Source organism: Quercus lobata, chromosome 12 (assembly GCF_001633185.2).
Source record: "Quercus lobata isolate SW786 chromosome 12, ValleyOak3.0 Primary Assembly, whole genome shotgun sequence".
Taxonomy (NCBI): Eukaryota; Viridiplantae; Streptophyta; class Magnoliopsida; order Fagales; family Fagaceae; genus Quercus; species Quercus lobata.
The window spans coordinates 16,501,702-16,573,790 of record NC_044915.1 but is presented as its reverse complement, the minus strand read 5'-3'; the positions used below and the strand labels follow the sequence as shown (position 1 = coordinate 16,573,790).

Sequence of the window (72,089 nt, the reverse complement as noted above, 5' to 3'; positions counted from 1 at the left end):
GAACTACGAGTACCTTCTGTTAGGTTTTTTAGTGGTGGCTAATTTCATGACATTTTCTTCGTAATACATTTCAAGTTTATTGACTCATTCCATGATACTTGTTCAATTGATTAAACACTTTAACAGTCTTTCAATCGCTGCTCGAGAATTGTAAAAATAGTATTCTTATGTGTTTTAATAAGTCAGTTGTTGCCTTGATTTTTGTGCTCTACATGCCAAAAAAATAAAAGGGCTTATTATTGGACAACTTCAAGATAGGTTTAGAAAACTTTGCCATGCACATCAAAGAAAGAAAATATAAACTTAGATTTCACCAATCCGTGAGTTTAGAAGATCAATCTTAATTCAATGTTTTTGTATGGCGATCAAGAAAGCTAATGCCACAGAGCCCATTTCCAATACATTGTTGCGGAGGTTAAATCTTTAAGATGGGCATTATTAGTTGGGTTGATCTTGAGCAGAAACACAATTCATGAAAGCGTACATAATAGAAGAGTTCAAATTAGATCTAAACCTGATTAAGGGGTAACGTCAGTAAGTTTACCTCTTGAGTTGAGTCTAAACTCTAGAGCCAAGGGTTTGTCTTAGATTGTAAACTTTAATTCCATTAATGAGTATCTTTGTTGGAGTAAGGGTACTTTGTAGTGGTTTTTCATTTGAAGGTTTTCTATCAGTTTTCTACTTCGTCACCATATTGTTGTACTTGTTACTTAATATTTATTACATTATGTTATATGTTGACTTGCTAGTTTGTGGTATTCAAATTGTTAAAACCTTGATCACATAAATTGAAAATTTGCATAATTTGATTGATCTGTTACCTGATAAACTAAGGGTTCAAAACAAGTCTCGTCACATCTCTCTCTCTCTCCCCAAACCCAAACCCAAAACCAATTTCAATCTCTCTCTCTCTCTCCATAACCCCAAAACCAATTCTAATTCCAAAACCCTTACATGACCCACTACCAAATCATTGAAATTTGCTTATCTCGGTAGGATTTTTTGAAAATATTTTGTGGTCAGAGAGTTGGTAAAATGGAGATCGAGTTCATGGGAAAGATGAGGGTATTTTAGAGATAAAAGGAAAAAAACTCCTACAGTAATTTTATTGTGTTGTAGCTTTAACGAGTGCAATACCAAAACGCTAAAATTCACATTTGAATTGTGTTATTCAATTCACACTTGCTTGTGTCCCACTTTAAAGATTTAGAACGATGACAGAACTCCGGTTTGTTTGGTATTGGGCCTTGGGCTGAAAGTTCTCTAACCGAATGGATCTTGCCAGCTCTAAACCCTCGCCTATTATAAAACATCCGTCTTTCTCAATTAAGTTTTTAACACTCTCCACTCCACACTCCTCCGAATCCCAGAATTGCAATTCCAAGCTTGAAGATGTCATGAGTGCTTTGAATTCATTTCTCTTCTATATTATTTTGTTGTCAATTTATTATACAATACCAACTATTTTATTTATACAGATCGAGCAAAATCCCTTGACCTTTATCGACAAACATCTTAGGTTGAGTGATAAATCATAAATGTGATAGACAATCATTTAGCCAAAGACAATTTGACATCCATTACTAGTGTATTTGCCAATCAGTGAAAAATATGCTAATAAGCCTAAAATTAGTTGAAAGGTCATGGATAAGGCGTAGTCACCATCTAGGATGCCTTTATAATGTGATGCGACCCTTTTGGAATATTCAACAACCTTGCTTAGACATGTCCACATTTGACAACTTTTACCGTGGGCACGATAATAGACCATGCAAGCTTATATATGCTTGCTAGTGTAATCATATTCCTTAATTGATAATCAACCCATCTGTTTTTTTATGTGTCAACAGATGGTAAAATAAATAAAAATCAAGGAATCGACTCTAGAGGACTTTAGCTCAACTTTATGTGGGGATATAAATAAAATAAAGTAGTATAATTACATCCATGCCCTTTCGTTTGGAGGGACAAGCGCAGCAGACCATCATTTAAAAGTCTTTGTCAAGTTGTCTCGTCCGTCGTTATCCTATTGCACTTCCAACCATATGGAGGGTGATACACGAGTCGAGTCCGGTATCTAAAATTTGGACTTGTTCATTGAATTTTATTTCGAATACAAAGGGTAAACTTGACCTCAAAACCAAACAGGATTATATGTTTAAGTTTAATTTATTTTTATGTTGAACAAGTTTGAACTTATTCACAAGCTACTTAATTAACTTATTCTTTTCTCATATATGGTAAAATCATGACTAAAATATTTTATTCCTTCACAAATCTATGAATTTTTACTATGAATAGAATGTTTGTATTATCTATAGACTATAAATAATAATTTGATATCATATGAATCTATTCATAAACTTATAGAATTCAACCTTAAATCTATATAAGTACTTATCAAAAAAAAAAAAAATCTATATAAGTATATATTTAGACAAGTATACATATATCAATATAATACTATATTGGTTAAACCAAGCCTCATGTTTACAAGCTTGTTCAAGTACACATTATTATATTTGAGCTTGTCTCATTTAATAATCAAGCCTAAACTTGGACTTATGCTTAGCCTATTTTCTAATTAAATGAGCATAAATAAGTGTTTTCCTAAGCCGAGCTCTAGAATTGCTCATAAACAACTTGGTTAGTTTATAACCTAACTATATGCAGTGGCAAGCCCAAGAACAAAATATAATCAAACTCATTGGTAAATAAGAGTAGGAAAAAAAAAATCTTTTTTGGGTAGTCTTTTCTCTAGACAAAAACTGTTGTTCATTCACAAACAAAATTGTTTGTCCTAAATGAGTTGAAAATTTATATTCAAAAGAAAAATAAATAAACAACAAAAGCTTGCTACATGATTTAGAAATTATAAAACTTTGAATTACATAACCCTAACCTGAACTCTTTATCGTCTATACTATTATTTAAGAGGTTTCAAACCGTTTAAGTCGTAGACTCTTAATAAAACTCCTAAATTTTAGGTAAATTTAAATAAATAAATAAATAACAGTTTTTTTTTCCCACCATGTTTATCCATATCCCAGAAAATTAGACACCTCCTCTCCTTACACCTTTTTTTTTTTTTTTTTTTAAAATCATATTAAAGGTTTATTTTTGATAGAGTTGAACACATACTAAAAAAGAAGAAGGTGAGAGAGAAACAAAAAATGAGATATATGTTTTTTAAAAAAAAATTAACGTGGTTTTTTTTTTTTAAAAATAAGAACCTGGGGTTTTTTTTTTTTTTTGGGTTAGAAAATTGTTATGAATATTATTTCAATTTGCAAAAGAAATAGAAGAGTCTCACGTGTACCTGCTCAAAGGCTAGTATATAATATATTAGAGTGGAAGCCCAATGGAGAATACAAATAAGGGCACGTTTAGTATACTGTAATGATTATTACATAAAAATAAGAATAAGTATTATAAGGAATATATTAAGTTGGAATGTAATAAGTATTACTATTCATTAGTTTGGTGACCATTTAGGAATAGAATCCTAAATATGCATCTACAATTTAGTAGAGTATAAAAAGAATGTGTAATTAAATAATTTTTAAGTCAAATTTCCTAAAATACACTTATTTTAGGATGTTCAAAATAGAGCTAATAATTAACAACAAGGAAAATTTATTTTCTTTCCTTTTTAAGATGTGGCAACTACTGACTTTTTAGGAAAATTTTTAAAAAAATTATTACATAAGATGAAGGAATAGATATTCAGAACTTTTGATCAGGAATAGTTATTCCTCATTTTAAAGAATAGCTATTCATAAGGAATATCTATTCATTGTAATAAAAATATAACCAAACAATCGAATAATTATACCATAGGAATATCTATTACATTACAATGTCTATTACAATCTACCAAACGTGACCTAAGATTTTTGTTGTATTTCACTTTTATGTTTAATATCCTTTTAATTGTACTATAATTTGATACTAAAATGTCTTTAGACTATAAATATACTTCAATTTTATATTAAGTGTCATTCTAATCACACTCTAGTTTAGTTTTTTGTCAATTATAGTTACATTCAAATTCATGCATCTAAACTTAGAAAAATATAGTGGGCAACTAATTGCTATAGTCTCATATAGTTTGACATGGGTTTGGGGAACATGGCTTTTGGTTTAAACCTGCTACAATAAGTTAGTTCAATTTCTTACTTCTAATGCTTCTCCACCGCCATTCGATTCTTACAGGCGATAGCAAGAGATTCCTCTCCTAGACAGGGCAGGTTTTGATTGGCAGAGCCACGTTTATGTGTGGATAACTTCCATTTTCATCCTGATCAGTGATCAGATCAGTCCCTGACAGATGAGTTGAATAGACAGGCAAAAGAGGCTTTGATTTTTGGACATTCAACACATGACTCCTACGGCTGAGTCAGTCTGTCTCGTGACTCGTCATTCAAGTCAGGTTGAAAGTTATTCAAATGGACCTCGCTTGCAGGTACAATTCAACTAGGTTTTGATCAGCTACTTTTTCTTTCTTTTTCTTTTTATTTTATATGGAACAAGGTATATATATATATTGAGCTACTACACAATTTGTTTCGTCATATTCTTATGGGAAACTGGAAATGGCATGGAAAAATGCTTCCCAACTCTAGCAATATTGTTGTTTCAGTTCCATTATTTTATGAGCATCTCTGGTCAGACCATAGAATCAGAGGAGCATCATTATTGATGGGGATCAAATCATCAAAGTTTCTAGCTAACAAGCAAGTTGAAGGCTTTAAGTTTAGAGATATGGTTTTCCTTTCTTTTTCTTTTTTTCTTCTTCTTTTATTGGTTAAGAAGTAGGCGATGATTGAATTTAGGAAATGATATCTTCCCATTAAAGTTACTTTCTACCACCTTTCTTCTGCCAAAAAAAAAAAATTATTAAATCACTTAATTAGTTAATTTCTTCTAGTTTTAATGCAGCTTTAAGACGTGGCATTTAAAAACTCAGTGGTCTTAAAAAATTTCATATAAACCATATAAAATTAAATTAATGTTATGTAACTCATATCTAACTAAAAATCTAAGGGAATTAGAGCATTTAAATGTGAGGGCATCTTATTCCAAATTACAAGTTAATCTCAAAAGGAATAATAATCTTTAACTTCTTATAGTTTTATGTTTAGACATATTGTCTTTTTTGTTATTTGTTTTCAACTCTAATAAGGATGATAAATATGATGGAATTTATAATTTTATATGTATAACAATAAAACTCTAAGTCTAAGGACACATCAATTTTCATATTAGCTTTCATAAAATTGATAAATGATGGACTGTATGAAAGTGATGTTGTTTCAGTAACAAAAATGTACATATAATCATATCATCTTAATATATATATATATATATATATATTTATATTTGTGGGTTCCAGTTAGCTCAACTGGTAAAGTCTCTAATGGTTGTATAAAAGATTTGAAGTTCAATTTCCACCTACACAAAAAATTGATTGATGTCTTGTACGCCATAAGTTGAAACTCTCTCTCAAAAAAAAAAAAAAAGCCTTAATATTATATATAGACACACACACATAACAATCTTTATCACAAGTCAATCTCAAAATGAAAATTGTCAAGATATAAATGGAGCTTTTAGAGATGATCTTGTTTAAAAAACAAAAACAAAAAACTTGAAAGAGAGTACACAAAACTTGACGCAGAATTATTTAGTTAATACTTCTAATAGATATTATTGGTTGATATACAACATACATACTGTAAGGACGCGATTTGTAACGACCCGTAATAGAGTTGGGTTCGCACGTAAAAATGCCCAAACAATATGATTTATAGAGCGTGGGTTTGAAAGGCTAGACCTTAGTCACCAGACGGCGGGTTTTTCGTGGTGTTCATACATAATTTAAATCGTGTTCGCCCTGGGAGTCTTTCTCCTGGAGGGGGGCTAGGAAAAATGGCCAAATTCCCAGCCCGCCTCCAGGAGAAAGACTCCCAGGGCGAACACGATTTAAATTATGTATGAACACCACGAAAAACCCGACGTCTGGTGACTAAAGCCTAGCCTTTCAAACCCACGCTCTATAAATCATATTGTATGGGCCTTTTTACGTGCGAACCCAACTCTATTACGGGTCGTTACAAATCGCGTCCTTACACATACAGTGGTCTATTTGGTAATAGATTATTTAGTTCCTTGATTACTGCTTTAGCATTCATGACATGTCCAGCAATTGATGCAAGGATTGTCGAATGGCTTATAACAAACTATAGCCCTTCTCTTCATACATGCGTAAAGTAGAGGTTGGCTTCTTATCCTGTTTAAGAAAATTACCAAAGAGTGAGAGAAAGATAGGAGTTTTTTTTTTTTTCTTCCTCCAGATTATTGGTTGGTTGGATCAATAAGATCAATGCAATGGGGCCAAAATGCCACCCTTATTAACCCTAATCTGAAACATACTTAACAAAATTGCGTAGTTAGGTCAAGTGGATTATATATTATGAGAAAATGTTGAGGAGAATTAAAAAGGAGGTGCCGACTACTTAACTATTAATTTACATTTAGATACTCTTCTTATGATTCACAAATACCATTCTATTAGTATTGGAAGTGTTGATTTTTATCTTATATCTTGCAACCAAAAACAAAAAGAGTAATATTTCTTATTTATCTCCACCCCTACCCCAAGTACAAAAAATGTGTGTACTTGACACCTATCACTTTTTCTATTACTCACATTGTCACATTCGACCACTTTGACCACTTTAACGTATTTTAATTGGGTGTGTTCTAAGTTAATGTTCTTCAGCATGTTATAATGGAATTGGAATCAACATGTTTAGCAATATTTTGGTATAAATGAAATGGCCACCTATGTCTTCATTTATAAAGTATTCTAATAAAACTCTGAAAAAAAAATATATGCCACCTATCTTCCAAGATCTTTATGATGGATTGGGGCCTCAAGGATTATCTGTCTATGAGCAAAACAAATTGAGGGTTTGACCAACAGGTAAATGTGTTTCACTATTGTATTGTGTTCAGTTTCAGTTTTTAGTTTTTCTATTTCTTTGTTTTATACTTGTTATTTTAAAACCCAAAAATCTTGTCTTTATAGGGCTAAAAATGCTTTGGATTATATAAACAAACAAGTAATCTGAGAGCCTATTTAGTATAAATAGGTGCCGCTTGATGCATTTGGGGACCTAAGGCGAGAATTGATTATCTTGTTTTATATGCAAAATTACTACTAATTAACATGAGCCACCTAAAATTTTCTTTTTTTTTATAGAAATTTTATAAACACAAAAAATTTGACAAAACATTTTACATTTGTTGATATGGCAAATTGATGGTGGTAAGTAAAAAAGTGATATTAGTGGTGAATCTAGATGAAAACTATTAAAAGTTTGCTAACTTGACTATTGTGAAAAATGTTGTGATTTTTTTTGTGTATTGCTTTCTTTTTCTTTTTTAATTTTTTTTCGAAGTGTTACATTCACAATATTTTTCACAACAAATCTTAAGCATTAAGTTGCTTATTGTTTTCTATTTCAACCTACTACTAAATTTTTTTTTTACTATCAATAACATCCTGTAATAACCTGCTATTTAAGATTTATTGTAAAAGTGTTGTGAAAAATGTTATTGACATAGTATTTCTTTCTCTTTTTTTTTTTTTTGTTTGTTTTTCATTTGATAAAAAAGATTATTTTATTTATTGATTAATATTTCGTCTTAATTAATACTATTGGTTAAAATGTAGGAGCTTTTTTTTTTTTTTTTTTTACTTAGAACCTTAGGCAACCATATTAATTGCTTATACCATTGAGCCAACACAGTATAAAACACCAAGTTAGTGCAGAATAAGTATACAACTATAAACTAAAACAAAGTTGGAGCCCGTAGAAACAAAATAAGCAACAAAATGAAATCTTTTTTTTTTTTTTTTGATAAGAAAAATGTGTTCTTAAATGAAATCTTGTTTATTGTTTTACAAAATCAAATCTATAGACCATATAGTTGGTCAAAATTCTTTGGTCTTTACCCTCTTTTGTCGGACAAAATTTAAAAGCCACTGTTGGTCCAAGTCATCTCTAATATTCATGTGAAAAAGGTTCGCATTTCAACTAATAAGGACAACATTTTCCTCGGTTTGTTAAAACTTTGCCTGCATATAGACATTCACGTGTGCCTTTAAATAACCCTTGCTTTGGTGACATTTTCTTTTTCTTCCTTTAACTCTTTTACCCTTTTGTTTAGGCTTGCTAGGAGCTTGACATCTAAATGAATCGCGTCCATACCACTTTCCTTTAACAACACATTTTGGGAGAGGAATCACTAAGTAAGAATTGTTAAAACATTCCTATCATGCTCAACAAATAACATTTTTAGCTAAATTATCTATCAAAATTTGCCTAAAACTTATTTACATCAGGTTCAACTAGTAATTCTTAGGTACTCTTAGAATACGAAGAATGATATTTCTTTCTCTTACATTTATGATAAGGTCTACTTATTAAATTTATGGTAAAGGTCTACCATGAATGTGAGAGGAGAAAGTATCAATTTTTCGTGCTCCAGGAGTACTTTCCAGGTTTAATAACTTATAAACCAAATTAATTTATAAACAATATTTGAAGACAAGTATTTGAGACAATGTTAATACATGCTCTTAAAAATCATAAACTATTCCTCTCTCTCTCTCTCTCTCTCTCTCTCTCTCTCTCTCAAATAAAATAGTCAAGATACGTGATAGAGTGAAGAAGTTTGAGGTGGGAGACAAGCTCGCGAATAGGGATGGCCATGAATAGGATATGGATCAGGTATACCCACACCCTACTTGAAATGTTTGCCCATGGATACCCAGATACCAATACCCATTATTATCCATACCCAATTCTTACCCGGATTTATTATCCATGGATATCCATACCCTACCCGAAACCCATTTAATTTTTTCTTTTTAAAATCCAAAAAAATTTTAACTTAAAAACTCTACCTTTTTCAGACCCCCCAAAAAAAAAAAAAAACCCTTAAAAACTAACCACAAGTGACTCCAGCAACAGCAACTTCGGCACGTGCATGTCTTGGTAGAGCGTGACCGACCCGCCTTTTTGAACTGGGAAGTAGGAGTTTTGGACTCCGAAATGGTCCGAATCGGTCATGATGCCGCACTAGTATATCGGATTGTCCTCACATTTCATGAACCTCATTTCGAGTAGGAGCGATGCGTCTAGTTTCAGAGGCTTGCCGAGTGAGTTGAGTATCGGCAGCCATTCACTGATGGTTTCACCAAAGAGGATTCGGCGAGCGGAGACGGTAGCGATGCCGATTAAATCGGCGCCGAACACGTCGTTGTCTTTGACGTAGAATTCGACTTCGGAGGCTAGGTGTGCAAGGGGAATCTTGACGTAGAACACAACGCTTGTTCCACATGGGGCTTTAGGAGTTGGAGATCATGTGCGTGCGAGCCACGGTGGCACCGGCAAGATAGAGAGAAAGTTCAAATCCTCTCAGCAAGGATTAGAGAGAGATTTTGAGGTTGAGAGAGTTGGTTCAAAGTTGGAGAAGACCACCATACTGGTGGTGCTGGTGATCGGAGTGATGAGTTCAAGGTACTGGGCTATGGAGGCTCGGGTGAGAGAAATAGAGAGAGTGATGGTGAGGATGGAGGCTTAGGTGAGAAAGAGAGTGTGTGACTGTGTGAGTGAAAGTGAGAGACTTAGGTTGGTTTTTATATATTTATATATATACATATATATATATATATATATATATATATGGGTCAGGTATGGATAATATCCATACGCTACCTGTTTAGGTTCTACCCATAAAGAACCGGGTATTACCCAAAACATTTGAATCGGGTAGGATTGGATATCCATTACCCAATGGGTATGGCCATCCCTACTCGCGATCATTAAAATCTCTCTCCAAATCATAGACCAAATGATCACACGTTGGTCACTAAATTTTTTCTTTGTTGGAACATTGTGGGTCTTAGTGGGCCACCGTTGGAATCTCTCTCTTAATCACAAATAAGACGATTGCATCGTTAGGTCACCATGGGTCGTCATGGTTACCACCACTGGTTCAGCATTAAGTCATCATGGGTTTTTGGGTTATTTAATGAGTGAACATGTGTCTATGTGAGTATGGGTGGTTGAATTGGGGATTTCTAATAACTTTCTGGTTGCTATTGGTCGTTTGTTTTTTAAATTGAGGAGTGAAGATTAAGGAAGGTTCTCATGACAGTGATTGCTTAGATTTTGTGATTGTTATTTGTGAATTGATCCATGAATGGTATCTATGACAGATAATTAGAGGCAAAGAAAGAAATTTTTGCCATAAATAGGAAAGTAAGCACTTGGAGAGAAAAAATAATATTTATATATAATAGAGAAATAGGTGAAGAGTCTGATGCAATTCTAGTAGAATATAAATTTGCTAAAATAAGAAAAGTTGGGATTTTAGACAAGATTTGATTATATCCATATTGAGTTTGTAAATGCTCTTATAGTTTTTCTCCAATGAGCAAGGTTTGAGATTTTTTAAAAGAAATTAACATTTTCATAACTTGTTAAGGTGTTGATATGATTGGATCAAAATAACTTTCGTATGGGTTTAATAGATGTGAACAATTTTGTACTAGATTTTATTGTTCTCAAATTGAAAATAAAGTTTATAGACACATAATGGAAAAGACCATTAAGCCCTCACCTTTATTGTGTGGCATTACATGGGGTTTGCTCTATTTGTAGAGAGTAAAGGGCTTAGGGGATGAGTTAGGATGAGTTTGAAACTCTCTATACCTTAATTCTTTTGCACACGTAGGAATAAACTTGTGCAATGCAAGTTGAAATAGAAAAACTCACTCAAAAATGAATTTCATAGAAGTTTGGATTCAAGTGCTAATCGACACTTGAATTTTGACTTTGAATGCCAATTCAGCACTTGGACCTAGTCCACGCATTTTTCTATTTTGATTTTGACAGCTTTTTGCCCCGTTTGGTAGAGGAGTTTGAGTAATGTTGTTTGGATGTTTTTGATATATGTGTGGGTGAAAAAAATGTGTTAAAATGTGTGTAAAGTTGTTTAAAATGTGAAAATGTGTGTTAGAACCACACAACCAAACATGACTGACTCTTGGATGGGTTTTTAGAGCTTTATTAACATTAAACTTTGAATTTAATCCTTTTAAAGTCCGTCACCACCCTCACCTCTTGGTTGTACTCCCCCTCTAACACCACCATCCTCTCTCTCTCTCTCTTTCTCTCTCCAATCAATGGAAGCACAATAAGCATGTACCAGTAAGAGAAGAGAAGCTTTATCAATGACTATGAGGTATTTTAAGCAAGCAGAAGCTTCATTGGCTGAGCAAATTATGAGTCTTAACTCATTATTTACTTTATTTATATGCTTCAACATTAAATACTAAATCATTCAATGTGGTTGTGAGTTCTTGATCTTGGGCTTTTTCAAGTGCTGGATCTTTAATCGTCTCACTAGCTATCAAGGGAAGCCTTGATTAGAGTGGTGGGTCGAAGCCCTAGACGAACCTGAGCTTAGCAAAATCCGTATAACAATTTGGATCATTTTGTGGATAGCCCCATAATCAAATTTGTACCTCTTCAAACTTATACCATCCACGTAATGATAATTGTGATTTATCATTACATAAAGATTTTTTAGTATAGGCAAAATATGAACCCATGTCACTTTATTAATAATAAGAGACATTACTAGTTAGGTTAACTAGAATTTATTATTAGTATTAAGATTAATTTATTGGTTTTTTTTAATAGTAGTAGATTTAATAAATTTTTATTACTATAATAAATCAGGCAATAGTTATAGGAAGGAGAGAGAGAGCAGTCCATTTCAAATCCAATCTATTTCATCCATTATTACATAATTAAGAATAAATTTTTGGATTAACTTGGCATTTGGTATACCTTTAAATATATAAAAATTATAAATTGTAAAGAACAGCATGTGGGACTCCCTTTTTTGTATCAGTGCTGAATCTATTTTGTTTCATTCTAAAGTTGTTTACAATCCGAACGAATGAACAGCATGTAAATTGTACAGAAACGAACGAGTGCACATTTTTATGTCAGTCGCAGCGAGTGGCAGCCAACTTTGTTACCGTGAAGATCTATTTGAAAAGTTCGAAAATGAAAGTCAATAAAAATAAAAATTTAATAAAAAGTTGGAAATTAGACGCTCCCACTCCTACAGCGTAAGCATGACTGCCGACAGACGTAGTCTCAACGGCATCGCACACAAAAACTCCGTTTTCTTTTCTCTTTTATACTCCCCACCTTTTCAGTTTTGTCCCATACATTCCTTCGCTTTCTAGTTAAAAAGTAATAATAATAAGGATAAGTTGTCCCAAAAAAAAAAAAATAATAATAATAATAATAATATAAAAAAAAAGTATTACCTCCACAACATTTTTACAATATTTTTACAACAAATCATGGGTGGTTAGTTGTTATTAGTTCAAATTTGAATTTAACACTAAGATTACTTTTTTAACCCAACTATAACAACAAGTAACAACCTGTCATTTAGAATTTGTTGTAAAAATATTATGTATATATCATTTCTCATGTAAAAATGTCCATTGCTAATTAAAATGTACAAAAAATATATTTTTAGATTATTATTAATTTTGTCCTTAAAATTTAATAACAGTTAATTTAATTTTTATTATTTTTAATTTATAGTTAATTTAGTTTTTATGGTCAATCACAGCTTTTCTTACATTTTTTTGCACTTTATTGAAATCTAAGCACAAATCAAATTTACCAACTTGTAACTTCGATTGACACAAATATCAACTCAGCAACTGAAAAAGAAAAAAAAAAAAAATATATATATATATATATACATATAGATTTGGACTTAGAATGTTAAAAATAAGTTGAATTAAATTAAATGTTATCAAAATATAGGGGGTCAAATTGGCAAAATGGCAATAGCCCCAAATTGTAGGGCCTAAAATGATATTTTCGACTTAAAATGGAAATCTTTATTAAAAGATCTTATAGAACTTCCAAATTAAGAATTTTCAAGGAAAATTATACTACTTTTTTTCTTTTTCTTTTTTTATAAGAAAGTTATACTACTTATAACTTTCTTTCTTTTTTTACGAGATTATATTTATTAGTTATTACCTTTGGTAGAAGGAAATGCCATTTACTTTTGTGCGTACAGGACGAGATCTCTCTCTATCCTTGACCTACCTTTAGTTAAGTGAATTGTTTAGAGATGGTAAAATTCCTCGACCTAATTTGTCAAGCCTCTCTTTGACAAAAAAAAGTATCAAATGTTTTGGAATTGTGCACTATCACACTCATTATATATTTACTCAATTTATTTATGAGACTCATATGTTATGAGTTTCATTTTGCATGCATTGAAACACTAGACGTATGTACAACATGCATTATCCCATCCTAAAGAGGAGGTAGGATTACAACAAATTTTGCCTCCCTCAATGTTCTCATTGTCATCCTTTATTCTCTCTCATTTTTTTCACTTTCATGTCTCATCATCACATAATACTTGTGTCTTGCCTTAATTTCATTTTTTACTACTTCAAAGAGAGGACAAGACATGAACTGGGCAACTATAATTTGCCTTACCCTTTTCCATTGTCATCCATAATATCGTTCATAATTTTTGGATAAATCAAATAACTCAAGGATTAAAAAAATATATATTAATAATGAAAGACATTTTTAAATATTATCAATCAATGAAGGGCCTATATCCTCGTAACTTAATAGTATTGCCCGCTCTTCTTTATAAGGATAACCATATTTTAAATCTCCTATTTTCTATTTTTGTAACATTTAATTATTCCAAAAAAATAAATAAAAAAATAGGAAAAAACAAAACACAACAAAACAAAGGGCATGATCATCCAAGAAAACACGGTAACTCTAGTACAAAATAAGAATTTTATTGTGTATGCTACATTTCTTATAAGCCTTAGTGACTGTCATTTTTGAAAATGATCTCACACATTCTATAAGAAAGATCTATTTCTTAATATATATTTTTTTCAAGTTCCTATTCCTAGTTATATATAAGAATACCTAAATACAATTTCTTAGATGTTATCTCTTAGTTTCTCTAATTAAATTGGACCATGTGTTAGCATTGGCCAATAAACCATACGATGCAATCTTATTATTGATAGAATTGTGAGAATGTAGTTTCCTGAAAGGTGATAGACAAATTGAACTTCAAATCAAAGATCACTCCATCCTTACAATCTTTCTTAGTTCAAGAAAGACAATAATTTCATTGTTTCAAATATGTTTTTCAATGAATGTTGGTGTGACGTGTGCCCTATGGATGCTTGGCATATTCTTCTCAAGACTGTGTTTGGTTTTATGAATATTGATTTTTGGAAAAATAATTTTTGCATTTAAAGGTGTTTGGGGGTAATGGAAAATGTTGGACAACCGGAAATTGTTTTCCAATTGATAGTAAAATAAAGAGTTAGTTTATGCTTTCATTTTTCATAAACCATTTTCCACCTTACCAAAAACTTATCGATCAAACATTCACCCCCCACTCCCATTATCTGCCACCCAACTACTACCTCTACTAATGTACCTGATCTTTGGTGGCCTATGGTTGCTGTTGCTGGGAGATGAGAAAATGTGAAAAAGTAATAGAAAATATGTTTTTAATAGCATTTTCAAGAAGGCAACTAAACACCTGAAAATATTTTTAAGAATACAACCAAACGCTAAAAAAAATTTTTTAGCGAACTAAACACAACCGATCTTGGCAAAATAATCGTCAAACTGATCATAATGGGTAGAAAAATACTGTTTATAATTGTCAAACAATCTTTGCAAGGGAAATCAATAATACACCTTCACGAAGGGTAAGTTGAGTATAGCCAATAAACCATTTCATCGAATCATAGCACATTTCGTATTATATTAATGAATATCACCACATGAATAATTTTTTTTTTAATATTAGGTAGTATTATTTTTTGGTAAACAAATATTAGATAGTTATAACAAAGGAAAGAAAGATTTTAACCTAGACATAGGTTAACCTCACAATGTCCCTCATCAAGCTCACGGTTGAATTTAAGGTTTGGAATCATAATATTAGACCATAAATGAACCACAATTGGTTCATTAACATGTGGTCAGCACATGTTAACAAAGTCTAAAAATAAATAAGCAATAATTAATTAATGGGTATGGGTGTCTGTAGTGTTGACTGGTGCTCTAGTGCGCGTGGGGTGCGCTTTCTGTCCCCCCGCTCTCCTCTCCTTATCCAACGCACCTACTTCCCTCTCTTCTGTCTCACTCTCACAGTCTCAATCTCTTTCTCTCTCTCTCTCTAGAACTCACTAGCCTGGCCCTGTACAGTAATTTTGTGTTTGTTTTTCCAACGCCAATGGCTTCATGGCATTAGCTGAGACACGCAACACACTCGAGCTTCAAACAACCCTCTCTCTGTGTCTCTTGGGCTCCGCGAAAATATACTATGTCTGTCGAATCCTATACATTGCATTTAGATTCTATTCTTCTTCGCTTTGGCTCAGCTCCTTTGCTTTGCGTACAGACTTGTACAAAGAAACAGTAGTGAGGTCTCGTATTTTGTTTCTATCTTTCTTTCTCTGTCGGTGAACTGAGCATCGTGGACTGTGCAGTCGTCGTTTTGCGGCGAGGAAATGTTGCTTTCTGGCTTCAGCTTTATGAAGATTTTCTCGTTTACCAGCAGTATTGCTGTACGGAGGTTCCTGTTTTAGGAGCTCTCTCTGCTCGCTCTGGATTCCCTTTCTTATTAGGCAATACACGCTGTTCTTTTAGCTTAAAACAGAGAAAAAGATAGATAGATAGAGAGACTTTTGAGCTTGAAATGTAGTAATATTTTGGCGAAATGCAGATTTGGGTTTGAGAGATTTTCGAGTTTTTGGAGGTGGGTTTGATGGGGATTTTGGGTTTGTGATAGAAAGGAGTTTCATTTTTTGAGTTTTGGGTTTTTGTGAAAGGTGTTTGTAAGGGTTTTGGGGTTTGTTGGAGAAATGGATGAGAATACAGGGCAAACTTTGTCGTCTCTAGCGATTACTGAGAAGAGAACGCATAGGCCTGGTGGTTGTGTTGGGATTTTCTTTCAGCTTTTCGATTGGAACCGTAGGTTCGCCAAGAAAAAGCTCTTCTCTAAGAAATTGCTTCCTCCAGGTTCACTCTCTCACTCTCTTCTATCCACCAATCAAAACAAAACCCACATTGCTTTTTTCTTTGTTACTCACACACACACTCTCTCACACACAAGCAGCACATAAACACTCGTACATACATGTCCCATTTGATAAAATGTGGTAAAAATGTTTGATTTTATAAGAAGTTTAAAGGGGATGAGAAAGATGTCCATTTCCACGCTCCATTTCACTAAAGAAAACCCACATATTGCTTCGATGTTTTCTCTCTCTAACTCATACACGTCCTTTTGATATAATTTGGTAAAATTGTTTGATTTTTATGTTTGGTGAATTTTTTGGATGTGTTAGCTCGTGCAAAACAAGCTTCAAAGAAGTTTAAAGGGGATGAGAAGATGCCCATTTCCAAGCTACAATTGGTATGCATTTTGCTTTTTGTAGTAGTCTGAGTTTCATTTTTTTTCTTTCTGAAGTGTTGATTTAGTTGTCTAGTGGGTTTGAAAGTTTGTTTTTCCTTTTGGCTGATTAATTTTTACTCTTTTGATATATTTTGGTTGTGTTTTATGTAATAGATTGCTGATGAAAATAGTGGGGGTTTCCCAAATGTGAAGAAGAATGGGAATCGTAGTGTAGATTTAGAGAGAAAGCATGAAATGAAGGCTCCAAGTTTGGTTGCTAGGCTAATGGGTCTTGAGTCTATGCCAGCTGTGCATCGAGATAAACCTAAGAAACCTTCATTTTCTGATGGTAATGTTAATGGGGATGAGAATTTTGTAGGTAATCATGGTGGGTTTGATAAGGAGTTGAATTTGGAGAAAGGAGGTGGGAAGCAGGAATCGAGGCCTCAGAAGCTTCAAAAGACGGGGCCATTTGAGAGAAGGGTGGTTACTAGGTTTGGAGCTGAGGCATTGCAGATTAAGAGTGTTTTGTCTCGGTCAAGAAAGCACCATCATCATCACCCGAAGCTTGCTTCTCCCGTGAAGAGTCCAAGGATTTCCTCTGGGAGGAATGTGTCTCGAAGCTCTCGGTTAATTGGTGCTGCCGCCAGGATTTTGGAACCAGGGTTGCAAGCTACAAGCAGAGCAAAATGTGCTATTACTTATTCGAGTTCTATGCATTATTCTCCAAGTGATGAGATTATATCACCAGAGACATGGAAACAATCTAGTTGTAATACAAGTTCAGCAAAGCCTTTGATGGGGCAAACTTCTTGTAGAAATTGTGGCAATTTGGTGGATTTTGGAGCAACTACTGAGGAGCATCCCTCTGCTTGTTTTGGTTCAAACTTTGTCAATGCCTCTTCTCAGGATTCAAGATGGAGTATACTAAGGCCACCAGTATCCTCCTATGAGCATGAAACAGATGTGGTTTTTCAGAAAAGTAAAGACCAGGCTGTTTCTCTTGTTTCTCAAGAAAAGGACAATATGAGATTCTGTAATGAACCAATTACAGAAAGAGTGCCTCCATTGCATGAAGGTCAAGGACAATGGCATTTGTCGAGCCAAACATGCAAGCCTCCAAAGGATGAATCATCATCCATTGTATTTAAGCACAGGATGCAAACACAGGATCCTACGTTGTTGGGCAGGGATAGAATCCCGACTACATCTAAACTAAGTAGTCTGCAGAGTCGAAGAGTCTCATCAGCTGGAAATGCCGCTGGTGGGACCAAAGATTTTGTTGCTTTGAACCGAAGTTTAAGTGGTCGAGCCAGGCCGAGGGTGCCTACCAAAGTGGACAGTTCTAGGTTTGACACAGAGAGGAAGGCTTGTAATGGAAGGGGTGAATCATTGTCACAGTTAAGGACTCCAGTACGAAAAAGGAGGACAATAAATGTCAGTGGGCAATCTGAAAGTACAGGTTTTGTCAGTTCAACTATTGCAAAGCAAAGAAATGTTCAGTGTGGTACTTTGACTGGAAAAGGCATGGGACTTAATACTCACTCAAACCATAATCGTGTCAAAAGTAGATTAGCCCATCAGGGAGATGGAAAAGGAGCTGAGGGAAATAAGGAAACTGATGTTATTTCTTTTACCTTTAATTCCCCAATGAGGCAGAAGGCTGCCATTCCCGTTGAAATGGAGGAGAAAAGAAGGAATGAAGATGGAAATATGTCTTTTCAAAATCCATTGACATTAAGAGGAGATGCTTTAGGGGCCCTCCTGGAACAAAAATTGAAGGAATTGACTTCTCAAGAAAATGATGAGTTATCAACTGGTGCTCCAACAGTTGCTATGATTCTCCAAGAGTTAATAGCTGCCTTGACTGCAGACCAATCTTTGTCTCAGGATGGTCATACTAACATGTTCAATAAGGATTTAGTTTTTGAGGTACGTTGCCGTATATTTTTTGCTGTTCATGTTACCATCTTTTCTGGCTTTGCTTTTGCTTTGTTAACTTGTATTGCTTAACCCCCAGGCATTCATTACCTCTTTAGCTATTCTATCCACACACCTAGAAAAACAAAGATGACATTATTTTAGCTGGAATTGTTGCTTTAATTTTTGGCGTTTTATCAACTGGCCAACAAAAAAAAAAAAAAAAAAAAAAAGAAGAAGAAATGACATTTGACTTTTTAGGTCAATGTATGTTGAGATTTCATGAGAACACTTATATCTCATTCTAAACTTTAATGCCTACAGCAAAATTCCTCTTTGTTGTAAACTCCAGACTGAACTACTCTTGTAAGCATCATTTATCTGGGTCAGAAGTGGTAATACCACTGAACTCTGTGTACTTGATAATTATTGCTGGAAAAAAAATGTCAGCATTTTGTGGTTAATAATAGCAGAATCCACTATGGACTTATTATGCACTGAATATTTATTTTTCTTATGTAAATTTTTTCTCATTGTCTTGTATATCTTGTATGAATAAAAAATCATACATTAGTTAATAAAATTTGCTCATGTTCTGCATTAGACAGTATTACGTGGATACTTACAGTGGCTTATTTTGATTACCATGTCATAAATAACATTCCACTGAAATTGGCCAAGATGCAAACTTTCTTTATTAATAACCTATTTTGTTAGATTTCCTGTAATTATTCCCATGCGCATGATTAAAGATATCCAAATTTTTTACCTGGGGCCGTTTGGGGGGTGTGGGGCGGGGGTGGGGGGAATGGGATTGATGTTGAAATTTGATTATAGATATCCAAATTTTTACCTGGAGTGTGCCGCTCTTTTATTTGGGGTTTTGAATGAACTCTTTAAATTTATAAACAATGATTTGGGGCCTGGGATATCTGAAAATGAAATTGGAAGTGATATGGATTGCAATAATTTGAGTAAAGAAAATTGGATAATTATTTAGTTGACTATTCCTATTTGTGTTCGTTAGAGCTAGTTGTGGTTTATGAAAACTTCTATGGACTGATATTCCACCAGGATTGTAATGTGATGTTGGACACCTAGTATTGTGAATTTGCTTTTCCTCATTCATTGAGGACCATGTATGTTGATACAGTTCTCATAGGGAGTTGTGGGATGTCATATTAATAGCATGTCATACCAATCCATAAATTATGTCTTCAAATGTGATTATATGATCCTGAATTTTTGGGCTTTTTTTTTTTTGGTTCTTTAGAGAAGTTTTTTCTATTGTTGAGTGAATTGTGTTTCAGCATTCATTTATTACTGACAAGTGTATTACCCTCTTTAGAATGAAGCAAAGATGGAAAGGTTTCTTGGAAGTTCGCGAGAAGGTCATCATCTTAGCCCTGGATCTGTTCTTGAAGCTTCATTCTCTTCTAGTAGTCTGGATGAAAGCCCAGGTAAAAGAACTTGAATTATGTTGTAGAGAATGCAGAACAAAGAAATACGTAGTACCTTTGTATCCATTTCATTGTTGACTGATTTCTAAAATGCATTGTTGAAACACTATATATTTTTTTTACAATAAAATTTGATTTCAAAATTCTGCCTGTTTAAGTGTTCTTCTGTTTCCAACCCTTGCTTGCAGTTCCGGGACATAGGTTGTGCCCTGACTCCATGGATTACTCCTATGATCAGTTACAACCATCGGAATCTGATGTGGATCTCTTAGATTCTGCAACCTCATTGGATAAAGGGAGAACTGATAGTAAGTTGTTGATCAATTTTGTCAGGAATGTCTCTAAAATCTTGCAGAGCCATTGGAATATTTCTGAGGAAAGGTTAACTGGAAGTGAACTTGCCCATGCAAACGAGAAAATCTTGAATGCTGAACTGTTGTTCCGAACTCGAACTGCACATAATTTAGATGGAATGGAAGGTTTTGTCATTAGCCCCCATCTCCTTGACGAATTGGAATCTTTTGCTCGTGTTGCATGGACAGATTCCAATGGCTTTATAGGTTTGGAGGACACCAAAGCAGGAAACCACCTCAGGGGATTTCTTTTTGACTGTATCATAGAATGTTTAGACTCAAAATATGGTCGATACTGTAATTCTGGATTCAAGGCGTGGTCAAGACTTCCATTATGTATGAATACAAAGACATTGATTCAAGATGTTGTGAAGGAGGTTAGAAGGTGGACAGGTTTGGCTGGGATGGTTCCTGATGAGATAATAGAATGGGAGATGAGTTATTCCTTGGGGAAATGGACAGATTTTGATATCGAAGCATTTGAGACTGGCAATGAAATTGATGGGGACATACTTCAAAATTTGGTTGAGGAAATTGTGATGGATCTTTTGGATTGCAGGTCACGTTCCTTCTGAACTTAGTATATGTGCTGCAATTTTTTTGTTCTTTTTGATTGGTTAATGCGACCCTCTAGAACTTCTCTGCCTGTTAACTGAAGCAAGACACGTATTTTGTAAAAATTGAATGATGTGTTTATTGAAAGTGGCTACTGCATTTGTAGATTAGCATTGTAGTACATGGCTTCCTGAATGTAACTTGTCTTTAAATAGGCCAACAATTTGTAATGGTTTTTTTTAATCAATGGTAGTTAGGTTATGAAAGCAGTTCAAGAAGGAGCCAGTCCATTTGATACATTGTTTGTCACATCATTTATGAAATAACTACTGAAAGTTTTGTCTTCCATTTGGCTTATGGTATTCAAAGAATGACTAGATTTCAGAGCCACGGGGGCATTCCATTTGTTTAAAATGAATAAAAGATGATATCTAGCATCTCTTTGGTAATAATTCAGGCCCCAGAATTACACCATAGAGGAAAAAAAGAAACAGTGCCTCCAAAATCCTTCCAAACTTGGATGAGAAAAGTAACACCAAAAAGAAAGATGCATTCTAGCATCTCTTTGGTAATTCAGGCCCTACAATTACACCACATAAAGGAAACAAGAAATTATAGTGTCTCCCAAAATCCTTGCAGGCTTGATTGAGAAAAAGTAAAAAAGGAACAACCATGTTGTCAAATCTCCAAACTCATTTACGGAGGAACAGACCCCCCTTCAGTATATTACAATAACATCTCATGGTAACATCCAGAGCTTTGCACTCTTCTGAACCAATAGAGACAAAAATAGAAAACAAATTCATCTTCATATTTCAATATCTCTTAGGAAAAGCAATGAAAAATTACTCTAAAAACTCGTGAAACAAATTCAAATTCAATCAAGTAAGAACAAGTAAAAAGAGAAAAAGAAAAAGAAAATTAAAGACGAATCGTATGTAAAACCACCACCACATTCAAAACTGTCTGTACCCCAACACAGTCTTCCCCACCATTCTGCCATTCCTCCCTCCCCTGTTTTCACCATTGATGGCATTGGCTGCGGCCGAAGACAGCCCCTTCAATTCCTCAACACTTGCATAACTCTTCCTTGCCATCAATCCACCACCAATACCCCTCTTCTCCCCTCCATTCGCAGACTTGCTCCCTCTCGAATTCGACAAAATCCCATTAACTCTGGATCCATTCTTTGCCGGAGGAGTCATCTCCAGCATTGGAGGAAGCATACTCACCGGCTTCCGGTTCTCTTTCCGCAATGTAGCAGAGAAATCCGGTACCGACTGTGCAAGAACAGAGGACCCTTTAGGCCTAGACACCAAATTAGCTTGAAATTTTACCTGTTTCTTTGGTGGGGTCAGCTTTGGTTCATATACTTCAGGTTCTTGTTCCTTTATTTGCCTCATTCTCAGCTTTGATTCTCTCAATTCAGCGTATGCTCCGTATCTGGGTCCTCTCTCCATGATAAAGCTCTCTGTGGTGAGTCTGAGAGGGATGGGTTGGTTGGAGTTTGAATTCTGAGAGAGGACGAGAGCTATGGGGTCGAGGGCATGAAAGAAACTTTGGAGTGTGGGATTTTCTGGATGGGTTTGTCGCAGAGAGCCGTTAATCTCTGCCATTGTTGAAAAATTTTAATGTTTTGGATGTGTTTCTTGCTGTGTTTTGGTTTGGAGGCAGAGAGCAGAGAGAGGTCTTTGATTGATTAATAGTTTTTGTAGTTTCCTCTTGGGGTTTTGTGTACTTTGCAGAATTAAAAATTTGATTTTGCAACGGCTATTAAGAGAGAGAGTCTCTTTCTTTCTTTTTGATTTTGTTACTAGTTTTTATCCTTTTTAATAATTTCCAACGTTCCAATTTGAGGTGGGTCCCTTATAAAAAATCACAAAAAGTTGGAATCGCATTGGATTCTATACCAACCGTCTGATTTTAGGTGGATCGTCATGATGTTTTTTCCAAAGATCCGTGTTAACTTTATTGGTTCTAAAATAGAACACTGCCACGTAGGGATCCTTCTTGTTCTTGGTTAAAGTCCCTTCGTTTGCACGTGCGTTGAGCTTGGTGCACTTGTTTGACCCACCTCTTCCTCTTTTTTTTTTTTTCTTTTTTCTTTTGATTTTGTGGTCAAAGGACAAATTTTGAGGAATGTTTGATAACAAGGTCGGCCATTCTTTACATATGGCTTGAAATTAGGCTCCATGCAATTAAACAGTATATAATACAATGAGTTCCATTCAAACTACACTCCAACTATTTCAAAAAAAAAAAAAAAAACTACACTCTAATGAGAATAATTCACAAAACAAATGCATCTTTTAATGATTGAACCTTCCATTGACATCCCACTCAGTATGTACAGTGTATATATATAGTGGGAGAAGGTGAGATAGAATTTGAACAGTAAACGGACGCCACAAAAGATGTTATTATCCATTATCACTAGATTATTACTTAAATTTTACAAGGAATCAAGCTTTTTTTTTAAGAGATAATTACAATAAGTTGCTAATCTAATAGTTCAAACCCTTTCCCCTCTGGACCGAAGACCAAACCCGTTCTTCCCTAGACTTCAAGTACTTTGTGCATGGAGAGATGCCAATTCAATTAGAAGGCCTTTGACATGCTTCTTTCATCTTAAAAGTCCGTATTTAGTACCTTTTTTATAGACCGAACCCTATCGTGTCTTATTGATTTTATAGAACATACCAAGAATGAACAGATTTATCATTCATCCATTTGATTGCAGTGATGCGTGTATAACATTTTCAATTCATTCAAATAATTTATGTAAGAGATTCCATTACAGTTTGGCAACTATTAACTTTTTACTTATTTATTATTATTTTTAATGGAAATTAAGCTAGTTTTTGTCACACATTTAATACTAAAATTAACAAAAATCATATAAAGATGAGTTTAAGTCACACTAGTTATAACTTTGCTCAAGTCCGAGCACCAGCACTTTGAAAAAAACTCCCTAAGTCAACGATTTACCCCGCTATGAGCACAATGAGCTTATTTGTCAGAAATAGTGATTAGTCTTTGGTTGAAAGTTTTGAAAAAACACTATGAGAAACAAAAAAATAAAAATTATAACTTTGCAAGAATTACACTATTTTTAAACTATTAATTTCTATTAAATCTAATAGTATAAAAAGTAGTGGTCATGTCATTAACTCCCTCCCGTCAATTTATTAAATGTTTTGTCCCCTAATAGAAAATTCATAAACTGTCTTTTCTTTACCATAATTTTCTCACCACATTTTTGTATAATCGATTTTGTCCCTTTTTGCCAACATAAACATATATCTCCCCACTGTAAAATCCCGCCTCTGAGTTTTACAGGAAAAAAAAAAATAAAAAAATACAAACCCTGGAGAGAGCTTAGGATTTGGGATTCACCAAACAATTTAATTGTTAAAAAAAAAATCCCGCTACTATCCTTAGTTTTTTAAGAGTTTAGATTTTACATGGGAGCTCACCAAGCAATTCAAAGATACAAACCCAGGAAAGAGGTTAGAATTTGGGAGAGTGCTATGCCAGCATATATATATTTTAGACTAATTTTTGGTGTTTGTCAATTGCTATGGAGATCGGGTGAGATGGGTGATATACAATTCTTTTGTGCAGAATGAATTATAGGAAAATGAGGATATTGTGGTGTGAAAAATTAGACTAAAGATGATAAACTTCAATGTTCAACAGTATTAAGTTTTCTATAAGGGTACAAACATTTATTGACATAGTTGGAGATAATTAATGCAATTAGATCATCACGGATGAACCTAGCTAAGCGACGAATTATTATTAAGAATGTTTGCCCAAATTGCACCAGATTTCCAGAATCGGTCTTACACGCCTTGTGGAACTATGATGCTGCTCAGGATGTATGGGCTGGGATCATAAAAAAATTGCAGAAATGCTCGCATGGACAGGCTGATATGATTAAGCTTATGGAGTATTTACTGGATCAGCTTGCACTGGAGGATGTGGAACTGTTCTTGGTCCAAGCTTGGATCATCTGGAACCAGCAAAATAGATTGCTGCATAGGGGAAAATTTCATGATCCAAACTGCCTGAATAAGAGAGTTGCAAATTTCCTAGAGGAGTATCGGTGTACACAGGTTCAACTGGCTGCAAGTCCGGTTGTGCAGTCAAGCAGGGATGTTTGGAAACCTCTTCCCCAATCAGTTTTCAAGTTGAATTTAGATGCAGCCATTTTCATGGAGTCGGACAGGTCTGGGTTTGGCGTGATTATTCGAAACGATAAGGGGGAAGTGATGGCAGCCATGTCTGCCAAAGGTCCAGCAGTGAGCAGCATTGATGAAGCTGAGATGCTAGCCTGCAGAAAAGCAATTGAATTTGCAGCGGATGCTGGGTTTTCAGAACTAGTCATTGAAGGGGATAATGCTGATGTTATACAAGCTATTTCATCTTCAATAGCTAATCTGTCATTGATAGGGAATGTGATAGAAGATATTCATCATTTGATCCATGGTCCGCACTAGGTGAATATTTGCTGCATGAGGAGAGGGGGAAATACGGTTGCACATGCGCTTGCACAACATATTAGAAATATTTCTGATGATATGTATTGGATGGAGGACTCACCTCCACCAACTATGGAAGCTTTGTATTAGGATTCTCTTAATTTATGAATGAATAAATGATCTGTTTTCAAAAAAAAAAAAATACCATTAGAATGTTTCTACCGTTAGATTTATTACAAATCAATGGCTTATAAAAGTTGTAACTCTTTCAAAGTTATATATAAATATATATTGTAGGGGCAAAAGCCCAAAATCATATAATGGGTCTTGGGTCCCATACGGGAAGATCAGCCATGTCCGAGGAAATGAAGTGGGTGCCAAAAGGGCTCCCAGCCCAGCTCTCGTGGATAGGGAGACATTTAAAGGGTGGTTCGAGGAGAAATGCCTCCTCGGACGTGATGAGTATGGCTCAAACATGCACTTTGTCTATTAGAAGGACCTACCCCAACGGACATTAGTAGCAGGGATGAGTACCACAAACCTGTAGGAAAGAAGGAAACGTAAGGTGTCCAAAGAGAGGCTACTGCTGCCGCATTAAATGAGTTGCAGCTACTTTTCTGGCCGCATTAATGTGGAGAGGACCTGTGAACAGTGCTGCCTTGGCTATCACAACTCACAGAAAGCTGAAAGGGGGTGTTTGATGGGACAAACACTCAAGTAAGGGTCCAGATGATTAACAAGTGTAAGGCCACGATGACTTCAAGAAGACTATATAAGAAAGGGAGTCCCCATGAGGAAGGGGGACAGAAAAAAGAAAAGAGAATAGAGGAACAGTACAAACAACCGTAATCTTCGAACAGGGACTAGTATATGTTCATTTTACCTCCTCGGACTAAGAACCTATGGATACTAACATGCTTAACTTGTATTCAATTGTAGTATAACCCAATATTAACCACTGTCTGCTTCGCTAAGACCTAGTTTTATAACCCACTCTCTACAAATTCATTGCTTCTGGGCTTCTTGAACCAAGACCCCATACCTATTTGGGCTTGAGCCCCAAATTGTGACCCTATATATATATATATATATATATATATATATATATCATATTTTGCAAATAAGCTATCAGAGACTATAGGATAACTACATCGATAGGTGGACATAGATGTGCCCTTGCTAAATGGAGGCAAAACTCTAAAAATCTTTCACAGTAGTATGCAAATTTCAAATAAAGTTACAGTCCATTCTGTTCTGCAGATTGATATCTTCTGCATTTACCCCTCCACCCATTGTACTACTAATTGCGCTTCCTGAGCTGATAAAAATAATCTTTTAATTTTATTAAGACTCAAATGTTTTAATATTTTTGATTTTGGGAAGAAAATGTTTCAGATTTCAACACATTATAAGGGAGAGAATTTAAGAGTTACATGGAAAGAAGCCATCCAATATATAAATCTTATCATGATATTACAAGTAACAAAAATAAATCTTATCATGGAAAGAAGCCATCCAATATATAACCAAGTACATTTACACAAAACTGGTAATATAGTTGTTGGGGGGGGGGGGGGGGGGGGGGGTTGGTGTTTAAAAATTGAGGTGTGCCATAAAATGGTAAAAAATTATCACCATCTCTTTGGTCGTTAGTGTGAGGAAGATTACAAGCAATTTCATCTGCTGGTTCAAATATGGAGGAACCCAACAGAACAAGCATACCATGACAAAATATGATTGATTGCTTTGTATCTTTTGTGAATCCCCTTCATCTTTTATCAAACTTTATGATACTTGTACTTCTGCCCCAAATTAAATCTTTCGATATTGTGGTTAAATCCTTGGAGGACCAGGGTCCTGACAGCCTCAACCCCTTGTTCCAGTGCTTCATCAATCTGTCCAGATAGCTACTACCAGTTAAATTTTTTGACAGTACTTAAGGAAAATAAAAAAAAATATTTCAGACAAACAAGGCATGCACTTAAGATGTGTGTGCTCACACTTAAGCAAGCAATTATATTGAGATTGAGGCAGTGATTAAAACCAACCATCTCAACAGCCAGATGCAACATAGTAATATGACTCAAGTACCAATTTTCCCCCCTCATGGGTAGGAACACAAATACTAATTAGGCTGTAAATACATGACCACACCCTTTGCTCCATTCACTTTATGAGGGAAGAAATGCCATTTGAGTTAGAGCTCATTGCTAAAAATTGAAAATTATAAATGGCTTAGAATCACATAATATACACAGGAATCTCGAATTAATCACAAATAAAGACCCAACAAAGAATATTTTAATGTCATGGAGAATATTGCCAAAGACCATGGCCTGTCAAAGTTGCACTAGGGAAAATTCACCAATAGGACACAAGATGCTACAAGACATATCACTGTATAGAAGCTTTTCTGATTAAGACATGTAATAACACTTGGCAGTACAATTCAGAGAGTCTATATACCTGTTTTCGCTCTACTGAACTGAACTTCTGTAGAAGAAAAGCTTTCATGTCCATGGTACCAGGGGGATTTCCAATGCCTGCAAATACGGAAAATTTTAAAGTGATGGCATGTATAGTTCTTCAAATTAAGGAACCATTATTTATATATGCAAGTGATAATGTTAAGGAACACACCTATACACAACCGAGGAAATTCACGGCAGCCATCCAAATGGCCCATTACACTCTTCACTCTGTAACACGAGATCCGTTAATTAAGGATAATTCTAGATATGTGACCATAATAATAACCCCCACCGCCACACCCCCTGGTCCCAAAGAGAGAGAGAGAGAGAGTGACAAATAATAAAAAATTGAGAGAATGTTGCAGATTTTATGAGAACATTTACTTTAAAAAAATGGTCAGATATATTTATCAACTTTTAAAATGAAGATGCTATGAGGTCATTCATATAAAAGTAGCTGAAAACATATATTATATAAGAAATATCCCAAATCAGAGAGGAATGGAAAAACAAGATGCACGTATCAACTTTTTAATGATTGAGATAAGGGCTAGCTTAGCTCTTTCAGTTGAATTAAAACAGCCTCTTCCATGGATGGTCATTAACTTCTTGCCATCAAGGCAAAAACGGCACAGTTTTGATTTTACAATGACTGAAGAATATACCGTAGATTAAACAAGTACTCCAGAAATGTAGACATATGACTTTAATAGAATGTTTGATTTTCACATAAGTCAGACCCACTAAACCTGAGCTTGGTGCAATAAGTGAGGAATCAGATAACCCAAATATACAGAGATGGAGCAGCCTTTTCTACATGCTATCTTAACACTCACCCTTGCAAAATTCTATAGCTATTCGATTTGACCAAGTAGTTGCAGAGTTGAAGCAGCCCCTTTCTGTATGTTATCTTACACTCACCATAGAAACTACACGACATAAAAATCCCCAAAAAGTGGTATGTTTTACTTGTACCTCACTCATACAGCAACTGCTCAGTTCTTCTAACAGAACACGCAACTCGATATCTTTTCCCATGTAATGTTTTGTCTCCACTGAAGTGAAGATATAACAAAATAAACTCATTTTCACTCTATACTATTCTGATCCCCTGATCAATTGCCAGGCTTTCTAACTGAACTGAGACGACTTCAACTGTTAGTCACTTAGTGCAGGATGTTAAGAACAAAGATCCTGAGCAAGCTCAATGATGCTTAGCGGATTATACAAAGTTTTTCACCTTTGCACAAAAGATTTCACATTTTAGGGGGAAAAAAGTTCATATTGCACAAAGTGGAGAGAAACTTCAGTTATTTAGGCACATAAATGACTGTTCTATTTAGCATACCTAGCAACACACATCAATATGTTACTTAACATGAAAACGTAGTTCACTGATTAACCACTTCATCTGATAGGTTCTTAGCTACAATTTTCCTTATCAGAAAACAAATTTTCATCATCCTAAAAATGTTGAAGTGATATTCAACAAACATACCCATTGTGATGCCCATGTCCTCCTTTTGGCTGAAGCCTAATAACACCATTTGGTAAGCTCATTTCATCATAAACCTACATGGGCAAGTCAGAATAATATAATTGGCTGAGATTAATTGTCATGTAAAGTCCTATATTAACTTGGTTTCACTGTATGAAGTTATAGAAATCCATACCAATAAAATATGACGCAGTGGTACTTGATAATGTGCAGCAAGTGGTCCAACCTTAACAATAATAAAAGAAAGAAGGTCAGGAGTAATATATAAACATCTTAAGGTGCTTGGGATCAAAATACGTGCACATCTGCTAGTTTTACCAAAGAAAGGGAGATAAATTTGATTAGAGCAAAGAGATAATATGGACTTAAACAAACAGAAGGAGAATAAGAAAATAGTATTAATATGTTCAATCAATATAATCGCCGCATTTTCTATTCCCCAATGATTCTATGAACCTCATATATCTTTGAATTTTTTCTGTGAGCACTTTGTTCTTTTAGTGAGGCTTTGGTTCCCTGTGAAAGAAATAAGTACCAATTTTGCTGCCAGAATAATAAATTACAGCCCTAATTTCTCTTAGTGCACTGCTCATATTTTAGGGGGAGGGAAAGAAAAAGGGTTGAATTCTGGTAAGAACCTGTAGGCATTTAATAACTCAAAAGGCTCCCATGAACTTGAAGATATATCAATTGTAATAGAAGTTTATAAAATGATGCAGAATCTCATAGGTCATGAACGCATAACTATACATATTAGAAATTTATACAGCTAAGGAACTATAATAAAAACTGAAATATAAGATAAGAACAAACCGCTTCCCCACTGTAATTTATGTATGATTGAGGCTTTGCCAATAAAATTGGTACCTCTCCAATGGAACCTGTACTGATCACACAAAGAACTCAGAATAAATACCACACCCACCTTGAATAGAAAAAAAAATTACCAAAATGAATAAGAATATGGCTGAAGACCCACCTATTCCAATTAAGGCCTTTGATTGTATTGTATTCATTAAAATGCCCTGTGCTTGAGAAATGCTATCAATCATTTCAAAACCAACCTGATAGAGAGAATCACACAATCACTAAGATGAAAAACAGCAACAGAGCATAAAATTGAAGCAAGCAACCTCACATAAGCACCGTATTACATTGTGCCTCGTGCCATGGTACTTATTTCCAGGGTTGCCCAATCCAACAATCAACCAAGGAGTATACTCCACTTTAGCACCATTGTTATTATCCAGCAATGAAGCACGTATGCAAAGCCTTGTTGGAACCGAATTCTTTCTAAGAAAATGTGGGCAATTAGGGCTTCTTGGATAAGATATGCAAGAGTTTGGGGCCGAAACTGCACACAACATTGACCTATATACCAAATAGTAAAGCATTATCAACGTAGTTGGTATCCATAGCCTGAATAATTAAGCTCTAAGCATTCAATTGGAACTTGGAAGCTACAGAAATTCTTTATTTATCCTTTTTTTCTCTTTCTGTGGCTTCTGGGTTCTTGGACTTATAGAAAGAAAATTCTGGGTTTTTAGTATTTTTTAAGCTCTAAGCATTCAACATATTTGTATTTTTTAGTAGAAGAACTTAAATGTCTTAATGGTAGGTATTAATGAAAACCTCAGTATTCAAAATCTTCAACAAGTTTTTTTGTAGCATTTATTTTCCACCATTTTCTCAGCAACCAAACCAAATGCAGTCAAAAGCAAAACAAACATATAATTGCAATTTTGCAGAAAAACCCAGATGGCAATTCCAGTCAATTCAAGTTACTGAGTGAAAACCACAACCAAAACAAGCTCTGGAGACTGAAAAAAAAAATGCATTTTCTTCTAAAAACACTTCAAGTAGTGGAATATAAATAAAGTGGAAAAGATAAAAGAAAGCGCTTACAAGCGAACCTGTTTGAAATTTGGATGCTTGAAATTATATAAGAAGAGTGTGGGAAGTTGCAGATAGCGAAGCAGAGGAGGAAGAGAGGTATCGTTCAATTTTGAGGCTTTGGTTTTGGACACACATGACATGACATGCATGATGCATATGCTTCCACAGATGGTCGGAAAAAGCACACGATCCAGATTTTTTTTCATCTGGATTCTGGGGCTTCCCAGTGGGCTTTCAAATGGTATTTGGGCTTGTCTTTTGTGAGATTGGTGACTTGGGTCTGTGCCCTTTTTTTTTTTTAAATCTCAACAGTTTATAAACCATCCTTTAAATCATTTCGATTGCAGTTTACATATACATATTGACATGTATTTTTTTTTTTTTTTTTCATTTGATTCAAATGAAAGAACAAAAAATAAATAAATAAATAAAACATTCAAAGATAAAAGTTGAATAATATACAAATCCTGAAGTTTTTAGTAAGAAAATTAACTCTAATAGTTTACTAATCTAATAATTACACAAAAGAGGAAAAGAAAATGGATTTGAAAGAACAAGAAAAAAAAAAACATGCACAGATAAAAAGTTGAATAATACATAGATTCTTATAGATTCGTAATTTTTTAGTATGAAAATTAACTCTAATAGTTTCCAGTCTAATGATTACACAAAAGAAGAAAAGAAAATGGGTTTGAAAGAACAAGGAAAAAAAAAAACATGCATAGATGAAAAGTTGAATAATACATAAATTCTTATAGATTCATAATTTTTAGTACAAAAAGTAACTCTAATAGTTTGCTAATCAAATTATCACACAAAAGAAGAAAAGAAAAGATATACGTGTTAGCTAGGGGTTTTATTATTATTAATTTTAACAAGACTTAAAAAAAAAAAAAAAAAAAAAAAAAAAAAAAAGAGGAAGAAGAAGCTAGCTTTTAGTTTTTTAGTAATATACCAAAAGTTATATATTTTGTATATCACCATGTAAATAAGTTACCTAAAACTATGAGACACCCAAATAGACATAAATTTAAGTGTTTTTGGATTATCTTTTTGTGAAGGCTTATTTGCAATAAGTAAGAGAAATTATAGTTGTACTTAAAAAAATTGAGGCTTTTAGAAAACTGTATATAAGTAAATATATAAGGTAGAAAAAAATGTTAATACTGAGGAAAAAAAATCTATAATGAACTGATGCAAAAACTACTCCATATTAGTAGAAATGACATTGAAAAACTTTATATTTGAGAAATGTTCTCAAGTTGACGGGTAAGTCATTAGTATTTTAATATAATTTTAGTATATAAAAATATATTGAAAATAATTCTGTGGGGCCCAATAATTTATGGGCCAGGCCCACTTGCCCGTGGGGAGTCTAAAGGCCCAAGCCGAAAAAGGTAATGGCCCGGAGATGCAGCCAAGCACAGTTTCGTCCTCGGCAGACTCAAAGCCCCATTGAGGGTATGGGTAAAAAATAATAATAAAGGAATAAATATGGAAGGAGATCTAAAATATCTGGGGAGAATTATCCCTACACTACCCTTCCCGGATAAGGCTCTGCACCTAACAGAGCGTATTCTTCAGCTTTATCGACCATCCCCCACAATTCTGGGACTAGACTGATGGGACAAATGTCAGTCTAATAAAGATTGGCCCTACACGTGGACGAAGGACAGCGGACGTAAGCTAGTATAAAAGAAAGAGTAAGTGAACCTAGAGGGGGACTCCCATTCCACCTCCAAAAAAGGGAGACGATCAGTAAGTGAACCTAGAGGGGGACTCCCATTCCACCTCCAAAAAAGGGAGACGATCTGGGTGAGAACATCTCAACACCACCAGAGATTACAGAAAAAAAACCATCGCCGGGTAACCGGGGTAAGACCCTAGTGGTCCTCGGATCAAGTCCGAGGAGGCCCATCCCACAGGATGCGATGCCGTAGGGTTTAAACGTTCAAGCCCAAATCCTTTTTCTACACGAATTCCTTTAAAACCAGGACAGGGCACCGCCCCGTGACCAACGGCTAGCTTTTCAAGCCCATTCTCTACAAATCATATTGTGAGGGATCTTTCATGCGCGAGCCCAACATCCTTATTGGGCCGCTAGAGAATTGTGTCCTTACAATTGGCGCCGTCTGTGGGAAGGTTTGCGCGTTGGCACAGGTGGCGGTGGAGTCAGCTCTCTAGCAAGCAGAAATTCATAGGGCTTCCTCCGACTCCGGCGACATACAGTTGTTGCTCCGGCATAAGCTTCTGCTAGGGGCTACGCCTTACAGTGCCAAGGGCGCAGGGATCTCTAGGGGCTTCCGGCCTCAAGCCAACTTTCCCCGCCCTGGTATAGGGACTTATGGTCGAAAAGTAAACCGAATAAAAGAAATTTTACAAGTTTTGGACAGAACCAAGGCCTTGCATGGTCCTCGGACTCAAGCCTATGGGGAAACCAAGTACAAAAAAAAAAAAAAAAAAAAAAAAAAAAAAAAAAAAAAAAAAAATCACAAAAACCAAAAAAAGCCTAAACCAAGTAAAAAAAAAAAAATCACAAGTTTGGACACCAAGGACTGCATAGACTCAAATGGGGAACCAAGTACAAAAAAAGTTTTGGACAGAACCAAAGACTCAAGCCTATGGGGAAACCAAGTACCAAGTTTTGGACAGAACCAAGGCCTTGCATGGTCCTCGGACTCAAGCCTATGGGGAAACCAAGTAATAAAAGAAATTTTACAAGTTTTGGACAGAACCAAGGCCTTGCATGGTCCTGAACTCAAGCCTATGGGGAAACCAAGTACATAAAAGAAATTTTACAAGTTTTGGACAGAACCAAGGCCTTGCATGGTCCTCGGACTCAAGCCTATGGGGAAACCAAGTACATAAAAGAAATTTTACAAGTTTTGGACAGAACCAAGGCCTTGCATGGTCCTCGGACTCAAGCCTATGGGGAAACCAAGTACATAAAAGAAAAAAAAATCACAAGTTTTGGACAGAACCAAGGCCTTGCATGGTCCTCGGACTCAAGCCTATGGGGAAACCAAGTACATAAAAGAAATTTTACAAGTTTTGGACAGAATCAAGGCCTTGCATGGTCCTCGGACTCAAGCCTATGGGGAAACCAAGTACATAAAAAGAAAAAAAAATCACAAGTTTTGGACAGAACCAAGGCCTTGCATGGTCCTCGGACTCAAGCCTATGGGGAAACCAAGTACACAAAATAAAAACTATTACTTGAACATTAAAATCCATCTGAGGAGAACTCCCCGTTAACAGCAGGGTTGATCCCTAAAACTGCACGGATCCCCCAGTCTACCCTCGGATCCCCAACACCAAAGGGATCGATGTGATATAGTGCAATATATTACCCAAAAACACAATCAAAGTCCCTCGTTACTCGGCCACCCTCTCGGACATTAGTCTAGCATGCATCGCGCAGCACTCAGCGGTTATCCCGGTTAGTTCCAAGAGTTTAATTTATTAAGGCTTACCCTTGTTATACTTGATGATATTTGTGAGTTTAAACTGGTAGGAATCTGCGTTAAGGCACTTTCCTGCCCGGAATATTATTAAGGGCAAGCTTACATTTAATATTCATGCGCAAAGTAGTTGTTGCAGAGAAGAAAAGCATGTGTAAAGAAATGAACTTATCTTTTATTAAGTCAAAGGAACAGTACAGTGTACAGTAAAAAGCTAAAACAAGCTTACATTACAACTAACTATGCAAGTAAAAAGAAAAAAGATACAATAGAATGAAGAAAAGCCGAGGAGGTAGCATAGAGGAGAGGTTAGCTACTGTTCCAAGATGTCGTCTAAGGAAACTATTCCTCGACGCTTCTACATGCCCATAACTCAGGCAGCCAAAGAACCTGACCTCAGGCTAACACCATCTACAGAAAAGGTGCAGGGAACCGGAAGTTGGGGAGCCCCCGCAAAAATTTGCCTGCTACAAGGCAGACGGCGCTGATGGCGGAAATTCCTTCTTCTGACATACCAAAAATCTGGCATGACCAGAACCTGCTTCGGATTTTGACTAAAAGAGGGAGAAACACCATTTCCCCTCTGTCGAACTGGAGTATTCTCTTGAATTTATGTCTCCTTTGCCCGTACATCACTCTTTTGAGCCTCAGGAGGACATGGCGCCTCTGTGGTGGAGAAAGTTCCTTTTCCCCAACCCTCGCCTCGAACATGATGTGCTCAGGGAGGAAACTGAAGGATTTGTGCGTAGGTAAAGCAAATTTCTCTCCTATTTATTTAAAAAGATGAGGTGGTGGCATTTAATTTACGCAGCGTCCCAAGGAACGCTACAGACAAAATGTCTCTGGCTCGATTTCCAACGTCGTCTGCCACCCTGAGGCTAAAGGAGTCTCGAGAAGGCGCACCTCGAACACTGGGACGCCAAAAAGTACCGCGTGATCAAAGACTACGGAAATACCTCTTAATTTGTGGGCCCAGTAAATTCGCAGCCCAGGCCCGTTCAGCATATGGGCCCAGGGACAGAACCAAGGCCTTGCATGGTCCTCGGACTTAAGCCTATGGGGAAACCAAATACAAAAAATAAACCTTACAAGTTTTGGACAGAACCAAGGCCTTGCATGGTCCTCGGACTCAAGCCTATGGGGAAACCAAATACAAAAAATAAACCTTACAAGTTTTGGACAGAACCAAGGCCTTGCATGGTCCTCGGACTCAAGTCTATGGGGAAACCAAGTACAAAAAATAAACCTTACAAGTTTTGGACAGAACCAAGGCCTTGCATGGTCCTCGGACTCAAGCCTATGGGGAAACCAAGTACAAAAAAGAAATTTTACAAGTTTTGGACAGAACCAAGGCCTTGCATGGTCCTCGGACTCAAGCCTATGGGGAAACCAAGTACATAAAAAGAAAAAAAAAAATCACAAGTTTTGGACAGAACCAAGGCCTTGCATGGTCCTCGGACTCAAGCCTATGGGGAAACCAAGTACATAAAATAAATTTTACAAGTTTTAGACAGAACCAAGGCCTTGCATGGTCCTCGTACTCAAGCCTATGGGGAACTGCTCGGATGGGAAAGTCCCCAGCTCAAATACTGTAAAATGTTAAGGCCGATAAAAGTGTTAGGATGATGGCGGGACACTCCATTATTCGGAAGCCTAAGGGGGCTGTTCATTTTGGCGGATGATATGTCTTTGAATAATTACTTCCTACACCACATAGAACATCCAGTTCTAATCTCGGCTTCGTTTCGGACAAGTATCGCTATTTACAGGTGCGCATTGCTATGTCAAACAATTCTATTAAAGTTATGGTGACATCTTTTTATTAGCAAGTATTTTGGCTTTAGTTATCATTGATTCAAATGGTATATTATTGTGCCGAGTAGCGCTTGCAAATTTGTAAAAACATAGACAGAACATGCGAAGTAAAATAACAACTTTTATTAATATGAAAAATCATTACAACGTACAAAGAAGGGCTCAAACAAGCCTATACAAAATGTGAACTGCCTAAGCAACGGTAACATCCGTAGTACAGATAAGTAAATAGTCAGGCGTCTTTTAAACTCGTCTTCAAAGTCTCTCCAATCTCTGCCTTAATACTGCTCATATTACGATAAGAACCTTCTTTGAAAAGGATGAAAGGAGAAGGAAATAGTAAGGAAGAAATCAATGAAGAAGATGGAGGAGATGAATGAGGAAGATGGAGGACATGAGTAAAGAAGGAGGAGAAGAAGAGAGAAGAGATGAAAAGAAAGAAAAGGAGCAAAAGAGGGAGAAGAGAAAGCACCAGAATGGATCTAGTGCTGGGAAGACTAAGAAAGGGAAGCGGAGAGGGCCACCAGTGAACGAAGAGAGGAAGAAGCAGAGACACTTAGTCCCTGCCTCGTTCCTGACTCCTAACACACTGGAGTCATATTAGGTATGCTCGTAAGAGAGCGGTTGGTTACGATGATGGGAATTCTCGACTCAGTCACGCCGAAAGTTTGACGTGATGAGCCCCTGCTTCGGATTTTGGCTGAAAGGAAGGGGGGACAAATCTTAAGTCTCCACCATCCTTGCCCTGATCGAGCCATTTCGAGCTTCGTCAAGACAGGGCGTTTCTGGGAAGGGAATGGTTTTTTCATCGCTTACTGCTAAGGCGAGTGTATTTCAGGCTAAGGAATAACCGGAAAGTAAAAGTAAACTCCGGAAAGAATTTAAGGGGTTTTCAAATCTTAAAGGGATTCATCTGTGGGAGAAACGATTCTTGTTTCTCCTCTTTATATAGGGGCCGAAGAGGGGAATACTTAATGTGTTCAGATCCCCGAGGAAGTCTGCAGACAAGAATACACCCGCTCCGTTCCCCCACGCCATCCATAACCGTTGGATCTGGGAAGTCTCGTGAAGGGAAGATATTAAAGACGCGCTTCGGATAACCAAACGGCCTAAACGCATCATGAAGAAATTAAGAGGAGCACCTTGTAGACCGGTACACTTCTTGGGCAGATGAAGAGTCGCCAGCGTCAGTCAAAGGCTGAATTAAGTGAGTCACAATAAGGGTCTGGTATTACCAAAACCCCCCATTCCAATCAGAATGTTGGACAGCAGGGTTTTGAGGGGCTATTGTGGGGCCCAATAATTTATGGGCCAGGCCCACTTGCCCGTGGGGAGTCTAAAGGCCCAAGCCGAAAAAGGTAATGGCCCGGAGATGCAGCAGAGCACAGTTTCGTCCTCGGCAGACCCAAAGCCCCATTGAGGGTAGGGGTAAAAAATAATAATAAAGGAATAAATATGGAAGGAGATCTAAAATATCTGGGGAGAATTATCCCTACACTACCCTTCCCGGATAAGGCTCTGCACCTAACAGAGCCGTATTCTTCAGCTTTATCGACCATCCCCCACAATTCTGGGACTAGACTGATGAGACAAATGTCAGTCTAATAAAGATTGGCCCTACACGTGGACGAAGGACAGCGGACGTAAGCTAGTATAAAAGAAAGAGTAAGTGAACCTAGAGGGGGACTCCCATTCCACCTCCAAAAAAGGGAGACGATCTGGGTGAGAACATCTCAACACCACCTGAGATTACAGAAAAAAAACCATCGCCGGGTAACCGGGGTAAGACCCTAGTGGTCCTCGGATCAAGTCCGAGGAGGCCCATCCCACAGGATGCGATGCCGTAGGGTTTAAACGTTCAAGCCCAAATCCTTTTTCTACACGAATTCCTTTAAAACCAGGACAGGGCACCGCCTCGTGACCAACGGCTAACTTTTCAAGCCCACTCTCTACAAATCATATTGTGAGGGATCTTTCATGCGCGAGCCCAACATCCTTATTGGGCCGCCAGAGAATTGTGTCCCTACAAATTCAATTCAAAAATTAAGTTTACATAGTTTATAATAAAGGCTTGCAAAATGGGTTATGTATGGATTTGACTCAAAGGAGTCGGATAAAAATTGGGTATGGGTAAAATTTTTATCGGGCTAAATTGGCTTTCCATTCCTATACCCCTACCCTGTTTCCTTTTTAAGACAAAAATACCCTATTGTTTCTTTTAGATTTACACGAGTTAACAAGTCCAGGTTTAATATTGTCAATTGAGATAAAAATTAAGAAAACTAGTCGCTAACCCGTGCGATGCACGAAATAATTAAACAAAATTTATACACATTCACTTTTATTGGTACAATTATTTGAAAATAATTCTAACTAATACACTTAAAAGGGTTAGTAATTTATAGTACTTACCCCCCACTATTAGTATACAGACACCAAGTGCGGTCGTCGTAACCTTTTGAAAGAACCTTCTCCAATTGGACCCTATCAAAAAAAAAAAAAAAAAAACACCCAATTAACAAAATTGATCCAAAAGGGTCTAAAAAGCACACAAAATCAATTCAAAAAACAAAAATATGAGACAAAGTAATTACTTTCCGCTGCCAATGAAATCGTCTTTTGTATTGCTTTTCCAAAGTGCAGCACTTATCTCTCTAAGGCCTTCAATTAACGAAAACACAAACTTCTCTTGGAATACCAGAGTATTATGACCATCTATACACACATACACAAAAAACAAAATCAGCATAACTCACTATAACTCTATAGAAGCCTAAAAAATATAAAGAGAAATTAAAGGGGTTGAATTTGATATTTACGTTTGGAGAGAGAGAGTTTGCAGAAACTATGGCTTTATATTTCTTAACTTGAAAGAAGAGTAAGGTTGCTAGGGTTTTATTTCTTAACTTGAGAGAGGGGTAAGGTTGTTAGGGTTTTGATGTGTTATAATATTTTTATTTTTATTTTTATTTTTTATTTTTTAAATATTGTGCTGATGTGGAAAATTGTGGTACCAGCAGAGGCTTCGGTTTTATATATATATATAGATTAAACAAGTGTTGAGTGGGCTAACCTTTGGTCCGTTAAGGAAATGAGCAATTACAATATACCACTATAAACTATACCCCGTTTAATTACACTTACCACACTAAACTTTCAAAATGCACAATTACCACCCTAAATTATAATATGTGTTTCACTTTGTACCTTATTGTCAATTAGACTTCTAGCTTGCACGGAAAAACATGTGACATGCAACTCATGTGGCTTATGCATATATGACACCACATAAAAAGATTGAATTTCCCATCTTCAATCTCTTAAAACAAAGGTTATGTGGCATCACAAGGGTTAAATTTGTTAAATAATTCTATTTTAAGGGTTTGAAGAGAGGCAATTCAGTATCTTCATGTGGTGACATGTATATAGAGGTCACATGAGTCACACATGACATGTTTTTCCATCTAATTTTACAACTCAATTGATGGTAGGATGTAAAATGAAACACGAGTTATAGTTTAGGGTAATAATCGTATATTCTAAAATTAAGTTCATGATGCTAAGTATAAATGAGAGTATAGTTTAGGGTTGTAAAGTGTAATTTTACCAAAAAAAAAAAAAAAAAAAAAAAATCCAATTACTCTCTTTTTATTTGGCCGGCATGAGCTCCATCTTTGCGCAACTTGTTGATTGACAAAAAAAAGGTGCCTACAACTTGGCACTGAAAAGGTATTTTCTTGTAGTGTTCCTAATTAAATTTTGTCTGGATTTCCTTGGCATGGAAGGAGGGTTTTTCCTTGTATAAGGCAAAGAGATTTTCTTTGATGCGAAAGACAATGATTCTTCTTGATATGGAAGGAAAAAACCTTTTATTATTGAAGAAGTAATTGAGTTTTCTTGTCCGTTAAAGAATAGAATTAAAGCTCTATAAATAGTATTATTGCAAAATGTTTGGTGACTTTTATCCCAGGTCCTCTCACATGGGAAGAGGAGAAGACTACTAGAAGAACATAGATAGGATTTCTTGGAAGAATAGTTAATTTGGTAGATATTTGGGGATAAAAGAATTTGCGATCATGTGTTAGAGTTTGTTTGTTTTGTGAGTTTGAGAGACTTATTGGGTGCATTGGGGTTTTGGAATTGTGAGTTTATGTATATGAGGTTTTGTTTATCTTTGTTAGGTTTGAATGTTGTTTGTGATATAAGTTTGGTTAAGTGTGGTTATATTTTATATTGTTGATAGTGGATTTTTGTTTCAATTACCTATAAACGCAGATATGAAGTTGATTGAACCACATTAAATATTATTGTATTATATAGATTTTTTATTGTTTTTGCTTGTATGAATAGATTTTTGCTAACCTCAAATCACAATAATAGTTTCCGCTATTGCAGAACGTATTTTTACCATTTTGATTAAACTACAATACGTCCTATGTAAATATTTTACATTTATGATAAAGAATGAGCCAAATCAATTTGGAAACGAAATCTATTTGATTGGCAGACCTGGGCATTATTTTCTTTGCTCAAGTTAATTGATTCAAATGAGTAGAAGAGAAGGCTAGTTAAAGTCTCACCTAAACTTGAGCCGACGGATGCAGATGGTACAATTTGCCCAAAGTTCAATCCTGACAGCATAAATTAGCAGGTAGAGTAGAACACCAAGAGAAATTGTCAAAACTTTGAACTGGTTCGTACGTACAACCTTTAGTTTGGCACTGGGCTTGTTGAACAGACCAACCTTCCCAGTCACTATCAATGGGGCATTTGTTTATTTCACAAGGCGCGTGTAACTCATTGTGTGTTTTCAGAAACGGAGAACGCGAAACATAATGTTGTGTGCAAAAAGTTTTTCCCCTATCAATTTATGTTATTTCTAAGAAAAAAAGAAACAAGTTGAACCTTTCTATGAGATAAAAGGCTAATAATAATGAAAGTAGAGAAACGTTAGTTTCAAAGAGAAAATGAAAAAAGACAGGGACAGGGAAATGCATGTAGATCAAATTGATTTTTTTCTTTTTTCTTTTTTCTTTTTTGGGTACAATGTACATGGAAATTGCTTCACTCATGAAAGTCGGAAAATTGGAAAATTACATGCCCCAAGTTCCTAACCTCTCACAAGTTTCTCTCAAGAACAAATCTGATTGAGCTTGACTACTCAAGCCCAAATCATGGACCAGCAGGCCCAAGACTGAGATGCAAATCCAAACTCAAACCCTTATCAAAGTGAGACCCTCCTCCACCAATACCATCTCCACCAAATCCCTGCGCAACTCCACCACGGTTTCCAACCCCATGAGACAAAACTGCCATCATAGACTCCTCAACTCCTCCTGCAGCATAGACACGCCTTCCAGGCACTGTGTTGGCATATACACCACCATTTGGAAGGGCAAAAGGAGTAGGAGTAGTAGTAGAATTGCCTGTTCCTGCAGCTGCATGAGACATGAGAAACCATGAAGGTGAGTGAGAGTGAGGCAGTGGTGCCTGAGCAAACAGCTGTGGTGGTGGTGAAAAGGCTGATATCATTGGGTTTTGGAGGTGTGAAGTTGCAGCCATAGCCTGTAGGTTTCGACTAGCTTGTAACTGTGCACGCTTTATTAGCTGTCTCTCTTTCTTGTGAGCGTTTTGATGCCCACCCAATGCTTGTGAGTTGGCGAACTCACGGCAACAGTATTGGCACTCGTATTTTCTGCCTTCAATATTGTTGGATAGGAAAGCCTCGGATTCTTGTGACCCAGATGGAGATTTGCTTGAATCTGTGTCATTTTCTTCTGAAACGTTCTGAATGTTGAAGCCAAAAAGCTTTAGAGCTGTGGTAGTACTGTTGGTACTTGGCTTTGTAGGATAGTGATCAATCTCCGCCATGAGAGAGACAGAGAGAGAGAGAGAGAGAGAAAGTTGTAAATATCAGAGATGAGAGAGGCAGATCAGAGAAATGAAAGTGTGTGACAGTGGTGGATGCATGTGGGACTAGTTATATAGGATAAAAAGTTAGGCCACTGTATGAGAGTCTAATCATTTGTGGTATACATAGAAGAAGAAGAGGAACAAGAAAAGAGAGTGTTAGTTGCGAAAATCCCAAGGAGAGGAAAGCAAGTAATACCAAGAACAAGAAGAACCCAGAAGAAGCAAACTTAAGAGGGACTCAATGTGATAAGTTACATAAACAAACCTATATAAGTTATTTCAAAGTCCAAATAAGTCTTTTTCTAATGCATATTTGTATATCTCATAAGTCATTTTCCTTGGGTTCTTTGCAACTTCGTATAGACTAGCTAGCATGCAATACCTCGAAAATGATTAGGTATTTATGTTCCCAATTTCAAATATCTCTCTTTTTTAATATAATTTTGGTAAAGGTACGTACGAAACTATATATGATGGGCATGATTGAAACGTTCAAATCTAACACATGTGTCTCTCACATCGTTACTCAATGACCCACATGTCATAACCATCATGTGTGTTTTGCCTATATCCAACATATTACATCACATCACCACCGCAAGACTTGGGTTAGTTCAGAAAAATTGAACCTAACGTACATTGGTAATTCAATTCCATGGACATGGAGAGCTTTCTTTTTCCTAATAAGAGCTCTGTTGTCAAACTGCGTGGGAGGAAGAGTGTGTGATTGCTTTGAGGATTGAGGTGCTACATGGGTCCACCCTGACCCGGCCATGACGTATAAAGCTAAAGATAGATTATCTTAACCATGTTTGCGTGATTGACGTTGAGGTTTTGCTTTGTTTATTATGGGAAAATCTGTTCGAATCTTACTAACTACCATGATTTGGGTTCAAAGTCTTTCACTCTTTCTTTTCTTTTTCTTTTTTAACAAAAAATCAAGCTTCACATGCTTATTCACAAGCTCTGCTTATATATGGATCAACTGTGATTGGTTCATCAAAATATATGTTTATTCACATGCTTATTCACAAGCTATGCTTAACATGTTTCTAGCGCGCGTGGGCGACACTACATGCGTATTTTTTTGGGACACAGCACTTAAAAAAAATTGAAACTTTTTTTTTTTGCCATCATATTAATTACTCTTTTAAAATTATTAATTCTCTACATCAGTATTTTAAATCTTAAATTTGTAAAGAATACTAAATTATTGTCTGATAACTGAAAGTCTGAAATTAACTAAAATTCATTTATTACAAGTTCTAGTTAGATTTAATATTTTTCGTATGAATTGCCTTATTTTGCTTTTCATTTGTTCTTCTGTTTTTATGCATGTTACAATTTTTTAATTAAATGAATATTACAATTTTTTAAGCATTAGATTATATATATATATATATATATATATATATATATTACAATTTTTTCTTATGGGTTGCCCGAGTTATAGTAACTCGCATAACAGTGAAATAAAAGCATTAGACATTTTATAGGATTAAAAGATTTTGAAAGATCTAGCTTTTATTGTCAAAGTGTAGTAATGATTCTAATGAATACTAAAGTGTTACTTCTAGTTGAAACCAACTAATTAAATGTCACTATCACAAATTCTGTTGGTTCAAAGAAACCCAAAACCAAACGAATTAAGTTTGATTAAAATAAATTTGATATTCTTTAAGCAAATTTGATTACTAATTCTTATCTGTAGGCTACTTTGTATTTTAAGTGTTTGTTTTTAACATGTTTCAATTGATTCCTTTGATTTTTTAAAATCAAAGTTGGCAATGAGCTTATATATATATTAAAATTTTCATTAAACTAGATTAATTTGATATTCTTTTAAAAATTTAATTACTAATTCTTATTGATGGATTTTTGTAGGCTACTTTGAATTTTAAATGTGTAATGTTTTCAATATGTTTAATTTATTTTAAAATTTTAACATGCTTGTTCAATCAAAGTTGCAAGTGATTAAATCTTAAGTGAAGAATACCGAAACTCATCTAATCTAAGAAATGATATCTACCCAGAGTGTACTAAACTACTAGGAAAGAAGGATCCGAGTGGAGGAAAAAGTAAAAGGCTGACCCAATCTCCCCACATGCAACCTATGGCTCACTTGGTGGCTCACAGCCCACTATCATTTGGTCTAAAAAATTATTTTAATTAACTCTTTGTTGATACGAACTCTTATATCAAACTTAACATCTATTTCTTTATGAATAAAGTTTAGTTACAAAATTAGTTGTAGTTAATTTAACGCTACAACATTATTCAATAAAATAAATATTACTACATATTTAAAAAATCTAACCATTGAATTGCATGTTTTTTACGCTTTTAATATACATGTCAAATTTTGTGTTAATCAAATACTATTTATTATATGATCTATATATTTATATTTTATGTATAATTTTAAATTACAAAAACTTGCAATTTAAACAATTTATTGATAACATAGCTATTAATTTTTAATTTTGTAGAAATTTTACAAGCATAGATGATATAAGAAGAAAATGTAATCCAATAGTGGATTTGTAAAAATTCACCTCCAATAAAAAGAGATTGAATAAGGTTGTAACCATAAGCTATAAACAACTTTGTAACCAAACTTTATTTTTTCTTTATTCTACTTAACACATTTCTCTCTCTCTAATTTATTCCTTCTTTTCCCTTTTTTCGGCCAAATTTTTCTGGCATCACAACTTTAAAATTTGGCATATTGAATAAGCAATACCAATAGATGTATTGAATTACTGTTCATATGTTATTTATGAATGTTAAAATGTTGAGCCTGCTGCATGAAGTTTTTACAAGTGTTTAGTTATATTTTTAGCGAAATTCTAGTTTGACTAGACTAACGAGAATGCTTTAACCCAACACAAAAATAAATTGAACCCTAATCCTTTGACTAGCACCACCCATCGTTTGCCAAACTTTAAATCCACCAAAATCAAAGACCCACCCCAAGACACTGTCGTATCTAGGGAAAAAAAATGATAAGATTTCAAAAAGTTGTACATTAGCTTATGGTAAAACCAAGTTGGCATTTTAAGCTACAACAAACAAACACCTTATTAAAACAATTGTTACAAAGATTTAGACCTATTTAGTGCATTATATTGTAATTTAGTTTTTATTATAAAATAACAAAAGCCTTAGTCACCAAGTTTTACTTGTAATTTATTTCTTTGTAATGTTATGATTTTAATTCCTTATTTGTAACTTACAATTATCTTAAAATTCTATATAAAGGAATCCTTGGAATGCTTGATATGGTAGATAGGGAAAATTATTAGATACTCCCGGAGTACCATAAATGCGTACTCCTCCATCTCACATAAATAGTGGGTCCCACCATGAATTTAATTAGTGGGACCCAGCATTCATGTGAGAGGAGGGAGTATGTATTTATGATACTCCGAGAGTACACAATAATTTCCTGGTAAATAGAATATGAAAGAAATAGAAGGAAAAAGACAAAGACGAGGTGGGTTTTATGTACATTATTTGTGAGCAAAGAATGGTGTTTCTTTATGCTTTGATATAACTACCCATGAAGCCTATACAACATATGTGGTTGTCTTATTGTATCTTAACACTGACTAGGGGTGTGTAGCCAATCCACCAACCCGCCAAAACCGACCCGACCCGATTCAACCCTCTAGATTGGGGGAGCTTTTAGGGCTTGGTGGGTTGGGTTATTATTATTATTATTATTTTTAATAGCGGATCGGGTTGGGTTTGGGTCATAAAATTCATTTTAATGTATATATACATTGAGATTATTAACCGTACGTTCCATTATATGTTATTATTCATTTAAATATATATATACATTCAGATGATATGGAAAAAAATTAATATTATTTGTTGTAAACATATTTTATTATTATTATGAAGAATATAATTATTTTATTATTATTTAAACAACAAAACTAACAGAATCCAAAGTCATCACTGTATCTATATATAACTCTAATTAAACTTGTCTTATTGTATGCAATTTAATTTTCTTAATTTGCCGCAACTCTGTAATTATAAATGTGATAAAATTTCTCAATGTTTCTTGCAAACCAAACAAGTCGCCCCCAAATATGGGAATGCTTAAAGCGATTGATAAGGATGGCGAATTGAAGTGAAATGTTTGGGTCTTTTGTTGGGATCAGATCGACAAGCACTTTGGTTTAAACAGCTCACGCGCTTGCAAATTTGGTACTCAAATTAAAAGTCCTAACTTCAAAGGACTTGAAATTATAATAATGTAAATTAATGGTGGTGTAGGACCCAGCTCCAATCAGTGGTGTTGGACACACATAGTCACAGTGAAGGGACGATAGAAAGTAGAAGATTAGGTAAAAGGGAAATAGATTTTGAAAGAAAAACGAGGCACATGGATTGGAGATGTGTTAACCCCTTCATGCATGGAAACACATGTGAGTGCGGAATGAGCCCCCACAACCACAACAACAATCTCTCTCTTTCTTCATCAACAAGTACTGCTGTTTGTTGAGAATGAGCTCGATCCTTTTGTAATTATGTTTCCCACCTAATATAAAAATAAAAAACTCCCCTGATAAGAGTCCTTCTTCATGCTTTTTTATGGAGATGATTGAGGTAATGCAGATGTTAACATTTAAAGATTTCCCGAATCTTTGAACATGACCCCACACTAGTTTGTGCATTCTGAGGAAAATCTAAGACAAGTACCTATATCAAAATACACCTAGTAAATTAGTATATAGTATATACATATTGTCAAGCAGTGCTGTAGAATTAATATTATCCAATTACGATTATAATACAACAACAGAACAGTAAACCGACCACTTGCATTGTCTTTTCTTCACTTCTATATATGGTTGATCAATTCTATGAGACACAATTAGAGTTACAATAGAGAACTCCCTACTAGCTAGTCCAAATGGTTCTAACCTACTTCCTTGAATGGGTGAGGTTGGCTGGAATCTAAAATATAAAAATCTCTCTCTGTGGTTTACCAAAGCATTATATAGTCTGTGGCCTACCTTCGCAATATCATAGCGGCAACATCTTTGATATTGTATCCCCACGAAATTTGATTGGGACATAGCTACTGATTTGTTTTTTTTATTCTTCCCCCAATTTGACGGCAAGGACTGAACTCAATGTCTTTCTTCTATCTAGGTCTTCGTGTTGTAGTTGTACGTTATGCTGAAGTGTCTTTGGAAGCACTCATAATTTTGAAAACTATTTTGAACATGAGAAAGGTTTCACACACAAATAATAGGAATGACTAAGAAAAAATATATAATAACACAAACAAACAAAAAACAAAAAGAACAGCAATAATTTATGTGGTTCTACCTTAGCTTTACATCCATGGGTGGCAATCATTACAGAATTTCATTAACGAATATGAAGATTATTAAAGTAATAAAGAGGCACTCTCTCCTACCCTAAATATACAGTTATACACTACACTCAAAGAATTTACTCTCTCACAGATAAGAAAAATTAGAGAGAAATTTGTTGGATATATTTCAACAATTTACTTTTGTGATTAACAAAAATGAACAACATACATATCTAAATATAAATAATAACACAAATAGATGTAATAAACAAAAGCAATAAATAGATACGGTATATATAAGAAGAAATCTACAAATAATTAAAAACTTACAGACCAAATGCGTAAAGGATGAATGATTTAAATCAAATATTGTGTTTGACGCAATCTCCTTAAAGCAGATTTCACCCCTCACACAATCTGTAGTACTTTGAGACTCACAGACATCTACCTCCCAGGATAAAATGATTTACAGCACGGAGAAGAAGCACACAAGGTCTGTGCTCTGCGAACTACTCTATGTCTCTTTCTCCCTCTCTGACTCAAATGAATGCACTAAATATTTCCTCTCTTGAAGAGTTTTTCTAAAAAAATTGTTTTTATGAATGAGAGGTTATGAAATATACGTTATTGAACAGACACATACTGTTTTAAAAATAACTGTTGTATACATACTTATTGACTCAAAAATAAAATAATAAAATATTATTATTAATTGGATAAGTGAGCTCAGTCCACTTATGCCTAAAGCCCAACTCAATATCCAACCCAAAACTCATATTTTCTATCATTTCCGATGTTGGACTCAAGGATTCTTACCACTCCAAATCATGTTCAAGTAGATCCATTAAGGCTCCGTTTGAGAGTTCATAAGGAAATGGAATGATCATAAGGGAATGAAAATGAATTGAATGTATTTAAGTAAGAGAAAGGAATGGAAAAGAATGAAATGAAATGGAATTAAATAACCTTAATTGGATGTTTCAGGCTCCATTTGAGAGTTCATAAGAGAATGGAATGGAATGAAATGATCAGAAGGGGATATAAAGAAATGGAATGGAATGAAATGAAATGAAATGTATTTAAGTAAGGGAAAAGAATGGAATAGAATGAAATTAAGTAACCTTAGTTGGATGTTTTAAAATAAAGGAATGAAAATGAATGGAATGTAAGTAATCTTGTTTGGGAGTAACATGGAGGAAATGGAATTGAATTGAATCATTTTATGAGAATATTACTATTAGATTCTTATTTTAAAATAAAGGGTTGAATATATAGGGGTATTTTGGGAGTTTTAGTAAAAAAATCATTAAATCTAATTTCATTCCCTCTCATTCCTCCCAATTTTAAGGGGAATGAAAATTTGAGATTTTAAGGGAATAGAGAGGAATGAGTGTTCCCTCCTATCTATTCCATTCCCTCCCACTTAAACTCTCAAATAAGGAAATAGGTTTTCCATTCCCTCTATTAAAACTCCCCAACAAGGAAATGGAAGAATATTCTAAAATGATTTTTTTCATTCCTTTTCATTCCATTCCATTCCCTCCTCTCAAACGAGGCCTAAGGCTCCGCTTCCTCGTTTGGGAGGAGGGAATGAAATGGAATGGAAAGGAATGAAAAAAATCATTTTAGAATATTCTTCCATTTCCTTATTGAGGAGTTTTAATGGAGAGAATGGAATGGGTAGGAGGGAACACTCATTCCTCTCTATTCTCTTAAAACCTCAAATTTTCATTTTCCCCGAAATTGAGAGGAATGGAATGGAATGAAATTAGATTTAATGATTTTTTTACTAAAACTCTCAAAATACCCCTGTATATTCAATTTTTTATTTTAAAATAGGGGTCTAATAGTAATTGTAAGGGCACGATTTTTAACGACCCAAGGATAACATTGGGCTCGTACGTAAAGGGTCCGAACAATACGATTTATAGAGAGTGGGTTTGGAAAGGCTGGACCTTGGTCATTGAGCGGCGGTTTGGTCATGATTTTTACGAAAACCCATACGAAGGTAGGTTTGGCATGTATAGATAAGCCTTACATCGATGTAGTTTGGAAGGTTTGATTCCTCGGATTTAGTCCGAGGAGCATCTCATTCTCACCAATTGTAGGGACACGATTTTTGTTAACCCGGTCCTGGATGATCAGGCCCTGACCCAAGAAGTCCCACGTAATGAAATTTGTAAAGTATGGGATGAAGAACTCGGCTTCAGTTGGCTCCAACGGTTCGTTGCATGTCCTTCATGGATATAGAAGCGTAAATCACAAACATGTAAGTCTTAGTCGAAGTTCCATTCATGGACAAGCTTTCATACAATGACTTCTTTCTTTCCTCCCTCTCCCTTTTTCTCCCTCCTTTCGTCCCCCTTTCTGGGGGACTCTTACATATGATATAGACCCTACTTTATCATCTGGGCCCTACACTTGTTGATCATCCAAACTCCCACTTGAGCACCTGTCCCATCAAACGCCCTTACCAGTTCTTTGTGAGTTGCAGTGACCAAGGTAACACTGTTCGGGGGTCTTCTCTTCATTAATGCGGCCAGGAGAGTAGTTGGGGTGTATTTAATGTAGTGGTGACAGCCTTTTCTAGGATATTTTGAGCCTTTTTTCTTTCTACGTGTTTAGAGTGAGGGCTACAGTGACTGGGATGCAGAATTGATCTGGTCTTTGGGATGTCCGAGGAGGAATTACTCCTCGGACATATTTTCTTTGCCCAGTTGGCTTGGGCAGGGATTTTACGGGCCGCGCGTCTCTTCGGATAGGATCGTTCTCGGACGGGCCCAAGGCCCAGCCAACTTGTTATTCTGGGCCGGTCCCCACAATAGCCCCTCAAAATTCCGGTTTTGATCTCCCTTCGAGGAGAAAAAGCGGGATTTTGACATTTATGTAGGATGGAACGGATGACATCTTGGTCCGCGCGCGTGGGCAGTTACTTTTGACGCGCCACAAGTTACGAGGCGCCGCCATTTACTCCAGACAGCTGTCTCCTTCCTCCAACGGCGAGATGTGGATCAAGCGGCCAGTATTGCTCCTTGAATTCGTGAGCGGGAAGGGTTTTTTCTCTCTCTCCCTCCTGCTATATAAAGCGCTTGAGAGGATCCTTTTTTCTTTTTTATTCGCACATCAGAACAGAGAGCTCTAGAGAACTCCAACTCCCAGAAATCCTTGAGCACCTCCGTCCTTCAAATCTTCATAACCGTTTCTACGAAGCGCACTTCCTAGAAGAGATCTTCAACCACCTCACCGGCCATTTGGGAGAATATCCGTAAGTTCCGTTCGCTTCGTCGCTCCGACTTCCTCCTCGGATTTTATTTTTCTCCTCGGTCTTTATTTCCATTCCTCCAGTTTAGATTAGATGGGTAGATTCAAAAAACTAGTGGACACCCCGATTGCTATGGAGGCTTTTAGGGCAAAATACCACATCCCGCCGGGGGTGATTCTGCGGTACTGTCCCCCAAAAGGAGTACTGTTAGATAGAGGCATGGGTGAAGTGGTTATTCCCATGATTGCCTTTATTCAAGGGGGAATGACGCTCCCCATGCGTAAGATTACTTGGGACTACTTGTTCCACCATAGATTGACGCCCCACCAATGCGCTCCAAACATGTTCAGGGTATTAGGCAGCATAGATGTCCTGAATGAGCGAATGGGTTTAGGTCTGACCTGGCATGACGTGGTGCGCATGTACGAGTGCCACTACGTCGAGAATGGAGGGTATTACCTTAAATCTTGATCCGAGGTGGTTAGGGTAATCTCCTGTCTCCCCATATCCAATAAGACTATGAAGGATGACTTCCTTATTGCCTCAGGAGAATGGAGCGATGGTCTTCATTGTCCAACTCAGGCAGGAACCCCAGGTGCGGCGCCTTTTTGGCCCAATCCTTTAGGGAAGGGGCTTAGCTCCTCGGACTTACTTTCTTTTCCATCTGTCATAAGCCTGTTAGTTTAATTTTGATTTTCTTCTCGGCTGTATTGCAGATAAAGCTTTGGTTGCTCCCAGGCTGAGCCACATAAATGTTCCTGCCCTAAATTATCTTTTAAGGTCGGAAATCTACGTCTACACGGACAGGCAACTGTGTGCGTGTCACTTGGTTTTGGGCTATCAACCACTAACCCGTGCTTTCCAACCCGTTGGCCATGCCATTAGAGCTGGTAGCCCCCGGTTAGCTAGGATTGACGTGTCCCAGCCTGGGTGTTTGGCCCGAGTAGATCTTAAGCCAGTCGTGCTACCTGGAGTTCGGGATCCTCCACCGGTCGTGCAACTGCCTCCAGAAGGCCTTGAAGCAGCCGTGCCAGCCGAGGAAGAGGCCGAATCATCTCGTCTTTCCCTTGAGGAGGAAATAGACGAGTTCTATTTTGAGGAGGAGGTTGACAAAGCCCCCGTAGTTGAGCTTTCAGACCCTCAAGGAGAGCAGGATCGCAACTCCGTGGCTGATGGTCCAATCATTATAACTTGTTTGGACGATTTTTCAGACGAGGAAGTAGGCAATATGGCTGATAAGGGAAAAACTTTGAGAGAACTGATGTCCAGCCGAGGGAAGGGTCAGTCCTTAAAGGCGCCTGCCAAGGCACAAACCCAAGACCCTCCTCCCATCGCCCCTCAGATTCCTTCCGACCCTGGCCTCAAGGTTAACACTGACCCAAAAAAGAAGAGGCCGACTGACGTTCTTGAGGAGGGTGAAGTGGCCCCTCGCCCGGCCAAGCAGCAGAAAGCCACCCGGGGACAGAGGAGCAAGAGGGCTAACTCCATGGAGAGCCGGGATGAAGAGAATCAGGTTGAGGTACGCGTTACTCCCCGCGCATGGAGTCCGAAGATGGAGCTAGACGAGGTCACTATCCCCTACACCGCCTCGGTTCGAGAATACAACAGGGGCAGAACAGGTTATATAGCTGAGGCGCGGGAGCAGCCTGTGCTTCTTCCTCGGGATATGGAGGCCTACAAGCGGTTCTCCCAGCCCGAGCTTTTCTTGTCCCTTAAGAGGGACCTTGCGATGGTAAGCCCTTCTTGCATCCTTTTGTTAAGCCATCAATACTGTTGCATTCCACCCTAATTCTGGTTTTGTTTCGTTGGCAGATCACCCAGCAGGTGTTTGTGGCCGAGGAGTTTTGCCGTAGCAACCGCAGCTTGGCTAAAGCTGAGGTTCAATCCCGGGCTGAGGCGGAGAGGACAGTGGGGTCGCTCAAGCAAGAAATCTTTGAACTAACGGAGAAGTTCAAAGAGTCGGAGAAAGAGCGCAAGAGCGCGGAGGCCGGTTTAAAAAGTGCCGAGACCCAAGCGGAGGATCAGCACAAAGAGCTGTACACGACCCAGATCAACCTTGCCACCGAGAAGCAGGCAGTGCTGGATCTCAAGATTGCCCTACAAAAAGTCGAGGATGAGCTACGGCGGGTCAAAGAGGAGGCTCAGCTGATCCGAGAGGCTGCAGAGGCTGAAAAGAGTGCTTCTCGCCAGCTCGGGGTCCAAGAAACGGAGGCCAGGCTATCCGAGGAGATCCCCGAGGTGTACAGGGAATACTACAGCATCTCATGGGCTCATGCCCTTGATGCTGCAGGAGTTCCTGCAGATTCGGCGCTGAGACTGCCCGAGAATATCTTCTATCCTCAGGAGATCCGAGAGAATCCTGATGGCGCGCAAGCGACTTCGGAGCAGGATTTGGTGGTGCCTGATGCCGTCCCTGTGCTTGATAAAGCGAAGGATCCTACCACGGACTCTACCACCGAGGCCCCTCCTCCTCAGCCAGAGCAGAAAAAAGATCCTCCTGCTAAGGCTTAGCTTTTAGGCTTTTAATTTTTGTATTCCGCCTCTTTTTTTTTTTTTTTTTTTGAATGAGAGTCGTCCTGTTTTTCCGTTCTTTTGTAAGGACCTCTCTTTGTATTGACCTCGGAATATTAATATAGAATGTTTGCTTTGCTTTCTATGGATGTATGCCAGTACCCCTCCTTTTTTTTTTTTTTTTATCGTTTGCAACGACATAAATAAATATAAACGGTCGAGATAAAAAGGACGTTGTGCAGCACATTTGAATGAGCGTTGCAATGATGCTAGACTGCGCGCGCCTTAAAATGATTTCCCTCAAGTAATAATTTCCCAAGCTGTCATAAGTAATAATTTTCTCTGAGTCTGTGGTCCGAGGAGCCATGCAGGACTTAGGTTCTGTTTAAAACTTGGATGAATTGTCATAAGTAATAATTTCCCCTAAGTCCATGGTCCGAGGAGCCATGCCGGACTTAAGTTCTGTTTAAAACTTGTAGTTTTTCTTTTAAGTAGTTGGTTTCCCCATAGGCTTGAGTCCGAGGACCATACAAGGCCTTGGTTCTGTCCAAAACTTGTAATTTTTCTTTTGAGTACTTGGTTTCCCCATAGGCTTGAGTCCGAGGACCATACAAGGCCTTGGTTCTGTCCAAAACTTGTAATTTTTCTTTTGAGTACTTGGTTTCCCCATAGGCTTGAGTCCGAGGACCATACAAGGCCTTGGTTCTGTCCAAAACTTGTAATATTTCTTTTGAGTACTTGGTTTCCCCATAGGCTTGAGTCCGAGGACCATACAAGGCTTTGGTTCTGTCTAAAACTTGTAATTTTTCTTTCCTGTTAAGTAGTTTTTTCTCTGTATTTATTTATTTTTCGAAGGTCAGCCCCTAGACCAGGGCGGGGAGAGTTGGCTTGAGGCCGGAAGCCCCTAGAGCTACCCGCGCCATTGGCATTGCAAGGCGTAGCCCCTAGCAGAAGTTTATGTCGGAGCAACAACTGCACGTCGCCGGAGATGGAGGAAACTTCGCGGATCTCTGCTTGATAGAGGCTTGACTCCACCGCCACCTGCGCCAACGCGCAAGCTTTCCCACAGACGGCGCCAATTGTAAGGGCACGATTTTTAACGACCCAAGGATAACATTGGGCTCGTACGTAAAGGGCCCGAACAATACGATTTGTAGAGAGTGGGTTTGGAAAGGCTGGACCTTGGTCATTGGGCGGCGGTTTGGTCATGATTTTTACGGAAGCCCATATGAAGGTAGGTTTGGCATGTATAGATAAGCCTTACATCGATGTAGTTTGGAAGGTTTGACTCCTCGGATTTAGTCCGAGGAGCATCTCATTCTCACCAATTGTAGGGACACGATTTTTGTTAACCCGGTTCTGGATGATCAGGCCCTGGCCCAAGAAGTCCCACGCAAAGAAATTTGTAGAGTATGGGATGAAGAACTCGGCTTCAGTTGGCTCCAACGGTTCGTTGCATGTCCTTCATGGATATAGAAGCGTAAATCACAAACATGTAAGTCTTAGTCGAAGTTCCATTCATGGACAAGTTTTCATACAATGACTTCTTTCTTTCCTCCCTCTCCCTTTTTCTCCCTCCTTTCGTCCCCCTTTCTGGGGGACTCTTACATATGATATAGACCCTACTTTATCATCTGGGCCCTATACTTGTTGATCATCCAAACTCCCACTTGAGCACCTGTCCCATCAGACGCCCTTACCAGTTCTTTGTGAGTTGCAGTGACCAAGGTAACACTGTTTGGGGGTCTTCTCTTCATTAATGCGGCCAGGAGAGTAGTTGGGGTGTATTTAATGTAGTGGTAACAGCCTTTTCTAGGATATTTTGAGCCTTCTTTCTTTCTACGTGTTTGGAGTGAGGGCTACAGTGACTGGGATGCAGAATTGATCTGGTCTTTGGGATGTCCGAGGAGGAATTACTCCTCGGACGTATTTTCTTTGCCCAGTTGGCTTGGGCAGGGATTTTACGGGCCGCGCGTCTCTTCGGATAGGATCGTTCTCGGACGGGCCCAAGGCCCAGCCAACTTGTTATTCTGGACCGGTCCCTACAGTAATATTATCATAAAATGATTCCATTTCATTCCCTCCATGTTGCTCCCAAATAAGATTACTTACATTCCATTCATTTTCATTCGTTTATTTTAAAACATCCAATCAAGGTTACTTAATTCTATTCTTTTCTATTCATTTTCCTTACTTAAATACATTCCATTCTTTTCCATTCTCTTATAATCATTCCATTCCATTATATTATTTTCCCTTATGAACTTCCAAGTGGAGCCTAAGAGTCAATTTCTTATTTACTTCGTAATATTTATCTAACAAAATTTCACTTTCTCTAGTCGCGGTACTACGTACTCTCACACGAGAAGAAATAACCAACGCCAGATCACATAGTTGGAGAACTAGTCCAAGACCGAGCATATATAATTAATTGGAGAGCTCCAATTTGAAGCTAAACAAAAATCGGCTAAGAAATGTTACCTACCTGAATAAAAGAAGATCATCATTAAGTGGGTTAATTATAAATGCATGTGGCGCTACCTTATGTGTAATCATTCAAGCCAAAATTATGTTTCGTTGGTTGCTTTTGTGTCTATATTTAGTGTTTGTAAATGGGACCTGATTTGCATGTTTGGGTTACTTTGAATTCAGATTAAACTTTGCACTGTTCTTATATTTTATTTTGGTATTCTATATATTTGCTATTGTTGCATTCCATATGTTTGATGAAATCCCTTTAAGAATTAATATGTGATCTTTGGATTCGATTTTTCCCACCCTCGTATATATTGTGATAAATCTAAATGATTTATTCATTTTGATACCATGATTATGAATATATTTTTCAAGGACGAAGTCTACAAGATATCAGCATGCATGATGGATCCACTCGAAGGAAATCAAATTATTCTGTCAGATCGATAAGCAAATATCACTTTGTTGTGTACTACGAAGTATGTTTAAAGTGGTTTGAATATACATAACTCAAGCACAAAAATAAGGCAAAATTAAATACCACATGTTATTTGACTTACTAATGCAGTTTTGAAAAATTTTAATTGCTGCAACTTTAATTGATATAATGGTTCAGTTTTGGGCACCATGCATCGAACGAGTTAATTGTCCATTTTAGACGCGTTGATTACTGAACATTTTTGTTGGGCTCAAATTTTTATGTTAATTATTTTATCTGGTGGCATAATTAATCTTGATTCTATTAGAGTTTTTGCAGATATATACCATGATGCTAGGAAAATCATGACCTGATTCAGTTCAATAACAACTAACAAGCTTTTTATTACAAGAATAAGACAATGATGGGTATAATTTGGGGTTCATGCTAGGCAAAGATAGATAAATTTTAGTGCAGCCACCCAAAATCGCCATGATTGCTGGAACTGCTATCGGCTTTTTTTTTTTTTTTTTTTTTTTTTTTTCTTTTTTTTTAAAGGCAATTATATATGATTTATGCTTGGTAATTTCGTAGGATTGGTTCTGATTTAGGTATTTTGAGTATTTTAGTTCATTTCATTTGGTTTGTGGTATCTGACCATGGTGTTTGTAAAATAGGGACAAAGAAACCCAATTATTCTTTTCTTTTCCTTTTTCTGCTAATTAAGGCCAAGGAAATATTTCATATATGGTGATTATATTAATTCTATTGTACATTATTATTTTTCTTACCCTCATTGTATTTGTTTTAGTCCATAAAATTATTTTCCTAAAATAAAGAAGTCCATATTATTATTGTTACAATTAGTGGATATACACGTGTTTTGATCTTATCCACCTTGATATATATATATATATATATACACACATACTTGATTGCCGTTTTGGTATTTATGGAATGATCCAAAGGCATGCATGGTTGGTAGAGATGTAGAATAGGAATTAGGATGAGAGAAAAGAGGACTTTCACCTTCTTTAGTTTATCAAAAAGAACAGCTTCATGAATAAAAAAATGTTTTTGCTTTCTGAATTTCAAGAAAAATATTGACTTCAATCTTCTTCTTCTTCTTCTTCTTCTTCTTTTATTTTATTTTATTTTATTTTTTATTTTTATTTTTTAAGTTCAAGCCTAACAAGATTCAAATACTAACTCAGGTTTGTGTTTTCTTTGATCTTGTTTTCACTTTTTTCCCCATAAGATTTATTAAAATGTTAAATTTGAGGTCCAATTCAGTTGTGATTTGTGACAAAGGTTATACTTTTTATTCCCACACCCCCCCCCCCCAATCACTCTAATTGAATATTATAACTTGGAAAAAAATAAAAAAATAAAAGCAGAAGTTTCAAACACTCCGGAGAAAGAGCTACCTAAACACAGAAGGCTCATTGACACAAATAAAATTGCATCAAAACTGATAATGCCAAAATCGTCAGTTGGATCACTCATCCAATCCGGAGCTTTAAACGATCTTGTGGGACCTGCAAGATAAAGAGAATTGATCGAAGAGACCACCGGATTGTGCCCGGTGAGGGAGCCTCCGATGCTTAAGTAAGTATCAGTCCATATCTTTTCTAATATAAATAGCATTTTGTAGTGGTTTCTTGACATACCTTGCTAGTGAGACCGATTGTCCCTTTTATAGGTGATTTAGGTAGTTGTTGTACATAAATTAGGGTGATTATTACCTTGATTGTAACGTTTTTTGTCTTGATGAGAGTTTAAGACCTTTGATGGTCGTTGTTGAATGTGTTGAGCAGTTATCTTTGATGGTCTACTAATGATGCAAGGTTGTCCATATTAATGGACGACCTTAATGATTTTTTTGGACTCATCAAAAACCAATACTATAATTAATAATAGCACAATGCATTAGATTTCATGCTTGATCATGTTCATATGTCAGCTTTAGAAGGATTAATACAACCACAAAAATTAATATCCGTGAAGTAGGTCTAGAGTCAAGACAAGTTGGATTAAGTCAGCAAATTAGGGAAAGAGAGAATTTAAATAGGTTGCAAACAAAGTAGATAGGACATTTGGACGGACGGCTACGCATGTGCAATACGACAAGTAATGCAAAGGTGTGTTTGCAAGCGGTTACATGATAATAAAAAGGTTAATGATTTAATCAAGATCTACATTCCTAATTCATGTGAACTAGGCTTTGAGAAAATGAGGGCTATCCATTTTGTCCTTTTCAAGGTATGTTTAATTAGTTTATTTAAAAATTGATAAAATTTATGATGGTTGTATAAGAGATCTGAGATTTAATCTCCGCCTATACCAAAAATTGATTGGTGTCTTAATCTGATGATAAAGAATTATCATTAGGAGCGGACATTATAGGTTAAAACATTCTAAAAAAAAATTACTTTACCTAAAAAGGTTATTTAATTTTGTTTATCTAAAGGTTAGTCAAGTTTAATTATAAAATCTATTGTGGTGACTTCATATTACATTGTAAGAGTAATTATTCAGTATTCCAGTAATACAGTAACATGATATACTTCCTACTCTCAAATAATAGTAAGTTTCATTAAAAATTAGTACTTAATAAATAAGAAAAAGTTTTCGTAGCTAAAAATAAAATAAAATAATATGAGAAAATATAAGGAAAGTGATAGGTGGAGGTATTGTATTATCTACCAGTCTCCCAAAAAAAAAAAATCCCTCTTGATGAATTATTTTTTAAATTTGTAGAGATTGCCTTTGATGCATTTAGTAGATGCGTTGGGCTTGACAATGCTTGTAGGGTCTTCGGTTTTGCTTCCGTCTTTTTTTATGTGTGAAATTATGGGCTATGATATTAGGCCTACAAAGCCCACTCACTTAATTCCTTGCCTTTTAGTTCTTAGTCCAAAGTTGTTCATCTCTCTACGAACATTTTGAGCCCAAGTCTTAAACAAAAAGACATTAGGTTCCCCTTTTCTTTTTTCGATAAACAAAGGTGTTCAAGCCTCTCTGAATATCTGACTATTTCCTCGAGTGTATGCAGTCCTCCTGTCCCACGCACATCATGTTACTATAGAAAGGAATCCCATAAGAGTAACCCCAATATGTTTTGAACTCAGAATTTCATGAATATCATGAGGCTTTAGAAACAACTAAGCCAACCTCTTGAGGTTAACATTAAGTTCCTTGAAAAAGAAACAATCTCTTCTATTTTATTTCCGCACATGCTAGGTTTCCTAAAACATGATTCCCTTTTATAAAAATTTTAATCTCAAATTTATGTTGTGCAAAATACATAATTGATAGAATAATATGTTAAAATTTGCAGGGTGGTACACCCTCATTGGAATCAAGGGTTTAAAATTATTAACCGACACAAAATGGGATATCTACATTAGCCATAATCTCTTCCATTTTTCTCACTAGTTTTTGGTTAAATGCAATTATGCAATTTCATGAGCTTCTACACTTATTAGACTTTAAGGTATGGAGCTATCAAATGAGGAGCGAAGCCAAATTTTTTTAAATGAAACATTCTTCGGCACAATAGTTGGTTATCTATGAATAAGATTAAAGTATATTTTTGGCCCTTAAAGTTTGTGTTTGTTTTCATTTTGCCTTTTAAGCTTTAAAATTTTCATTTTGACCCTTTATGTTTGATTTCATTTTTATATTTGCCTTTCCGTTCATTTCAATTAGTAATCTAACTATCTATAATATCTTTTTTTGCCCATAATTTTGAAAAGGTACTTAACAATGAGATTACTGACAGAAATGAATAGAAGAGTCAATATGAAAATGTAATCAAATATGAAGAGCCAAATGAGGAATTTAGAAATATAAATGGCCAAGATGTAAATGAACTTTATGACCTAAAAATATACTTTAGTCTATAAAAGATCTATCAAGGTTGATAACAAAACGATCTATAATGATTTCATCATCAGCTCCCACTCTCAACCCAAAAAAAAAAAAAAAAAAAAAAAAACTCTCATTCTAAACATGCCCCAATAATAAAGAGGATGCAAAAAAGAATCTGAGGGACTAGCAAAAACAAGCCTCGATGGTCTAGGACCGACTAAATCTATGGAAGGGCCTAATATTATTTGCACACCACAAGGCAGTCAAACTATAAGTCTATAAAAGCATCTGCACCAGTGTGTGTAAAATAGGAAAATATGTGAAATTTACACATTTTGGCCTCAAAACTGCCGACATCAGTCCGTGTATACCACTATAGATTTTCATTTTTGCTAGTAATTGACTAATTGTGTAAACATTAACGGTTACTGTAGCTTTTCATCTTAATATTTTATTAATTTCTCTATCTCTCTTCCTCTTCTCTCTCCTTCGTTTCACTGTAAAACCCAGCCACCAACAACCATCCAACACCACCACCAGTCACAACCCATTAAAAATTTGTTCATCCTATTACAAAACCCAATCAACTGATCAACTAGAAAACCAAAATCAAACCCATCATCGCCCACCCAGCACCGTAAACCAACACACTGCAACCCAACGAAGAAGAACCCAACGGAGATTCGAAGAAGAACCCATTGAGATCCAAAAACCCATCACCGCCCACCCACCACCGTAACCCAGTACCGCAACCCAATGAAGAAGGAAGAAGAAGTAGAAGAAAGAGAAGAGGCGGAGAGCTTAGAGCGAACTGAGAGGCGAGAGAGTTTTGATACGGTAGGTTAAAAGAACAAAAAATTAATATTTAAAGAAAATAAACTGCATAATAGAAGTCTGAAATACGGGTGTTTTGCAAAGTTGCTGTATAAAATAGAAAAAGTAAGATTTTATTCTAAAATAAAAGGAAAATTTTAACCCGACTGATGTGAATTATCTGAGAAGGATGTCAATGACATGACCACAAGACTATTGCCCTTTGGAATAGGACAATAACAATCTAGACACGTTAAAACTTCATTTGAAAGAGAAGATGGGCGAAGGAATGGATTAGAAAGGATCTTTAAAGCATATTTCATCTATTTACTTTATGATTACTTATCTTATCTCAAAACCATGTAAAAAATAATACTTTAACTTGGAAAGAAACTTAAACACTTACAAAGTTAAATAAGTTCCATGATCCCATCTACTCATTTCTTTCCTTCATTTGCCTATAAATAAAGATAAAAAGGAAAAACACATTTTAGGTTCTCATATATGGGCTCTATTTTCAATTTAGTTCTCAAAATTTCATAGTTTTCATTTTAATTCCTATATTTTTAAACTTCTTGTTATTTTGGCTTTTACTGTTATCTCACTCTCATAAAAAATTATTTTTTAAATTAGTAGTGTAGTTCATTAATCATGTAGACATTTTCTATAGGTGAGATGACGACATGGACCTATATAACAGGTACAAAAATATAAAGACATAAATAAAAGTTGTGAAGACTTAAAGACCAAATTGAATTGTTTCTCCCAAAAAAAAAAAAAAGACCAAATTGAAAATTAGGCCTAAAATATAGATACCAAAAAGATATTTGGGCTCCTTGGGCTAAGTCCCACATTGTTAAAAAAGTAAGAATGTGAACTTATAAGTGTCTAAACTATTTGAGGTGGGCTTTGGATATAAACTCCATTCACATTTTTTCCCTTTATGTTTTGGCCGTCAGTTTATGTATAAATTTTTAAAGCTATTTGTGCTTTGTTTGTTTCGATGTAAAATATTTTTAGGAAAATATTTTCACATTATATGGTGTTTATTTTGGAGTAAAATATTTCTAGTCAACTAAACTAACCAAGGCAAATTTGTGTAAAATACTTTACACTTGAAATATTAGTAAAATATTTTACATTTGTTGTTGTCTCACACTCCTGATACACCAACTCTCTTTCTCATCTCACGCTTTCTTAGTTCTCTCCACAACCTAGCCGACCATTAGCCCTTCTCTCCCACACATCACTGGCTCCACCCTCTTTGGCACCATCCATCATCTACTCTCCCTTCAATGACGCCACCCATCATTGGCTCCACGTCATTGACGCCAGGGGCGGAGGTATGTATAAGGGTGGGGGGCCAAAATTTTGAAAATTTTTAAAATATATATACAATCATTTTAATGTTTTCAATATTTTGTCTACAAAAATAAGAGTTGACCACCCCAAATATTTGAATTAGTCCAATAATGCTCTTAAAAAAAATAATTGGTCTAATAGTTATAGAGACATATCTTTATTTTTCGCAATTCAATTTTTTATTATAAAATGTGCTCTTATATTGTTAAATATTTGATAAAGTTTGGTATTGCTTGAATCTATCTTTTTCAACCCGTTATGTGGCGATTAACAAGTCATTAACTCATTAAAAAAAAAAAAAATTCACTAAAACTATACATGAAATGTGTCTTTAGTTGTCATATAATGGGTTAGAGCAAGGTAGCTTTAAATATGTTTAGAGCCTAACTTATTCCTCCAAGTTTTGGATCATTCACGTTTTTTAAAATTTCATTAGTTCAATTGAAAATTTTTTTACTTACTTTAGTATAAATTTGATAATTTGTATTTAAAATGAAACTTTTTAAGAATTTCACTATGAAAATAGTAAAAATGAATTTTATTTTATGAAAGATCGCCATTAAAGATAATTTTGATTGAAAATACTAAGCTCTTTTTTTTTTTGGTTGGGTATGTGTGTGTGTATATATATATATATATAACTTATCAAATAAAAAAGTGTGTATATATATATGTGTGTATATATAATAAAAAAGCATGTGTGTGTGTATATATATGTGTGTGTGTGTGTGTTTGTGTGTGTGGAGGTTGTCTTGATAAATATATTAGCTTAGCGTCGTAACTTAGCCCCCCAAACAACAATTCCTAGCTCCGCCCCTGATTGACACCACCTTCAGTTCTCAAGTTCAATATCCCTTTTTCCTGACTTTTTTTTTCGTTGTTCTCCATCTTTTTCTTTTTTCTTTTTTCTTTTTTTCAGCGTCACTGTCAATCTTGTTTAGTTGGGTTTCTGGAGATTGAGTTGCGGTGGAGCTTGCTTTTGGTGGGTCAAAGGTGGATCTAGTGATTGAGATTGGATAGTTTTTGGGTTGATGGATTATGGGTCTCAATTGTTTGAAGGGTTTTGGGTATGATTTGGGTTTGTTGACGGTGGCAAGATGCTAGTTGCTTGTTGGACGGCGTGAGTGGGTTGTTCTTCATGGATCTTAATTTTTCATTTTGGTGGTAGATTTCAGTTGTTTCTCATGGGTTACATTTATTTTTCAGGATGATTGTGGTAGATCTTGATTATTTTTTCCATGGGTCGGTGATCCTCTAGTAGCTCCAAATAGACTGAATTTTGCTCTGATTTGGTTGGATATGCACTAATCCAATGGGCTGTGAGTTAGAAAAATGTTCACATTTTACATAAAACAAAACTTGAAAATGATTTTCCTTGTCACTGTAAAATGAAAATATTTTCAGTAAAATATTTTACGTATAAAATTTTTTACATTTGAAAATATTTTACTTCGTAACAAACGGAGTGTTAATTACTTAGCTTAAATTAATTATATAATTTCCTTATAGTTGCCAGTTGGCTAGTATGGTTTTAATTTACACCCCCAAAGTTTTTAATTAAAACAACAAACTTTTTAAAAATTATTTTAATTCATACTTCAATTCAATGAATTTATATAAATTAAAAAGTAACTTAAATTTAAAATTTTTACTAAAATATATCAAAATTAAAAAAAAAAAAAAATCATGTAAAACTATAAGATATCAGGGACAATATATTTCAAGAAAAAAGTTTATCTATAAGGGTAAAATACCCTTGCAAAATGTAAAGTATCATCGCAAAAGTTTGTTACTGAGGGCATATGACCCTCAAAAGTCGTCGTATTTGCTCTTAATGCTAAAAGAGATTTTGCAACCCTACCTTCGCAAATAGTTAATTTATGAGGCAATTCACCATTGTTATTGAACAAATGTACCCTCACAAATATATTACTAAATGACAAGAAAAGTTGATGACTTATTTTTAGTGAGGGGATGCAGTTGTTGTTAACAATTATTTGCAAATTTCAAATAGAAGACTTACTTTTTAGAAACAGATAATGGCGTCGTTAAATATTATTTGTGATGGCCTTTATACACTAACAATTAGTTATTTGCAAATCTCAATTGATGACTAATTTTTAGTGAAAAATAATGGCATCACTAAAGTTGTTTGTGAAAGCCTTTATGCTTTCACAAGTAATTATTGACAACATATTAGGAAAAATAGTAAAGACATTAAGCTATCATTTAGGCTGTGTTTGGTTCATGTAAAATATTTTTCGGAAAATAAATATTTTCCAGAAATGCTATTTTCGGGAAAGGAAAATCTATTCAGGCTGCTTGGCTGCCTCGGAATTCGTTTTAAGGAAAATCAATTCCGGTGTTTGGTTCATTCAAACATTTTATGGAAAATGCTTTCTGTTTTACGGAAAATCAATTCCCATGTTTGGTTTGTGGATCATTTTACGGAAAATATGAAATGCCTTACAAATTCAAGCACCTGCATTACCTAGACAAACCTGTAACAATACAAAACTAATCATCCACTTCAACATCAAAAATAATCATCCAAATTCAAGCACCTGCATTGCTTAGACATATCTGTAACAGTACAAAAATAATTATCCACTTCAACATCAAAAATAATCATTTGAATATACTCATAATATTTATATAAAAACAGTCATATCAATCGTTCACCATTGGCATTACACCTCCATGGTGTACAAAAATGATACCTACTCGTGGTATTTGAACAGTACAAATACATAATTTGGGCAATTGTATCGTCCCAATAATACAAAAGACTACATATATAATATAATGGTAGGTCAATACTAGTACTACAACAAAAGTTAATTCCTAAAGCTACCATCACAGTCAACATGAAACAGACAAGTCAAAGTTGTGAGAATAAAAAACCATCCAACCATAACTTTCTCAGCCTAGCATTCTTGGCTAGAAATCCCCGTGCTACCTTCTCATTTTCACAAAGATGGTCAAACGCAATTGCGAGCATGTCTTCGCTATACCCATCCGCCATCATAGCCATGACTTCATTGTAAAGAGCTGTGTAATCCACCAGGCCCCGGTTGATTTCTTTCAGAGCCACAACTATTTCCTTCAGCTGATCAGACAGATTAGTTAGCACACTATCATCAGCATTAGAAGGTGCATGCCCTCTTTTGCAGGACTTGGAAATTCCCGACCCAGTGGTGGATGACTCGACTGCATTCTTCCCTTTCTCGACCACACCTTCCTCCACATTGTCTGCAACAAACTCAGCACTATCCCCATTGTCTGGCTCATTCTCAATATCCACATAGGACTTAGAAAAGCCACCCGTGGCTGTGTCCTTCCCCACAACAATAGCTAATTCATCATACATCTCAATTTTTTTGTTTAGATACTCCGCATGCTTTCGATGCGCTTGTAAGGGAGAAAGGAACGTATAATAACAATGCAATAATCACTTCACTCATAAATTCAATATTCAATTCAATATAGATGCCATTAAATGATTTAGGTTAATGATAAACAAAAAAATCTGTTAGGGAACAGGAGACATAACCCATGATTTTGAAGATAAGTACAATAGAAAATACAATGTACAAATGCTAAGACCAGATTTTACAATAGATCCACACATTAAAGTTATATTTGAAAAACCTTATAAAAGCAATGGAATCCTAAAAAGAATGACACTATAAATTTCATATAAAGAGGGTACTTGAGTAGCCTTGTCTTGTTCTCAATTCATAGATTATAAAAGGCAAAAACATATATTATCATTTATATTAAGAAAATATAGTTGGAAGCCATACTATGACTTCTTCTTGGTATGTCTTCGCGTCACATGTTATCATTTTTAGGTTATCATCCCAGCCAAAGCCACTCTTCTTTCTAATAGTCTGAATAGTGGACCATATGGTCCTTAGAGTCCGCATCCGATTTTCAACATAAGAGGGGTGGCACTCAACCCCAAATTGGGCAGTTATCTCCTTCGCTACAAGTGCAAAGGAGCCTGCCTTGAAAGTGCTAGACGGCTTGTTGCCCTTTGCAGCCTCCTGCGCAAGTAGCCTAAGCATCGTTGAGTGCATGGGCGGCAGCCACCTGAACTGCTTGCTGCTACTCACCTTCTCTTTGCCCTTTGACATTACTACATATGAAAATTGTATAGTGAGAGTAGCATTTAAAAATGAGAGTAGCATTTAGTAATTACACTCGAAATATGAACAACAAATCAAACACACATACAACCACACTTATAGATGTGCACAACAGAATAAAACATGCTAACACTGGAAATAACAATGTAATACCATCAAATAACAATGTAATGTTGAAAATACTTTTTCATTATACCATCAGAAGTCTATAGTAAATACATTGTCTTTACAAAAATAACAAAGAAAAAACACATATTACAATCATAGAAATCTAAATAAAGTACTACTCTCCACTCCTGGTATAATCAGACCACATAGCTTGGCATATCTCATCTCTCTTAGCATTCCACAATCCACTGTCTTCAATGGACTCCCGACGTGATTGTGTTTCTTGTTGGGGGTCACTAGACTCTACTTGGTTCATTACATCTTCCATAATATGGTTATTTGGTTCAATCCCTATAATGTGATTATGAACCACACAACATGCTAACACTACTTTCACTTGGGTTTCAAAAGATTAAAATGGTTTTGCATCCAACACTCGAAAACGTTTCTTCAACACTGCAAACCCTCGCTCAATGGTAGTTCTCAATAAAGAGTGTCGGAGGTTGAACAATTCTTGCTCATTCTCAGGAGGACGATCACTAAACTCTTTCAAGTGATATCACACACTCCGATAATGTGACAATATTCTATTTTTATTACCATACCCAGCATCACCAAGATAATATTTGCTTACATATATTCAAAAATAAAACCAAATCACTACTATGCTTAAGAAAACGCACAATATTTATTAAACTAATAAACCAAAAAGGTGATGTAATCGTATAATACTTTCGGGAATTGAAAATCCCCCTGGCTTAGCAAATGCATCATTTAACACACGTGAATCATGTGCACTGCCTTCCCATCCAGCCAATACATAAGTGAACTTTAAGTCAAAACTAATGGCAGCTAACACATTTTGCGTGGTTCCATCTTTGCGACCACGAAATCTTCCTTGTATTTCAGGTGGCACAAATGCACGAACATATGTACCATCTATTGCTCCAACACAATCCTAATTTTCGACAAACATAATGGTTTAAAATTACAAAAATCTTCACAATTTACAAAAATACACAAGTTGCAATATTTACCTTAAAATATGGGTAGAACCTTCTGCTATTCCTTCTTTCTGGGGGTGTATCTTCGCTACGCAATCTTATTAGAGCTCTATATAATTTCAGGACCCCCCTAAGAACGACCTTGAAGTATCTATGAACAGTCTCAGTTGATCTATAGATCCGACTACCCATTACACGGAACCTCACATTATGACCAATAATGTGTAAGAAAATGAGCACTTGCTCCGTAACAGACATGTGAATAGTCAGGCATACGTGCTCCCCCTCAGTGAGGATGTGACATAAGTGGTGGAAAGCTATAGGTTTCATCCTAATTTGATTCACACAATGTCTCTCACTTCCATGTAGAATACTATTTATATATTCCTCTCTCTCGGCTGCATGATTAACATAAGGCGCCCTAGGCAATCGTCTACGTCTACGCCGCAATTTCCTTAACAATGCAACCCCCACAAGGAGGACAGATGCAACTGAGGCAAGAATTGCGGCTTTGGTTTTTTTCGTCATCTAAAAAATTACAAACACTGTGGTCTAAGAGATATGTAAACAAGCATGCTATTGATTACACAGTAAATAAAAACAGCCACAAACAGAAAACATCCAAACCACATTGATAACGAGTACCAAATCACATTGCATTCTATTTACAATCAATATTTACACCATCACAGTACCAACATAAACCACATTGATAACTGCACATAATACCATCACAATTAATATTTACACCAACAAATCACATTACATTCTATTTCTATATAATTGTAACACCAACAACAGTTAAATTCTTAAATCAATAATTACAAAATGGATAATTAAAAAAAGTAAATAAATAAATAAATAATTATATGAATAAATATATATATATATATATATATATATTGATCGGATCCGAAAGGGTGGGTAGGAGGTTGGGTTGTTTATGGGTTTGAGGGAATGTGGATCGGAGGTCAGGTTTTGGTCGGAGGTGTGTGGATCGGACTGAGAAACTCACTCACCGTGGATTTTGGCTAGATGGATTTGAGGGAATGTGGATTAGAGGTCAGGTTTTGGTCGGAGGTGTGTGGATCGGAGGTGTGTGGATTGGAAGTGTGTGGATCGGACTGAGAAACTCACTCACCGTGGGTTGGATCGGGATTGAGAAATGGAAACTCACTCACCGTGGGTCGGATCGGGACTGAGAAATGGAAAGGAAACTCACCGTGGGTCTGCGTTTGGCGCTCGTCGAACTGTGGGTGAAGCTGTGAGGAGTGCGTGTGGAGTGCGCTGCTGTGAGGAGTGCGTGTGAGAGCTTGTGTTGCTGTGAGGAGTGCGCTGCTGTGAGAGAGCTTAGACCGTGTTGTGTGAGGAGTGGAAATGGTTTGAATTGAAAATATGAACGGAAATGATTTTACGGGTGTTTTGGGTTATTTTACGGTCAAAGGGGAAAAACATTTCAGTTGACTGAATTTACTGGTTCAACCAAACACTCAAGTTTTACGGAAAAGCATTTCCGGAAATAATTTGAAACCAAAACAAACACAGCCTTAAAAACCTTTTTGCAAGGGATTAAACAATGTCACTTTTATTAAAAAAAAAATACAAAATTTATTACTAAAATCTATTTAAACATTCAAAGAGTAACACTATATTTAACTTGATAGTAATGACATCTTTTTGTGATTTTCCATATTTTTTGTTCAAGTCCTACCTTCCCTTCTTCGCTATATACATACAACGGGATTTCAGTTCAGGATGTGGAGCTAGAGCTGCAAGACCTTTCTTTTTATTGGTGTGGGCGCATTTGATTGTGTTTGCAGTTCAAATGTGAGGAGTTTAATCATTGTACGGTGAGAGCCATACAGACAAGGGGGGTTAAGTCCAAATCTGTGCCTTGTACGATAGAAACAATGTGGCATGCGCATGAGCTGAATACAGTCTGCTTGGTTCCTCTCGGTCATTAATCTTATATATATATATATATATATATATATATATATATATATATACATATATATATATATATAGGCAAATGTTAATAAGTAGTTCACCTGTGCTTGTTAAGGTTGTACTAAGGTAGGTCCTATTTAATAAAAAATGAAATAAATAAAAGAAAAGCACATGAAATTGGACTTATAGGTTATTTTGATATATTTTTTCTCTTTATAAAATTGGCCCACAATGAAAAAAATGACATAAAGCTGAATAAAAAGACAAAAAACTGTATTAAAAAAAAAGAGTAAAAAATGTGTTATTAACGGGCTCTTATAGTGCCCGTTATCACAACTCATATATATATATATATATATATATATATATAAACAAACACACACACATAGAAAGAAGAGAAAAAGAGATTCTAACATAAAAGTTATTGTGGTTTTTGAATAGAGTTATAGTGTGTTTTTGTGTTAGATCATTAATCATTTATGTGGGTAATAAATTGAAAATAACACATCATATCATATCATATGCTATAAAATAAAAATTGGGTTTAGAAGTCATAGTTGTACCAAGTGATTACTCTTCCTAATTCGTAAGTTAATTTTATAGAAAAAAAAAAAAAAAAAACAACCCACATTTTGACTAAGGGATAAGATTTAATAAAAATTTAAGACAAATTTAAATTATATTCAAACTAAAAGTTTATTATAAAAAATTTCTAAATTTAAACCCAACACAACTCACGTTTTTGTTTTTGTTTTTTTCCTAAAGTATAATAAAAATTGAGTTTAGAAGTCATGGTTGGGCCAAATAACTACTCTCACTAATTAGTAATTTAATTTTATATTAAAAAAAAAAAACAACAACAACATTTTGACTAAGGGATAAGATTTAACAATAATTTAAGATAAGATTTAACAATAATTTAAAACAAATTTAAATTCTATTCAAACTAAAAGTCTATTATAAAAAAATTTCTAAAATTAAATCTCACACAACCCACGATCCCCCCCCCCTTCAAGTTGCATGATGATTTAATAATAATTTAAAACAAATTTAAATTCTATTCAAACTAAAAGTCTATTATCAAAAATTTCTAAACTTAAATCCCACACAACCCACGCTTTTTTTTTTCTTCCTCAAGTTGCATCTTATTAAATTATTATTTTATTAAGATATTAAGCTACAAAGCTCTTAACTAAGGATAAGATTAAAAATAATTTAATTTAGATAAAACTTTATCATCTAAGTTTTAGAAATTTAAATCCTACTCAACTAAAAGTCTATTATCAAAATTTTCAATATATATTCAGTCATGACTTTTCATGGTTGCACCAAGTGGCTACTCTCACTAATTAGTAAATTAATTATATATTTTTGTTAGGATGTATTTCCTTAATTAAGGAATAATATTTAACAAATTTTTTTAAATTCTATTCAAATTAAAAGTCTACTATTAAAAATTTATAAACTAAAATCCCACACAAAACCCACATTTTCTTTCTAAAAAAAAAAAAATCACTTTTGACTAAGGGATAAGATTTAACAATTATCACATTTTTGTTTTTGTATTTTTCCCTTAAGTTGCATGACTTAACAATAATTTAAAACAAATTTAAATTCTATTCAAACTAAAAGTATATAAAAAATTTCTAAACTTAAATCACACACAACCCACGCTTTTGTTTTTTATTTTTTTTTTGCAAGTTGTATCTTATTAAATTAATATTTTATTAGGATATTAAGTTACAAAGCTCTTGATTAAGGGATAAGATTTAACAATAATTTAATTTAGATAAGACTTTATTGTCTAATTTTTAGAAATTTAAGTTATACTCTAACTAAAAGTCTATTATCAAAATTTTCAGAATTTATATATATTTAGCCATGGTTTTTCGATATAGTCCTTGTTAACTAATTAATAAGTCATTCCTATAATTAAATCTCGCACAATACACCTCACTTTGTTTTATTCTTTTTTTCAAAATGCAACTTACTCTTAAATTTTAATATAATAAATTCATCTTACTTATTGTTCTCTACTTCTGAATTTGTGTGCAAGATATTATACTAAAGGAAGTTTATTATAAAAAAGCAAAATAATGGACACCCATTTAAGATCTGGGTTCTCTTATGCAAGTTTTTATTTATTTTTTTATATTTTCAAATTTTGAACTCTTTTATGTCTATTTTGATTTTTGTTTTTGATTATTGTATTTAATTTGTGAGTGTGTTGATTTTTTCGATTAGACTATCACTAGGGAAAAAATTGGTATTAAGGAACTATTTTGTTTATTATTGTTTGTGCTAACTAAGACATAAATTAAACATAACCCAAATAGAAACGATCAAATTCATTCCATATCTCATATTAAGAAATTAACACAAAGCACAAAGAGAATTTTAAAATATAAAAA

At 35.5% G+C, this 72,089-nt stretch overlaps 5 protein-coding genes across 6 annotated transcripts; 2 read left to right on the top strand and 3 right to left on the bottom strand.

Moving 5' to 3' along the window:
• The first annotated feature begins 15,345 nt into the window (after nt 1-15,345).
• Nucleotides 15,346-21,048, top strand: LOC115971234. The gene is made up of 5 exons (XM_031091019.1): nt 15,346-16,208; nt 16,538-16,605; nt 16,759-18,516; nt 19,853-19,964; nt 20,153-21,048. The coding sequence occupies exons 1-5, from the start codon at nt 16,052-16,054 to the stop codon at nt 20,890-20,892; spliced, it is 2,835 nt and encodes a 944-aa protein (XP_030946879.1). The 5' UTR covers nt 15,346-16,051; the 3' UTR covers nt 20,893-21,048.
• Nucleotides 21,049-21,547: 499 nt separating this feature from the next.
• LOC115971235 lies at nt 21,548-22,657 on the bottom strand. Its single transcript, XM_031091020.1, has one exon. It carries the CDS (start codon nt 22,486-22,488, stop codon nt 21,829-21,831), a length of 660 nt encoding a protein of 219 aa, XP_030946880.1. The 5' UTR covers nt 22,489-22,657; the 3' UTR covers nt 21,548-21,828.
• A 1,960-nt stretch (nt 22,658-24,617) lies between these two features.
• On the top strand, nt 24,618-25,472 carry LOC115970618. The gene has a single exon (XM_031090223.1). The coding sequence runs from the start codon at nt 24,646-24,648 to the stop codon at nt 25,372-25,374; it is 729 nt and encodes a 242-aa protein (XP_030946083.1). The 5' UTR covers nt 24,618-24,645; the 3' UTR covers nt 25,375-25,472.
• Nucleotides 25,473-26,824: 1,352 nt separating this feature from the next.
• LOC115972555 (chloroplastic group IIB intron splicing facilitator CRS2-B, chloroplastic-like) lies at nt 26,825-31,348 on the bottom strand. 2 transcript variants are annotated; one of them, XM_031092879.1, is made up of 9 exons: nt 31,239-31,348; nt 30,480-30,696; nt 30,305-30,389; nt 30,139-30,206; nt 29,501-29,551; nt 29,326-29,399; nt 27,997-28,055; nt 27,823-27,899; nt 26,825-27,251 (listed from the first exon to the last, which is right to left on the bottom strand). In XM_031092879.1, exons 2-9 carry the CDS (start codon nt 30,690-30,692, stop codon nt 27,135-27,137), a joined length of 744 nt encoding a protein of 247 aa, XP_030948739.1. In that variant the 5' UTR covers nt 30,693-30,696; nt 31,239-31,348; the 3' UTR covers nt 26,825-27,134. The 2 variants fall into 2 exon arrangements, with proteins under 2 accessions (XP_030948739.1, XP_030948740.1); XM_031092880.1 differs by having other exon boundaries at nt 31,231-31,256.
• A 10,185-nt stretch (nt 31,349-41,533) lies between these two features.
• LOC115969773 (zinc finger protein 6-like) lies at nt 41,534-42,678 on the bottom strand. The gene has a single exon (XM_031089385.1). The coding sequence runs from the start codon at nt 42,366-42,368 to the stop codon at nt 41,670-41,672; it is 699 nt and encodes a 232-aa protein (XP_030945245.1). The 5' UTR covers nt 42,369-42,678; the 3' UTR covers nt 41,534-41,669.
• Between the last annotated feature and the right edge of the window lie 29,411 nt (nt 42,679-72,089).

Excerpts from the sequence above, each read along its gene's own strand:
- LOC115971235 (XM_031091020.1), bottom strand. The coding sequence starts at position 22,488 with ATGGCAGAGATTAACGGCTCTCTGCGACAAACCCATCCAGAAAATCCC.
- LOC115972555 (XM_031092879.1), bottom strand. The coding sequence starts at position 30,692 with ATGTTGTGTGCAGTTTCGGCCCCAAACTCTTGCATATCTTATCCAAGA. Across the intron at positions 29,552-30,138 it reads TAAATTACAGTGGGGAAGCG|GTTGGACCACTTGCTGCACA; the intron begins GTTTGTTCTTAT and ends ATTATTGTTAAG. Across the intron at positions 27,900-27,996 it reads ATTTCCTCGGTTGTGTATAG|GCATTGGAAATCCCCCTGGT; the intron begins GTGTGTTCCTTA and ends CCGTATTTGCAG.
- LOC115971234 (XM_031091019.1), top strand. The coding sequence starts at position 16,052 with ATGGATGAGAATACAGGGCAAACTTTGTCGTCTCTAGCGATTACTGAG. Across the intron at positions 16,606-16,758 it reads CCATTTCCAAGCTACAATTG|ATTGCTGATGAAAATAGTGG; the intron begins GTATGCATTTTG and ends TTTATGTAATAG. Across the intron at positions 18,517-19,852 it reads ATAAGGATTTAGTTTTTGAG|AATGAAGCAAAGATGGAAAG; the intron begins GTACGTTGCCGT and ends TACCCTCTTTAG.
- LOC115969773 (XM_031089385.1), bottom strand. The coding sequence starts at position 42,368 with ATGGCGGAGATTGATCACTATCCTACAAAGCCAAGTACCAACAGTACT.
- LOC115970618 (XM_031090223.1), top strand. The coding sequence starts at position 24,646 with ATGAACCTAGCTAAGCGACGAATTATTATTAAGAATGTTTGCCCAAAT.